Source organism: Nicotiana sylvestris, chromosome 10 (assembly GCF_000393655.2).
Source record: "Nicotiana sylvestris chromosome 10, ASM39365v2, whole genome shotgun sequence".
In the NCBI taxonomy this organism is placed as follows: domain Eukaryota; kingdom Viridiplantae; phylum Streptophyta; class Magnoliopsida; order Solanales; family Solanaceae; genus Nicotiana; species Nicotiana sylvestris.
The window spans coordinates 73,605,302-73,677,390 of NC_091066.1; the positions used below are offsets into that span (position 1 = coordinate 73,605,302).

General features: G+C 39.4%; 3 protein-coding genes across 4 annotated transcripts; 1 reads left to right on the plus strand and 2 right to left on the minus strand.

Moving 5' to 3' along the window:
* Positions 1-20,504: 20,504 nt before the first annotated feature.
* On the plus strand, positions 20,505-20,843 carry LOC138879518 (uncharacterized). Its single transcript, XM_070159135.1, has one exon. The coding sequence runs from the start codon at positions 20,505-20,507 to the stop codon at positions 20,841-20,843; it is 339 nt and encodes a 112-aa protein (XP_070015236.1).
* Positions 20,844-21,684: 841 nt separating this feature from the next.
* Positions 21,685-23,728, minus strand: LOC104213774 (arabinosyltransferase RRA3-like). Its single transcript, XM_009763317.2, has 2 exons — positions 23,408-23,728; positions 21,685-22,947 (listed from the first exon to the last, which is right to left on the minus strand). Exon 2 carries the CDS (start codon positions 22,906-22,908, stop codon positions 21,829-21,831), a length of 1,080 nt encoding a protein of 359 aa, XP_009761619.2. The 5' UTR covers positions 22,909-22,947; positions 23,408-23,728; the 3' UTR covers positions 21,685-21,828.
* A 1,041-nt stretch (positions 23,729-24,769) lies between these two features.
* LOC104213773 (probable protein phosphatase 2C 55) lies at positions 24,770-31,590 on the minus strand. Of its 2 annotated transcripts, none has more exons than XM_009763314.2 (6): positions 31,323-31,590; positions 29,453-30,381; positions 27,514-27,838; positions 27,015-27,164; positions 26,165-26,455; positions 24,770-25,275 (listed from the first exon to the last, which is right to left on the minus strand). In XM_009763314.2, the coding sequence occupies exons 2-6, from the start codon at positions 30,214-30,216 to the stop codon at positions 25,249-25,251; spliced, it is 1,557 nt and encodes a 518-aa protein (XP_009761616.1). In that variant the 5' UTR covers positions 30,217-30,381; positions 31,323-31,590; the 3' UTR covers positions 24,770-25,248. The 2 variants fall into 2 exon arrangements, with proteins under 2 accessions (XP_009761616.1, XP_009761618.1); XM_009763316.2 differs by having other exon boundaries at positions 29,453-30,384.
* Positions 31,591-72,089: the final 40,499 nt, after the last annotated feature.

Sequence of the window (72,089 nt, forward strand, 5' to 3'; positions counted from 1 at the left end):
TTCGGCCTCCAAATACCCCAAATCTAACCCAAATCAGTATATAACAATCAATATACGCTAAAGGAGTGAAATCCATCTTAAAATTATTAATTTAACTCAAAAATTCCAAAATTGATTAAACCCGACCCACGGACCCATATCTCGGATTCCGATAAAATTCAAAAAATGAGAATCCTTACACTCTCACGAGTTCATACATACCAAACACACCAAAATCCAACCACAAACGACCCCTCAAATTCCTAAATTAAAGTCTCCAATTCCAAACTCCAAAACCCCAATTTTTTAACCACTAATTTCCACAAATTCCATGTCTAATCAGTAAAATATCACCATAGAAACAAGTTTTAGTTCCAAGAATCTTACCTCCATGAAATTCTCTTGTGTGAGCACGTGATTTTTGCCCTATATGAATTATTCCCATAAATTCAAGCAAAATAAATCTTTCCCATTGTTTGCAATTTCGTGAATTTTTGTAGCATTTTTTGTTAATTGCTTGCATTTGTTTGTGCACATTTATTTTATTTAAATTATGAAAAATACCAAAATATCATGCAAGGTATTTAGGCTTTATTTTGTACACTTTTAGGATTAATCGGTAATTACTTGTTTTATAAAAAAATTAAAATCACAAAAAATGCTTCATTTTTTTTTACAAAAAATGCTTCAAAAATGCTAAAACGGGAAAGACTTGAGTTTTTTGTAAAACCCTAATTGCCCTTGTAATTAAAGCCCAGTGCGGCCGCACCCCCTAATTATGCGGTCCGCATGCCTTTTACGCGGCCGCATTATTCTGCTATACAGTCCGCATAAACCTTGAACCTAAAGGTTGATTATCCCAGCGCGGACGCATGCCCAGTTTGTACGGTCCGCGCCATGCCCCACGCGGCCGCATCCTATGTTTGCGCGGTCCGCATGGGTGAGGTTCAAAGGGAACCAGTTTTTAATAGTATGGCCAATGCGGCCGCATGACCAGTTTGTGCGGACCGCGTTGGCTCCCACGTGGGTTCATTTCCTAACTTGGTCAGTGCGGTCTTCATGCCTTGTTTGTGCGGTCCGCATTGCTATCATCTGTTCTCTATCTGTGTTTCTGTTCTGTACTGAAACTCTGCAATTGCCTGAACTAACAATGTTAGAATTATTTGTGTGCAGAAAATGGTTAAACAATGAGGGCGTGGAGCTAAACAACCCGAACGAGGAGCTGACCCCTCCCGAAGAGGTAAAGCAAAATTGAAGAAACTCACTCCCCAACCAAAGCTAAAAACAAGAAAGCATGTGATGAGTGATGAAAAGCAGTCGGGGAGTGAGTACCTCCCCTCCCAGGATGTCTCAACTGATTCGGGGAAAGCCCTCACAGGCCCAGCTAAAGCTCCAACTGTTATACAACCTGAGTCGTTTGAGGGCTCAGAAGCAGGCAGTGCCAAATACTCCACCTCCCCCACAGCTTCAGAATCTGGGGAGGGTGCAGAAGATAAAAACAAGAGTGATGAGGAGGTCCCGGACAGTGGGGTACTTAGAGTTGGGGGAATTGAAAGAACTAGAAACCCAGTTGTATGGCAGGACAGATTTGTCAGCGAGGTGGCCTTTCATAAATTCCGGGAAGTGTGGCCCAAGAAGAAGGTGATTCCAAAAAGAAGAATAGTCACCCGGGATTTGTTACCCTACCTTCCCTGAGTCCGTGAACAATTTCTTTCTAGAGTGGGGTGGGATTTCTTTAAAGATGAGCTGGTCGATGCAAATGAACATATGGTGAAGGAATTCTACAGCAATGTGGCCCACACAAAAGAAGGGTCAATTGCAACCAAAGTGCGGGATAAGAAGATAGTGTTCTCAGGAGAGGCGTTGAACGAATATTTAGGTTTCAATGAGGAGGATGACTCTCTGAACAGAGAGAAGTTAGCGTTGAAAGAGGAAGCTCTTCCTTGGGTGGCACAGTTCTTAGCTTAGTCGTGTACTGTTCCGGAGTGGATTCAGGTGGGGAAGAAAATACTACGAAAGGACCTCAATTTTGAGGCGAGAGGATGGTTAACTTTTGTAAACAACAGGTTGGACCCTTCGTCCCATGACCAAACCATTCCAATCGCCCGAGCGGTTCTTATTGCATCCATCATGGCAGGTTTCCCCATCAATGTGGGGAATGTTATGTACAGTGTGATCACATCCATTGGCATTGATACGGACAGAAACTACCCCTACCCGAACACCCTAACAATGTACTTTGAAGATGCAAAGGTGAAAAAATACCCTTTCGATGTTGGAGTCTGATCGCTGTCCCCGTTCTCATGGTTTAATATTCAAGGACCAGACAACCCGAAGGGGGATAAGAAGGGAAAATCATCCACCTCTGCTTCGACTGGCCAGTCTGAGGAGCCAGTTGCGGTAGAGGCTTCTATTGAGCCACCTACTCCTGCTGCCACTACTGTTCCGGACATCCCATCCTCCTCTGCAGGTCCCAGTTCTTCAACTGGCCTAGTGGTTCCCACATCCAAATCGAACCCCCTCACGGCCCAGAAATTAGCAAAGACATTGGCCAGTTTGAACAACTGGATGTTAGTCTCGACATCCAAGTTGTCCACTTTGGAAACCACAGTTGCGGTCCAGTCTGGTCCAGCCACTGTTGAGATTCCTCAGTCCATTAAGGAGACATTGAAGACACTCCTGGCCAACCAGGAGAAGATTTTGGTTACTCAGGCTGCCTTGACAAAGGCAGTTGATGCACAGGGCAAAGCTCTAAAGGAGCTTGCCAGAGAACACAAGAAGATGAGAAAATCTCGGGCATCTAAGGAAGAGGTGAAGGAGCTCCGAGCTGAGGTTGACAAGCTAAAGGTAGACCAGCTGCCTTTAGACTTGTTCTTTGATGAGTCAGCACCTCCACCAGCAGTAGTTGTACCGAAGCCACAGCAGGAGGAGGAGCCTAGGCACCCAAGGAAGAAGAGGAATCTTCCTAGCACTGATGGTGTTGTGATAGAGGTAGCACAGGTTCAGGAGGATACTTTCAGTGCTCCACCAGATGTTCAGTCGGTCCATGACCCGGCCCCTGTCCCAGCAGCAGAGCAGTAGCAGGTCGGGAACCAGTCTGAGGTTCCCGCCAGTACAGAGGACCAGGGGACCACTGATCAGCCCATGACGACGGATCAGGCTTGAGGAGCCACTCTATATCCTTTCTCTATTTATATGCTTATTTTGATAGTTGGCATTAGGGACAATGCCAGCTTTTATTCGTGGGGGTGCTCCCTACTATTTTGTATTTTGATGGTTGATACATTTGAGATGATTGTACATATTTATTTGACTCTTAGCTTATGTTGCTAGTTGATAGTTGGCCTGTACATAACTTTTCATTCTAGTTACTTTTCTACTTTATGTACATATTCATTTCCCCCCGTTGTATATTCTACTCCCCTATTGTACATATTCATTCGGTTTTTCCATTTTTGTTCAAATTTTTCGTTTTTAGATTCATAGCAGGCTCGTAACCTTTTTGTTTTGTGTTGGCGTTTGCAATAATCCCTTGGTTTTCTTAATGTCACGGTTTTTTCCAAGGGTAGAGTGTTGTGCAAACCGGGTGGCTCTTCCCAGTGAGAGATAGCGTGACAACCTTCTTAAGGGTTTGAGTCCGTTTTTGACTTTTCTTTTTTTTGATTTTCAAGTTTTGCAGTCAAAGGTACCTCAGGCAAAGCTTCACTTGGGCCTAACACATTTGCCTTTGATCCCATGGTCAAAGACATAATGTTTTGCTTAGGATGGTGAAAGTCGTGGCCTTGAGACTCTTGTGTTGACCAAACAGTCATCATGTGGTCGTATTGGACCATTGTGCGCTTGAATCATAACTAAGGTCGTTGTGGGCCCTCGACTCGATATCTTTAGCAATCCTTGAGAGTGTGTGGTGAGAATTCGATTTGCGAGTCCAAATCCCGAGCCGATGGTCTAGAACTTGTCCCGAATGTTTGTTGAGGCAAAATCTTAGGTGAAATTTGGCTTGAGAAGTGATTGTAGGCTCTCCTTGATCCAAAATGCTAAGATTGAACAATTCCATGACCTACCAATGAAATGATCCCTAGTTAACCCTTTTGAGCCTTGAACCTTCTTCTTTCAAGAACCAAAGCTACAAGCCTATACCCGTTCTTAATGATATCCTCTCTTGGCACCCAAATCTTCCCTTGAGTAGATGGCAAATATCTAAGTTTGGGGGGAGACAAGAAAGGAAACAATGTGGTAAAAGGTACAAAAGCAAAAAGAAAAGAAAGGTAATGAAAAAAAAAGACCTAATTGAATAAGGTCAAAAAGGGGATTCAAAGAAAACAAAAGTGAAAAAGGGTGTGGAAAAAGTAGAAAAAGGAGAAATGTGTTGAATTGCACAAGAAAGGGTGACAATGTGTCTCTATAACCCCTTGAAAAAGAAGTGAATACTCAAATGAGTCAAGAAAGTGTGCCAAAATGAATCAAAAGAAGTGCTTAAGGGAAGATTGAACACACTTGAACAAAAATATGTCATACCCTTACCCAAAAGCCTTCACAATGACTCCACAAAAGGCCTACATGATTTTGAGTTGAAGGGAACCTACATTAGTGGATACTTACATAAGGGACAAGCATATGGTACTTAGAGTTGGACTTGTGGCCTCTTCTTTGAGAGAGATGAGTGAAAATCCATCAACCTCGGTTTGTGTGTCAATACTTTAAAAGGTGAGGTTCACTTAGGGAGAGTTGAGGATGTGTGAGTTTGGGTTCCACAATGGCCAAAGTAATTGAGAAAAGTTCTTTGATGAAATGTGTCAACTCTTGATGCTCTTGTGTCACACTTGATCCACAAGTTTTCAAAGTTTAAATGTGTTAATGATGCATTCGCATCGAGGGAAATTGTTAGTCCCAATTGATGCTTGTTGAGGTTACTTTAGGATAAGCTGAAATTGCTTGGATGTTGCCTTTGAGGGGCGGGTCTTGTTTTGTTTGCTTAAGGACAAGCAAAGGTTTAAGTTTGGGGGAGTTAATAAGTAGGATTTTAACATATTTTATACCCATACTTGCCTGCGCTTTGAGTGTAATTTGCTACAAAATAGTCCCAAAATGCTTACAGATTGCGCTTGATTGCAGGTTTGAGCTATAAAGTGACAAATCGTCAAAGATCGGCTCAAATCAGAGTGAAACCTGCTCAAGTGTCAAAGATCATTAAAGCAAGGACATTCGGAACTTGGTGCGGACCGCACCATCATGTCATGTGGCTGCACCATAGGAATTCAGAGACTGTGAAACTACAAGTCAAGCTCATGCGGCCGCGTCCCACTTCATGCGGCCCGCGTCTCACTCATGCGGCCGCACAATCCTGCTATGCGGTCGCGTCCAAAAAAGTTCAGAGAGTGTCATATTCCAGAAGCAAACCACGCGGCCTCATCCCACTTTATGCGGGTTGCGTCCCTCTCCATGCGGACGCACTCTATGGTCACGCGGTCTGCGTCCAAAAAGTTCAGAGAAGCTACCAAAAACTATTCATACGGCTGCACAACAACTTTGTGCGGTCCGCACCAGTCTTCGTGTGGCCGCACTCCAACTTTGTGCGGTCCGCATCACCATCTTCAGAGAGCAAGATTCAGAGGTCAAGCAACCCAGTGCGGCCGCGTGCCAACTTTGTGCAGTCCGCACTAACCCCGCAGGGGCATTTTTGTCCAGTTTTTCCAGCCCACTATAAATAGAACATTTTACCATTTTTAGGGAAGTTTTTGTACATCTGATAGCTGCTGCACTCGTGAGACTTATGTTTTGGCCTATCTTGGGCATTTTTAGCTTAGTTTCATCATAGATTATTGTATTTTAACATTAGCAATTAATTAATATGGTTGTTTCATCTTCTATTTCTTTATTTTCTTCTTTAATTATGTCTAGCTAAACCCATTAGCTAGGGTTGTGGCTCAACCCTAGTGTGGGTAATTAATGAGTGTAGCTTCTTAATGATAGATTGATATTGGGTGTTTGTTATTTGGGTTAATTTTATGGTTTAATAAAGGATTGTTGGTTGCAAACATTGATTCTAGCTTAGTGGGTCTTGACTCTTCTTGAGAAAAAGAGTCTATGACCCCAAAATTGACCCAACAAGGAATTGGGGTGGACCCATGAGAAATGGTAGTCCCAATTAACGGGTTAAACCTCAAGAGAGTAATCACCCTACTTGAACCCTAGTTGCTTGGTCTAACTGGCCTACCCAATTGGTCTCGAGAGAGTCAATTGGGCAAAATCGCTCTCTCTACTGAGAGGTGTGAGAGTGGGTATAATTGTGCAATGGTTATAACATTGATCCCAAATATGTCAATCTATTATTAGTAGTCTCTACCCGTTAGTTAACCACCTAGGTGATGCCACGACCCTAGTGCCTTTCTTTATATTAATCACAACTTAGAACATCTCTCTTTAGCATAAATTAGCCTAAATTTGTAGTTGATAATAGTAGTTATTAAACAAAAACCCCAAAAACTTTTAGAAGTACAATTTGGAGCAAGCACGCATTCCTAGTCTGAACAAATACGCAACTCCATCCCAAGCTCCCTATGGAAATTGACCCCGACACCACTATTCGGGTAAAAGTCTTAGCGCCCGCTCTTCCTACCGTTGTGTGAGGTTGAGTTTGCTGCCATCAACATCTCCCAATGAAGCTGCACTACCCAACTACTACGAAATCAGTAACCCATCCTAAGCCCATGCTCACTCACTAGCTATACAAGTCCATTCACTCCTCATGGACATCAATTAAAGGAGTGACAATATATTCCAATCCAAAGTCATGTTGTATCCTTCTTCATATCAAGCAACTCCTTTCTGTTGCACCCAATTTTCCATCGTATGACAGCCAATATTTCAAATTGAGCTCGCAGACCCAGTCACTGACCAACGTGAATCCCAATTCACTCTAAACGTTTCCTCAAGGTGTGTAGTTATCCTACCACTAAACCCATATGCTACTCTATCACTCTCCCACTTTGGTCAAACTCACTCCTTTAAGCAAATATTCGACTCCTGTTTCTCACACTTGGCCTTCTAGGAGTTTAATCACCACAAGACACTTCCCACATGCCCTTCCTCATCCTTCACTGCCTAGTCAAATACGAAGGAGGAAACATCACACATCACATCTGCAGTACCATTACAATTCCTCGATTCCCGATTAGAACCATTGCTTCACGTCGCATAAGATTGAATGGGAAGGAAATAAAGGCATAAGCCTCAAGGGAATCAAACCGCACGATGAAGAATCAAGAAGGAAAATGCTTCTAACAGCCCTATAGCCTCTTGAAGATAAGTACAGACGTCTCCGTACCGATCTGCAAGACTCTACTAGATTCGCTCATGACTCGTGAGACCCAAGTAAACCTAGTGCTCTGATACCATGTAGTCACGACCCAAAATCCATTAAAGGTCGTGATGGCGCCAGACACCACTGTCAGGCAAGCAAACACCAAGAAGTTAATTAAATTCTCAATTTAGTATTTTTAAAATCTTTCTTTTCCTTATATTAAACAATATATAATAAACTCCATTGAGTAGATAATGATGTCTTTAACAAATTGAATACTGAAAAATCACATAGTCATCCTAAAACCCGGTGTCACAAGTGCATGAGCAATTTTTAGGAATTTAAAATATAATACAATAACTGTCTAAAATACAAATTGGACAGAAAGGAAAATACAATACTCTGAAGGAGACTCTGCTGGTTGCGGGTCGTTCCGAGAGATGCAGCTCACCTAAGTCCCTGTATCAAACCATGCCGCTGCGCCTAACGAGTCCACTAGACATACATGTGCATATGCAACAAAAATGCACAATAAGTGTAGTATGAGTACAAAAGCAACGCGTACCCAGTAAGTATTCAGTCTAACCTCGAAGAAGTAGTGATGAAAGGTCGACTTCGACACTTACTAGTGGTCCAATAATATCAAATACAGTAGAGAAGTAATTACATATGAAATAGAGTAAATATATGAGATAAACATGTATTAAATACGTTGTACAATTTCCTTCTTTACAATTTTTGCTCGAGCTCTCAACTAGCAAGTTTCTTCCGTAACCGGAGCATATATATAAAGATGTAGTGGATATCATCAAGAGGTTGTCATAAATCAAATCCTGGAGAAACCCTAAGATACATCGGCTTCTAGCAAAATATTACACACGAATTCCATAAGAATGATGTATATATATATATAGGAAATGATGAGGCGTACGGCCCGATCCAACATCAAAGTAAATTGTGCACTGCCAAGGGTCAAACAGCGCGAACCATAGATGCATCTATTAACCTGCTAAGGCAAACAGCCCGATCCCATGAGAGTGTGGTACATAAATCTTGCCGAGGCGAATGAACCAATCCCATAAGAGTAGCAGAAGGAAATACCCCGCTCGCGAATCATACGTGTGATGCAGGCAAATATAATTTACAAAATTTCCCTGCTCGTGAATTATACATGCGACGCGGCCAAATATAATTTTTTAATAAATCAAAATCCTTTTCTTGATTCCTTTCAAAATAAGAACAATTCAACGTGAAGCTTTTAAAGAGATTTCCCCACTCGCGAAATGCACATGCGACACGGTTACACATAGATTTCTTAAGTCATTATAATATTTCTGAATTCTTTCGAAAATATGAAGTTTCATGAAAACCCTTAAAAATCTTAAATTCCTAAATTCAAATTCCTTTCGACACAATTATTACGCAACCCTAATCTTGTTTCTTCTCAAGACAACAATAACATTAATTAACAACAATATCAACAAAGCATGATGTAAGCCTAAACTACCCGGACATGGGCATAACTAGTAGCTATGTATGGACTCTCGTCACCTCGTGTGTACGCATCCCCCTCAAATAGAATCACATAATAATTTAGTTCACCTATGGGGTTAATTCCTTCTTACAAGATTAGAAAGGAGACTTACCTCACTCCGAAGTTCCAAAACCGGTATTTCACGCCCTTTCGAAGATTCAAATCGATGCACAATGCTCCAAAACTAGCCAAAAATTATGTAAACATATTAACATAGGTTCGATTACTCACAATAACCCAATTTATAACAATTTCTAACCCCGAATGAAAAGTTGACAAAATTGCCCTCGGGCCAACATGTGGTTTTTCCTCTTTTCAAAGACATTAGAGTTCCTGGTTAGCCAGATTGCCCAAAGGCAGAAGGGCAGTAGTTGTTTCCATTAGATTCAAGCATTGTAGTCCATATTTTGGAGCCTATGTCATGTTTCTTCCCAGTTATGCATACAATATGGATTTGCACTAAGGCTAGGCTGCTGAGTACAATTGTGTAGCAAATGCTGCCAGAATTGTTTGGCATTGGCACATTCAAAGAAGATGTGGTTTATGTCTTCTATTGCATGATCACAGAAGGAGCAATTAGGGGTAATTCTCAGGCTAATGTGGTGTATGTGATTCCCTGTAGGCAGTCTGTTTTGTTGCATGAGCCATATGAAGAACTTGATCGTATTAGGGGTCTTTAATTTCCAAATCTAGCTGAAGTGGTCTTCATTAGAATTGTCATCATGCATAAGTGCATCAAGATAAGAGTAGATTGATTTGGTACTAAACGTGGCATTGGGGTTAAGGTTCCAGATTAGTTTGTCCTCAGTAGAGGTGGAGGTGGGGATGAAGGTGTTTTGTATTATTAGGGTGGTATCAAGTGGGATTGGGTAGGGAATGCAGCTGAAATCTGAAACCCCATTGGAGAACACCTCATTAATCTTGGTGTTCATGTCTTTATGGTTCCATGGACCATTGAGGATTGTATCCAGAGGTTGCATTTTGGGCATCCATGGGTCAGTGAGAAATCTAACCATATCCCATTTGTGAACCACCCATCTAGTGCAATTAGTGCAAATCTTCCATCCCTCCTGGATATTTTTCCAGGTTCTAGTTTTAGTCTTAACCCTATTCCTTCCTCCATTGCAATGATTGCCCATGAGCACTCTAGCCCAGATGGAGGTAGTGTTTTGTAGAGTCTCCAAGCAAGACTAGTGTGGCATGTTTTGTTCTTTAGGTAGGATTGTTGGAGACTCAGCCCTCCCTTGTTCTTTGGTTTGGTGATAGTGACCCACTTGACCATGTGTAACTTTCTTTTCATAGGGGTAATACCCCAAATGAAATTCTTTGGATTTTGTCAATTTGGTTGGTTATTTGGGAGGGTAGCTGGATGTATTGCATGACATGATTTGGGATGCTACTAAGGCATTCCTTAGACATAGTGGTTCGACCAGCCATGTTCAGGAATTTTGTTTTCCATCCTGTCATTCTACTATTAAGCTTATTTATGATGAACTAGAAGACACTGCTTCTAAGCCTTTTAGTGAAGATAGGAAAACCAAGGTATTTCCCAAAGTCTTTTGCACCTTTGATACCTAGAATGGCACTGCATATTGTGGCACACTCTGTTTGGCAATTGGAGGAAAACATCACTTTGGATTTCTGGAGGTTGACTTTCTGCCCAGATGCAGCATTGAAACTACCCAAAATGGCTAAGATTGACTCATAGTTACTTTTTGTAACGACCCGACCTGTCGTTATAAGAATTAGCATCTCGTTCAATGGCTTAAGACCTCGAGGAGCTTCGTAATACGCATTATGACCCACATGTATGGTCAAGTTTGGTTTGTCATAAGATTCGGAGTTAAATTTAAAGAAAATCAAAATCTTATTTTTGAAGCAAATGGAAAGAGTTGACCGAAGAGTTGACTTTTGAACGAAAGACCCCAAATTAGAATTTTAATGATGTCAATAGCTTTGTATGGTGATTTCGGACCTAGACGTGTGTCCTAATTTGGATTTGGAATTCCACAGGACAATTCGGTGCATTTTGGCAAAATAAGAAAGTTGACGTGTTCTAATTATATTATTTTATATGTGAAAGAGGTCTATTACCATGATGAATATCAATTGGATATGATAGCAAGTGTACGAGGCGTACTATAAGATATATGGGGTCTAAGGAAAGTCCTAATTCTAAGCCAAGTTGGAAAATTTCGTAATATAATAAAGTTGCAAATGAGTACGCACAAGACCTCATTTTGGACGAGCATATCTACATGTATATAAGAAGTTGTGTGATGCACATCCTATCAAATTAAAGCTCTTTGAGTCTAGTTTACAATGCATCAAACCGTTCATCATTTGGAGGAGCATACAGAAAGTTATGACCATTTTACCGGACCTATGTCATAAGCGCGCCCAGGCGCGCGACCGCGCCAATTCGAAAGTGAGCACGGAGGGAGCGCGGCAAAGCATGTAACATCCCTATAATACCCTTGGGCAGTGTAAAAATCGAAGGGATCTAAAATTTCTTCCATTTTTGGTCATTCAAGCACGGATTTGGGCGATTCCAAAGAGGTTTTTCACGATTTCGACTTGTGTAAGTGTTCTATATTCGGAAGTGGTTACATTTCATGAATCTATATCAATATTCATCGTTTATTTCAGATTTGGATGAAAGAAATTGTGGTTTTTGTAAAGTTTTCCAAAAATGAAAATTTAGGATTTAAAGGTCCATTTGACATCGGAATTCGATAATTTTTGTATAGTTGAACTCATATCGGAATGGGTTGTCGGCTTTTATGATTTTTGTCGAATTCTGAGACGTGGGCCCCTCGAGCAATTTTTGAGCTAAATTTCGGATTTTAATTCGGAAAATTTGTAAATTCATATAGAATTAGTTCCTACGATTCGTGTTGAGTATTTTGAATTGTTTATGACTAGATTTGAGAATTTCGGGCACGAATTCACGAGGCAAAGGCTTGTTGGAATTTTGAATTGGTTGCAAAGCGAGGTAAGTGTTTGGTCTAACCTTAGCTTGAGGGATTAGGAGTTGTGTCCTATTTGCTATGTGTTATTTGTTAAGTACGGCGTATAGGAATGGTGATGAGTATCTATATGTTGGTGTCAAGCATGCCCGTGAGTCTTATACTATGATTAATGTGATTCTGTTTCGTATTGTTCATGCTCTATATGATAATTTCTATTGAGGAATATAACTTGTGGAAGTATTATTGTTAATTGAACATGGTAGAGCGTTGGCTCAAGTTGAGAAATTAATTGTTGAACATGGTAGAGCATTGGCTTAAGTTGAAAATTGAATTGTTGAACATTGTAGAGCATTGGCTCAAGTTAAGAATAGAATTGTTGAAACTTATAGAGCATTGGCTCAAGTTGTGAATCGAGTTGTGAAGTAAATGTGAAAGAACAAAGAAGAGAGAGAATCATTATATTGTCTCCCTTGTTGGGATGTCATTGTTTTGATATTGTTTCCCTTGCCGGGATTTGATTGTTGTACTATTGTTCCCTTGCCGGGATTTTATTGTAATTTCATTTATTTCCTTGCCCTTATTTCTTGTGATTGTTGTTTGGGTGAGGAAGAGTGTTAAAGCACGAAGGGTGATGCCGTGTATGATTTTGTGAGGAAGAGTGTAAAGCACGAAGGGTGATGCCGTGCCGCATGATGTATAATTCTGTGCCGATTATATTGATTTTATAGTGAGGATGAGAGTAAAAGCACGAAGGGTGATGCCGTGCAGTTTATATTGATTCTCATGGTGAGGATGAGAGTAAAAGCACGAAGGGTGATGCCGTACACTTGTCCTTGATATTCCTGATTCTTGCTGATAATTGAGTTATGTTGTCTTTTACGTTTATTTACTGATTTTCTGTTGTTACTTGATTTTATTTTGAAGTTATAGATTCCCTTACCCTATTTGCCTTGTGTTTGTTTCTTGGGTGAGGAAGAGTGTAAAGCACGACGGATGATGTCGTGTATTGTTTTGGTGAGAGAGTGTTAAAGCACGAAGGGTGATGTCGTGTATTGTTTTGGTGAGAGAGTGTTAAAGCACGAAGAGTGATGTTGTGCACTTGTCTTTGTTTTCTTGATTTTTATCGATAACTGAGTTACGGTTTCTCTATATTTAATTGTTGGTTTCCTGTTGATACTTGTTGTACCCCGCAGCATGATCTCCCCTTCCTATTTTCAATTGAACTACGGTGATCCTCATATTTATTTGTTGCTCTTCTATTATTATTCAATGTCACCGCAGCATGTTACCCCCTCCCACACTTAACTGTACATTATTGTTCTTCTTTTTCGCTGTATATGATTTAACTACATAGGTTTATTTGGTAGTCTGGTCCTAGCCTTGTCACTACTTCGCCGAGGTTAGGCTAGGCACTTACCAGCACATGGGGTCGGTTGTGTTGATACTATACTCTGGATTCTCTTGTGTAGATCCTAGTGTTGTAGACTTCGGACCGCAATGAGATTGTTGTTTCTCGTTCATTAGGTGACCTGAGGTAGTCCTGCAGGCGTCCGCAGGCCTTGGCGTCTCCTCTACCTACTATTCCTATTTCTTTCATGTATTTCCAGAGACAATGTTATATTTATTTCTTTCATACCCTTATTATAGTACTCCTAGATAGTGTGTGAAGTTGTGACACCAGTCTTGGGTAGATTTGTTATGGATTGGTATTAGCAGTATTATTAAATCTTTACACTGCAGTCTTTCGCTTATTCAATTCTGTTGTTATCTAATTGTTGGCTCTAAATTGTTATTGGATTCAAAATGAAAACACGGTAAGTAGTTTAGTTGGTTGGCTTGCCTAACTTTCACTAGTAGGCGCCATCACGACTCCCGATGGTGGAAAATCCAAGTCGTGACACTTTTATTGGCTCTAGCAAACATAGTGAGGCCATCAGCAAAGAATAGGTGGGAGATTTTAGGCCCTCCCCTGATGATACTGATAGGACACCAATCTTTCTCAGATACATCATTGTCAATATCCCTGGAGAGCATTTCCATACATATGATTAACAGGTAGGGCGACATAGGATCCCCCTACCTAATGCCTCTACTGGGTTTGAAGTACTCAGTCTGAGTACCATTGACTAGGATGGAAATGGAGCTTGTAGTGAGACGGGACATGATGAGGGTAGTAAGCTTAATGGGAAAGTTAAAGAAGAGAAGGGATTCTCTAATGAAAGACCATTCTAACCTATCGAAAGCCTTCTCTAAGTCTACTTTCAGGATCATGTTGGCATTCTTGCCTTTCATGTTTTGGAAGTGGGTAATGTATTCTTGGACCACAATGGCATTATCAGAGCCTCTTCTATTGGCTAGAAAGCTGGCCTGGGTAGGGCCAATGATGTTTTGGAGCATTGGCTTGATTCTGTTGACAATGATCTTAGTGATCAGCTTATACAGAGTGTTGCACATACCAATTGGTCTGATGTTTTTCAGCATGATGGCATAAGGGCATTTAGGGATGAGGCATATGGGTTGGTTTATTTTAGCAGGGACCAAACGTGTGGCAAAGACAGTGTTGCGGAATTGGATAAGACTATTGGTGACTATGTGCCAGTACTTCTGATAAAAGAAGGGGAAGATGCCATTAGGCCCAGGTGCCTTCATGGCCTTGAAGGAGAACAGGGCACACTTGATCTTAGAGAGCCTAAGGGTGGATTCAATGGTGTCTTGCTCCCTGTTATTCAGTATATTAGTATTATTAGTGATGTGAATCCTGTTCAGCACTGAGCTGTGATGTTCAGTGTCATAGATTTTAGTGAAGTAGTTAAGGATTGTGTCTTTAATGTCCTAAGGATTCTGAATGTTGTTCCCCACCTCATCCTTGAGGGACATTATCATGTTCCTCCTTCTTTTGTTAAGAGTGGATATATAGAAGAATTTGGTATTAGCATCACCCTCAATCAACAAACTAATTATGGATTTAAGCTTCCAGAAGTATTCCTTACTCTTTAGAATGGCAAAGAAATCATGTTGGAGCTTGGCTTCCAGATCCTGAAGGAAGGTTCTAAAAGGGTAGGCATTGGACTTCTGAATACCAGAAAGTCTAGCAAGGATATGCCTTTTCCTATGGAAGATGTTGCCAAAGACATGTTTATTCCAGCGAGTTTCTCTGTTGGTAAAGACAGAAGTAGCTTCCAGAATATCAGTCCTAGCATCAAAACTGTCCTCCTCAAGAGGGAAGAAGTTAGGGTGACTACACCACATAGATTCAAACTTGAAGGGTTTGTTTGCCCTATTGTGATTCTGGTGGGAAAAGCTTAAAAGAAGAAGACAGTGATCTGAGTGAGTCCTAGGAAGGTGTGTAACAGTAGATTCAGGGAATTTCTCAATCCAAGCATCAGTTTCAAAGCACCTATCGAGTCTTTCTAGGATTAGGTCTTGCTTATTGGAGTATCTCTTATTAGAACAAGTATATTTAGAGCCTTTAAACCCTAGGTCCACTAATTTGCAACTATTTAAGCATTCTCAGAACCTATTGCTTCTATTAGTGTTCAAGATATTGCCCCAAACTGATCCCTGGCTTTTAGGAGTTCATTGAGATCTCCTCCAACAAGCTAACTACCCTCATACATAGAAGCCAGATCCTCTAATATATTCTGGAGTATATTTCTATTATTGACACAGTTACTAGCATATATTGCAGAAAAAAGTCATTTAGTGGAGGAGGGGATTACCTTGACCATGTCATGCACTCCCTGTGGATTAGTAGCTACTTCCTCTAGCTTAAGCAGATCATCCTTCCACATTAGAAAAATCCCCTCAGATTGCCCAACAGTAGGGGATTGGAACTGGGCATCAAACGTGAGCTCAGTAGTTAGGTGTTTATGGTCTACCATTCTAGTTCCAGCAAGACCAGCATGGCAGGGTTATGGAGCTTCACCATAGATGAGCAGTGCCTAAGAAACTCTGCAATGTTCGCCCCCTAGCATTCCATATTATGAAGTTCATTAAGAGGGGGTTTTTGGTTGGAGTTTTCCTTCTGATTCCCTTCTCCTTGCCTACTGAGGTTGGGTTCATAGTGCCCACCAGAGGGACCATACACACTGTTGAGTTTTTTGAGTTTGAAAATGAAGGTACCCGGAGATCGAGTTTGCAGCTTAGGAGTTTTTTGGGGGCACAGAGCAATAAGCATTTCTCCTGACTGCTCTTTGAAATCTATCTCTAGGGGTTCCTGCATGAGGAAGGCCTTTATCTTTGACATCCCTAATTTTTCTAGCATGTTCTCTAGGTCCACATTAGACTCTCGAAGATAGTCCAATGCCATGGTGGTGCCCCTGCTCAGAAGGTCGATGGGAGAAAGTGGTTGTGATGGTGGTGGCTGAGGGAATTGGACTATTGGTGGCCAGAGTTGGAATGATGGAGATGGATTGGAGCCTTCAGATTCATGAGTGGGGAGAAGGGCATTGTCTGGCAAAGCCAGCCCATAAGTATGTTGAGTTCCTCTACTGAGAAGGGTTGTTGCTTCCTCATGTACTGGGCTTGGGGTAGAGTGAACATCCATAACCGGTGTCCAAAGTTTGCTATACCCTGGTGGAGAAGCTGTGTGGCTAGTCGAGCTAGGTAACTAGGATTTTGGATGGTTATCTCCATTGGAACCGACCCAACCATTATTTGGAGGTGTTGGGTGTATCCTTGGAGTGCCATCTCCAACCATGACTCCGATATGAGCTCTGGAGGCATTGGGGTGGTGGAGATGGTTAACGGGGTTGTGATCTATGTTTGGGAAGGAGGGTGGTTGTTGTTTTCCCTAAGAGAAAATACAGTGATTGGGCATGTGGTGTGACTAGGGGTGAATGAAGTAGTGGAGGGGGGAGACGCATTATAGTCCATCTCTTCTTTGGGTTTCGTGTGAGATGATTTTCCCTTCTGCAAATAATCATGAGGGATTGACAGGGGGTGTCACCTCAAAGCTAGTATTGGTTCTTGGGTTTGTAACAGGTAATTGATTACCTTCACCGGAAGAGGCAACGTCGTGAGAGAGAAGGTAATCAATTACCTTCCAATGAAGGTATTCCCTAAAGAAGAGATATTCTTTAAATGTGATTGTGCTAATGCTGGATACTTTTCCAAAGAAGAGATATTCTTTAAATGTGGCAGAGTACCCGATTTGGGAGGGATATTATCATTTGGGATCCCATATTCGTATACTGGACTTGTATTTTTAGGAATAGAGATATTCCCTAAAGTGGAATCTTTTGAATTTAAGATTGCCTTGTGCAAATGCCTTTTCAGCCCAGCCCGCTTTGCATATGGGGCTTCACATATTTTGATAAGGCCCCCTTGTGATGATGGGCCATTATCGGAGTTGGGCCTAAAAGACATAGAATCTTGTTGGATCTCTGTGGCCTAACCCATAGGGCCTCAATTTTCCCCTAGATTCAGATGTTTGTTAGTTTAAGGGTTGCCGCATCCACTAGTGGAGGCCTCAAGGTTGAGAAATGTACCTGTAGCTTCACTGTACCACCTTACCTAGATTGTGGGCTGCTCCGGTGATGCTCTGATTGGCTTTGGCAAGTGGTTTCCTCTGTGGGTTCCTTTTTTGTTTCGCCTGAATGGAACCGTTTGCCATAGAGAGTCTTCGGCGTGAGTTGTGCCTATAGTTACAGATGTAGGATTTGGATTAGTTGGGCTATTGGCTTCGTTGATTTTGGGCGTGAATGGACAGTGACGAAGTGTGTGGCCAATTCTCCCACACCCTTTGTAGAGAATCCCTTCACCCTCATATAGGATGGGTTGGTTGTAGGTTTTGATGATGAACGCTATGGTGACTGAAGTGTCTAATGGAAATTGGACACAAATCCTAGTGTATCTCTCTCTAAGAGTGGAGGAGGTACATGTATCTATCTTCAGCAGTTTGCCCACCCTATTGCCCACTTGCTCGAGAATCACTCTGTCATAGAACTCTGTTGGGAGCTGTGGGAGTCTGATCCAAATTGCTGTAATAGCGAGTTTGGATTCAGCTGGGACAAAGTTTGGTTCCCATTTTCGTATAGATAGGAAGTGGCCCGTGACAAACCAAGCTCCCTCAGTGAGGACTTTGTTGATTCTAACCTCTAGATTGAATTAGACGATGAATAAATCATAACCTAGGTCGATTAGCGTTAAGGATTCAATAGGCTTCCAAAGATGTACGAGCTTTGCTCGCAGAAGCTGATGGGGGATTTTCTTCCCAAATAGTTTTACTATTAGAGAGTATCTCCATGGAAGATATAGTCTGTTCTTATCTTCTTTTGGCAAAGGATGGGGATATTCCCCGCATTTAGTTCAAACAGGGGAGGGGACTGGGTTAGATCATAAGAAGTGGTGGACATCCAATTCCTTTCTAGTAGGATCACTTTGAAAGAATTTTTTTGAGGAGTGTCTTCCTCCATCTCAAATTGGGAAGAGCTTGTAGGGGGATCCGGTGGTTCCGATGGTACTTTGGAGGATGGGTCCTCCGCCAGTGGTGGAGATGTGGCCATGTTGGTGGTATTTGGTTAGAGAGTGGAGAGAGAATGGTTTTCTCTCTGTTCAGTAATTTCTCACCTGAGTGCAAATATTGAGACGAAAGCTTACCATAAAATTTTAAAAACTTTATATAACAATATTATATATATATACTAAGAGTTAAAATGTGAGTGTGTGTGTAATAATCAAAGTTAAAATGTGAGGGACGGGATGCCCCCTAGGGTGAAGTATACAAATAATCCTCAAAGTGGATGGTCTTGAATTTTTGTCCTCGATTACTTATGGGCAGAATTTTAAGTTTAACAAATATTGCCTTTCGCTAATAGATAAGCATTAATTGATGACCTATTTAATATGACAATTACTATAAAACTTTAAATTAGACTAATAGTGTAAAAGAATTTTACTTTGTCAATTAACTTAAACTGTATATCAACTCCGGTACTTTTTGAATTCCTATGATTTCCAACTCGCACGACTACCTATTCCTTAGGAAATGCAAAAGGCTAACAGGCGCCTCGAGAATGCAATTTCTGTGAAATATTTCCTACTTTTAGAGTACACTCTTAAAGAAATGAAAGAAAACCATTGTTTCATATTCAAGTAGGCAAAGATACCACAGTGACAAATTTGAAAGGAAAGATAGAGAACCAAAAAATTCATCTTGAGAATCGTATCATCCTAATGCTGGATACAGATAGTGATTTTATCATGTTGAGTGATGAGAAGTCCTCTTGCAGAGTATGGGGTCAAAGATGGCTCTCATTTTTACCTTTTTTAAAGCTTCCTCATAATAGTGACAATGCTGAAAAATTAAGATGGTGAAGGTGATCATGTTAATATGAATCCTAAAGCTCCGACTTCTCAAGGCAATTCTGTTTCTACTACACAATAAATAAATATGAATTCAGAATTTTAATTACGCCCTGTGGATAGACTAATTCCTTCATTGGATGGATAACGTTCATTTAATTCGTTACGTTGGAATTGGTGATGGTGGAATGACTCTTTGTTTTTTTAGTGAAGGACTGCATTTGCTAGATTGTGCAACGACTGCCAACTCCTGGGAAACAATACCTATATTCCTTCTCCTCCTGTTTCTCTTTTTGTTGATCTCTCACTCTCAAAATAACTTTTAACAAAATGAAAGAGAATGAAGTTAGTAATAAAAAATACATTAATTTAACTCTTGTATGAGGCGTGAAGAGTAATTAGTTTTTGTAATAATCTTTTCATTATTTAAAAGTATGATATTCTTTGTTATGGCATTATTAGATGGCATCATGAGAAATGTTTGTCTGTAGCGATATATTGTTGCCGAATATTATATATTGTTAACTAAATTAAAAACATTAATAAAAAATTGAAAAGATTTAACTCTGCGACAAATCATTAAACCATATTAACTAATTTCATTAGTCATCTATCATCAAAGAAATCTTCATCAACTGAAAAGGTATTTAATGACCAACGAGAAATTTAGAAATTATAATACAATAGAGCAAAAATCAGTAAAATCAAAATTATACTTCAGAATTAAATGTTATTATCTTACTTGTTGCGAGTTCTAAATATTAAAATATTATATCCTCCATGGCTTGGGTTTCTCATTGGTTGACTTTAGTGTATAGAATCATAGAACAATAGTTATTCAAAGAAATTGAAATAATTCAAGATTGACCATGTAGAAATGGTTAACAATTAAATACCTATTTGTAACAAAAATGTATACCTACTTGACAAATTTGAGGGTCGGGATGCATGCCCCCTAGTGAAAATACCTCCGGTAACTACACTTTTTTGGTATAACCACGTTTCCCCGTAGAAATTAAGGTTGCAACCTTTAATTTTAATTACAATAAAGGTTGTAATGTAAAAGTTTTTTATACAATAAAATCAATTACAAAATAAGTACAGATAAATTTATGTGATAAGTATTAGTTATTAATTTATTTAAAATGGTAACTAACTATTATAAGATAACTAGATAAGCATTGATAACCTATCAAAAATAATAATTATACTGATAGTGTAAAAAAAATTTACATTGCCAATTAACTTAAAATTCTATATCTGCTCTAGTATTTTTTCTAAAATTCCCTTGATTTCCAACTCTCACAACTACCTATTCCTCAGGCAATGCAAATGCTAACAGACTCCTCAGAATGCAATCTATCTTTCTAAGTATCTTCTTTGTCTCTCACTCTCAAAACAATGAAAAAAAATGAATTTGGTGATAGAAATATTAACAGGAACATTGTTTCACATTCAAGTAGGCAAAGATATCACAGTGGCAGATTTGAAAAGAGAAATAGGGAATCAAGAAAATCTTCCTGAGAATCGTCTCATCCTAATGCTGCATGCAGGTGGTGATTTTTTCATGTTGAATGATGATGAACTCCCCCTTGCAGAACATGGGGTCAAAGATGGATCTCATTTTTATCTCTTTTTTAAGCTTCCCCATAACAATGGTGAAAATCAAGATGGTGATGGTGATAATATCAATATGAATCCTAAAACTCCGACTTCTCAAGGCGATTCTGTTCCTACTACAAATAAATAGATGTGGATTCAGAATTTTAAGTCGCTGACTGTGAATTTAAATAAGGTCTAATGTTGATTTGTGATATGGTTTTGCCAGCGTTTAGATCATGTTGCCTTTACCCATCTAACATGAATTGATTGTTGGTCCTCTTGGGAAAAAAAGAGTTGTAATCTGCATTTAGCAAAAAGTATCTGCTGAACTCCACAATTTTTCATGTCTGTTCTTCTTGGTTTGCTTGTGGTTTTCCATTGACACTTCGATACAATCATTTTTAGTGCAAATTTCTGGTAATGAACATTAGCCATTAAATGCCCGGTGGACATATAAGTCTGCTCGAATAAATCAATAAACACAAAGAAAATTTGTTTTAGATGAGAATTTAAGCTATGCTTTCTCCTCTAAGCCTATGTAACGTTTTAAGTGATACTTACAGCTTGTTTGGATGGTTGTTACATATTGTATTATACATATTGGTATTTTAAATACAATATGTATTTTGATTGTTATTTAAATTTTATTATATAGTATTGTTAAATTTGTGTTATGTAACGAGGAAAAGTACCATGTTATGTAAGGCAAACGATACAATCTATCTAAACAATGTATTCATCAAAACAATACAGTATGATAACCATCCAAACAAGTTGAGTGGTCGTTTTGTTTTAAGTTAAAGAAAATTTAATCTTCTTACTTATACAGCATTTGGTTTTCAGCATAAAATCCTGCATAAATTAATATAATCTTTATATGACTAAAGTGAAATCCCATAAGTTAAGCAAAATCATAAATCAAACGCTATATTACGAATTCCGGTATAAGTAGGAACCAACCAACGTATTATTTAGTAAGGAATAAAATGTGGGATAAGAATACTATTTGCATTATTATTCAGTGAACCTGTGTGGCAAAGAGACATATTTAGAACAGAGAAGCAAAATACAGGATGATAGGATGTTGACATTACACATTGATCCAGCAAAAGGTGGGAATTAGTAGCTACTATTCAGAAATCAGAACCATCCGGAAATACATCCAGAGCATCATGTTTGCCATTAACATAGTACTCAACAACTGCTTTCATTCTGTCAAGCTTATCCGGATGATAGTTTATATGAACCACAACTGGCTTCAACTTCTTCAGTTTCGAATCCTTTCCTACAGTTTTGAATAGGACCTTGCTATTCATGAACAGATACAAATCCATTGTTCTCCTGGAAGCATAAAGTCCAATGTATCCAGGATGTGATGGAAAGGCTAACTCTTCATTGAAAACAGCCTGGTCCCAAGAATTTGGCTCCCCAGTAAGCCTATCAGTAACGCGATCCAAGAGCTCTATTGCAGGAATCGTTGGACGGATATAAAAGAAACCAGAATTATAAGCCCATATCCTCGTTGTATGAGCGTATCGACCCCAACCCATGTCAGGTTCATCAAAAATGTCGTTGTAACCATAAGCTGTTATGTTATTGTGCCCATCTGACATGGCCTCCACGTCTGAATCCCGGTATAGATAATCAAATGGATTTTGCAGATACACAATGTCAACATCAGAAAGCAGGACACTGTAACCAAGCTGCAAGAACTCTCTCAGAATACGGAACTTTAGTCCTGACACGGCTTGGTTACTTCCAGTTTTGCCAATAAAATCAACTCTCTCATCAGGATCTCTTTTGTAAACGGAGACCGCATTTTCCTTGCAGAAATCCACAATCACATCATCCAGTGCGACGACCAGATAATTGGGAATACCCACCCTTTTTATACTGGTGAACCAAACTTCCAGCATCGATTTCACATTTGAATTGGCAAGTACAACTATGACCTCATTCTCAACTGCAACCTCTGCCAATATCTTAGCTAGTCTCGGGTTCACAGATTCGTCAGGAAGGACAGGCGGGTTAGCTCTCATACTCTTGACTTTGCCAAATGGTCCAGCTTTTTTAGGTTCAGTTAACACGACAAGCTGCTCATGCACACGACATTTTCCCTCCTCGGCAATCTGAAGTTTTTCATTTAGCTCTCTTAGCTGCTTCTGCAACTCTGCATTTTCCTCCGATAACTTCCTAATGTATGATCTCAACATGTTTATCCACTCCGTGGATTCATATGACCACGACTCAACCTATGAATTAAATTTCAACAATTAAGGTACATATAGAAGAGTTTAACACTGATCAAATGACATTATGGCCATTAATTATATCAAATGTCACATGTAGAAGTGATGCCATAATGGAGTGTTCAATTATCATCACATTTAGAATTGTAAATAGCATGTAAATATACATGTGATGACTAAATACCCCATCTTTTAGAAAAGAAAAAAAGAAAAACATAATTCAAAAACCTAAAACAATAAGTCACTTTTTGTAAGACAGTATTGGACCAAAATATCCTCAATTTTTAAACTAGCAACTCCTTGATCACATATCACAGCTTGACACAATCAATCAACTAGGCCAACCTCTAGGCCTAATTGATTTTTTCATTCAACCTCTCTCTCTCTCTCTCTTGTAAAATATATTTTGCATGTTAGCTCTATATTTAAGTAAGAGAGAAATATGTGCAGAGACATGACTTACCAAAACATTATATTTAGAAAGAGTCGGAGTTTGAGCTTGTGGATCAGGAGAAAAGAAGCCATAGGGATAAAAGAAAGCAAAGACACATCCCACAACAACACCAATTGCTATTGCTGCAGCAATTCTTGATCTTCCTCACATTGCTCGCACTTTTCACTATGACCCTCCATTTGGATTTATTATATTTAGCTGAAAAGACCCAAAAAAGTTGCAAATTTTGATTGATTCGTGAAATGAATCAAAGTCTACGAAACTCCATTTTCATACAGAGAAAGCAAAGCTTAAAGTCAAGTAGTGGAAAGACTTATTGTATATGGAGTAGTGGACAGTGTTGTTTGTAATTGAGAATCACCACTTGACTTTTGGAGCTCTTGCATTTAAAAGAAATGTTGCAAAGTCAAATTGTTTTATGTTGACTACGATTTTTGTAAAGATATTTAAAACTCGTATATGTATAGTTTTTAAATATACAGCTTACTTAAAATATTAATACCAGAATTTACACAACAAAAAATTAGATGTACTGACACTTGTGCTTACTCTACACTATTCTTTTTGATGGCGAGAATAGTAGTAACATAATCCTGTTGACTGATTTTATTATGATTTTAATTTAATGAAGTGGTGATTAGTCATACTCATAATAAGGGATTTTTGAGATTTTTTTAATTGTTTATAAGCGTATACATTTTTTTCTAGTAATAATTTATCACATCTTATTTGAGGATTATTTCAATCGTTCATGCTGCTAAACATGTTACTCATTTACCTTGGGGGGGGGGGGGGGGAGTTTAAGATTATACTTAAAATTCACTTTTGTTAATTAAATCTAAGAAATCTGCTACTCGAAAAAAATTGATGCAGATTGTGACTTAGACGTAATTAAGTTTGAGAGTAAGGAACCATCGTCCCTGTAAAGTATTGTGATCCTACATAGGTAACATCGTTTCATTTTATTTAAAGGAAAATAAGACAATCACTTTCAGACAAAAATATTGTAATATTAACGACCCTGACTTACACTCCTGCATTTCTTGGTTAAGTAAGCCGTAGAGCTTATGTCAAATCTCAGGTAATACTGTCCATCTCGCTGCATTTTTTTTTTTTTTTTTGGTAACATTTAAAATGCTTTTATTGATCACCAAGAGCTGCATTTAAGTTCATCTCAGTTTGAAAAATATATACAAGGTGTAGTGACCTATCTCATAATTTCCTCTCTACTCAAATATTAGCATGTTGGAATATCAATATTTGATCTTCAAAGACCAGACTTAAATTATCAGTATAGAAAGTCAGACCAGCTCAGAGATTTTACAGAATTAAAAATTTCGACTAGCTCAAGCTCAACAAGTCACAACCAAATAAAGCAACGAAAATGCTCATCTATTTACAGCCAGTGGGAAAATCATGTCCACGAATTATTACAATCGAAAGATGACAAGAATTAAGTTCCAAAGAATTCAAGAAAGCTTCATTCTGCTAGTTAATGTGTCCTAGCTAGCATTCTATGGAAACCAACATATTTTCAGAAAGACAATTCCTATATCAAGCACCGTAGGCGCACCTTTCTGTCTAACACCTATTCCATATACATGATCAGCACTCATGATCTTCCCCTAAGCGGAGAGGGAGAGAGAGAAAGAGAGGGAGAGGTTCACGATCTACCTTTTTTTGGGTGAGGTCCATGAAGTTGGAAAGAGGGGGTAAATTGCCAAGAAACAAGTAAATCAGAAGTGATATTCGACAGATTCACACGATATTATGCAAGGTTTGACATCCCCTTTAAATGGAGCTTAGTGCCCCCAAGCCAAGCGTTTCAAAGCAAGTAGGAAAGCTCGCAACTACATCTGTAAGCCATTGGATCTTTCCTGCACATAACAGGTATAGTCGTATAGAACAACATCAGTTTCCATTTTCTATAAAATCAAACACAAAGTAAGCTTCAGCTTCTACTTTGAACAAGGAAATGGACTTAAGCAACTAAAAACAAACCTTTTGATGAAGTATAAGAATATAACCTACATCACCAATCAATTCAAACCAAAATACAGGACGAAAAATCAAAAGTAACTATGAGAAAAGCACTATCAACTACCTAAATTTAAATTATAACACAGCAGTGGTTTGATAAGTGACGCTATATTGAATAATATGTTAAAATGGAGGAAGCTTTTTGTAAAACAATGATGTGAAAGAGTAGAAACTAGGAAATAGAATAATTTCTATTAAAAACCATAAATTTTTTAAGAAAGAAACCTAGATTAATCAAAATAGTAACGATATCGTAATAATTGAGCCATATAAAACCAATGCCAACTGCGCACTACAGATGTCATCAAAATACTAAAATGATATGCTCCATAGGGAATGCCAGAATGAAGACAAACTTAAATGAAGAGTAGGGGCAACATAGGCATGAGGTAATGTTTTTAAAAGGAAACTTTTGGGGATTTTTTTTGTTGATAAGGTAAATTTTAACGGAAACTTGGGGTATTGAAACAAGATACAGCGTCCTCCACAGGTAGTAAAATTGATATTAGGAGAGAAAAATGAAGTAGGGGCTGTGTTTGAAAGGTTGACAAAGCTGTTTAGTGTAGAAGTATGATAGAACAATTTAGCATATCCAGTGCTGAACTGAACTGACGTCTTGTCATGTCCATGCAAATAGATTGGACAAATGTAGGCAAATTAAGAATCTAAACCTGCAAGCTATGGAGAATAAAAGAAGGGGTGGTGGTGGATATAGAGTGCTCATACATTTCTGTCACTGCTTATGTAGGACACAACCACAGTTATATCGTCCAGCTTCCCGCCATAGTAACGGAACCCAGCTTCTTGAGCTGCAGCAGAGAAAGGGGTCTGCCTGTTTTTATCCTGTGCTCTTTGCCGAGCCAATGCAGCTATCTTTTGAGCTGTCATCTGTGGCCCTAAGCCAGCTCTTGCTGCATGAACCACAATTGCAGTAATATCATTGTTGTACAAATTGTCGAACAACCCATCAGTACCAGCTATTATAACATCTCCTGGTGCCACCGGTATTTTGAACACCTGCAGCACAGGCAAGTCATTCAGATTAAGAGAGAACTGTGATACAAAATAAAAAAGAAATATAGTGATCACAAGACAGGATGTTATTGGCATCACCAAAAGTTCTGGTCAATAACTGAAAAGAAGTGACATTTGTCAAAACTACGAAACAAATATAGAGGACAAGAACCACAAGGCAATTTTAGCTAGAAGTCTAAAAACAGAATAACAGATTTCTAAAGCATGGTACACTTCTCAAGATTCACCACTACGAGTAAACCAGTAGGGAATATATTTGAACACAATTGAAAAGGTTTTTCTTCATATTATGTTTAACAAAAAAAATTATTGTACAAAACTGTAAGAGAACAATCTAAAAACACCACCTGAACCCCAACTCTTTGCTCTCTGAATGACATAGAACAGTCAACAACGAACAACACAATAAAAAAGGCTTCTGAAATATCTTTTATTTGAGTATGAAAAATGTTGTCCAGATTTTTGAAAAACGGAAGCACTAAACTAAGTTCTACATTACCACACGAGTTCTACATTAAGAAAAAAGGGGGGCACTACTGACCTCTCCAGAGCTTGGTAAGTCACCAGAATTACCACTCTCTAGTTGATATGTGAAATTGAAATCATGCTGCTGCACAGGAGATCTGAAAACAGTACATCCATCTCTAACCACCATAAATCCACTGTCTCCTAAATTAATGGCATGCAGGCCCTGGAAAGAGAGGAAAAATGATAAGTTAACTTAATGATGTTAAGTTCTAGATTCATTTCTTTTTATAAGTTTTAACTGCCTTCTAAAGTTACCATATTAATCTTTTATTATCTGTTTTAATCACAAGACTAGAAGAAAGTTCTGTGCACCTAGTTATATACATTACTAAAATGTCAAGAAGTCTGGTGTATAAGGGAAACATCAAATTAAAAGAATCCTCAACATCTGAAGACACCAATGGATCAACGGCCAAGCTCAAACCAATACATACTCCAACTTAATCAAGACACCATTTTCTAAAGCCCAAGCTTCATGAATTAGAATAGGAGATCTAGAATTGCACATGTACCTGATCGGTAAGGGCGATTATACAGGCAGTTGAGGAACCTTTGGCTTTTGTGCATGTATAAGCTTTATCGAGGACCCTGGCTGGGTCCACTGAACGTTTTGGTTCATCTTGAATCGCAGTTACTGAGTTAGACATGAGCTCTCGTGCATACTGCCCAGCATCAACCCCAAGATCCGCCCAACCACCAACACCATCAGCTACACCAATTGCTTGTTCATCACCACAAATAAAATGAGCATCCTCTCCACCTGTTTCTTCTTTGTCAGGATGAGGCAGGTAACATGATCCTGAGTTTAGCTTCAGGGTTCTGTCAATGTGGATATTCCTACAATTGGACAAAAGAAACAATACAGCTGAAAAGAAAAACTTCCCAATTCAATGTAAAGTAAATAAGCTGCCTGTAATATGTTTTTTTTTTTTTTATAAATGGTCTACAGGCCACCAAGGAGGGAATACGTAATATGCTCCAGATCTTCATAATGACTAAGCAAAAAACTTGGCCCTCTATAGCAAAAGGTATAAGTCACAGTTTCCTCTTTCCAAATTAGTCACAAGTTCTCATTTACTGAGAGCTGAAATAAATCCAACTATTCTTCCAAAGAGATAGATGGCAGCTTAACAAAAGGTTTCGAACAACTGAACAAGACAAAAGCTTCCCACACCCGTTGCTAGCCTTGAGAAACTTACAGCATAAATTTTATTATATATTTTTACTCGAGTACCTACCCTGAAATCATCTAGTAGCTTGCTTATGGTGGTAGATAAATCAAATTAAGCATCTAATATTCTAATAACAAGCAGCAATAACATCAATGCCTCACTTCCAAGCTAGTAGGGGCTAAACTACTTGCGCATCCAATATTTTAATAGGTCTTCACAATCATTTTTTTGCTTTTTTTTTTTTATTTACAGAGTTTGACATTGGCATATATAGTTTTGAAGAACGGGAAATGTTTTTAAAAGAGAAAAGTGTAAAAAAGAGACAAGGTCCAAGGGACTTGAAGCGAAAAGCAAGAAGTGAAGCGCACATTTACAACATTAGAATATACCAAGCATCTATGAATTTAGTACTACAATGATCAAATTGTAATTAATATAGTAACTAATTTCAGTATCCAATGTACAGTAATCTCAATATAAGTCCATCCCCAAAAACTGAAATTCAAAGAACTGTCATCTTCTCGCTAGGATCACCTTGCGCATTATTATTTGACGGGCACACTTTTATGAAGTGCATGGCTTCACCTATAAAGCGAAACCACTAGCTTTGCATCGCTTTATCGCTTTAAGTGACGAAGCAATAGCTTTTAATAACACTGAGCACAGGCGAATAAAAGAAAATATTATCCCAAAAGGTACAAGCTAACAAATGACTTCTTTCATTTCTTAATTTAGGTTAGGAGTAAAGTCCGTAAGGAGGCAAAATTTCTCAACCCTTTCAGTTCTTGAATTTTCTTCTGGCATAAATATTGGATGTAAGAAACTACATTCACGAAGGACCTCTAAAAACTATACTCCGAGTCCGAGAAGGGAAGAGTTCAAGGAGATATGCAAGCAGGCTTGCAGGTTTGGATGAACTAGACCCATACATCCTAACAAGACCACCTCTGAAAGAAGTCACATGCTAATACCTCCATTTGAGCTCTTGAAATTAAATTTTAAACGCATATAATTAGGAGCTCAAATCACACAATTTCGTTAAAGGCCGCAAATGATTAGAATCACAACTCACACAATTTCCTCAAAGTTATTTAACCAAAATGTTTTTAGTTTCTATGTACTGAGGGTAGTGTTCAAGTCTTCGTTTCCAGTAGACATCTGTAGTTCACATATTATCTTTTTCTTTTTAAATGTCAGTGCATAATCAGCACAGAAAATTTCACCTACATGAACTTCAGCTAGTTGAATAAGAATAGAAAAGTTATGTAAGGAAACATACTGTTCGGAAGAATCTGCTGAACTTGAAAGCTGCATCTCGCATGTAGAGTTACCAAAGGACACATCAGGAGCAGTGCCCGCAGGGGAACAAGCAGGTGATGAAGTGTGGAACCCCGTCAATCCAAAACCTTCATATAGATTAGAATTTCCCTTTCTCTTTGCCACATTGTATGCGAAGTATCCGTAAAGTAAGAAGTTGTTGGGCTGATTTTTATTTCTCAAACTCATGCTGGCTTTTCTACAATTAAAGCTTCTATTGCTATAAGAAGTAACTGGACTATTTACAGCCAAAACAGGATTGAGATGCCTTGAAGCCATTTTACTAGAGGAACAGCCAGGCAGAGAAGTTCTTGAACCATAGATCTCCATAGGTGCTTTGTGATAGTTAGCGTCCAACAAACCGTGAGTAGGCTCAGATATCATGCGATCAATGTGATAGCCACAGACCTGAAATGCAGGCCCTGATACAGATGGAATAGAAATTGCACGAGAAATAGATCCAACTGCAGAAAGATTCTTTTTCTGGTTGACCATATGCAAATTCGCCTGTGTGGCAGCTAAAGTTCCAGGCCGAACAAACACATTTAGGTCACCTGATCTTGCAAATGGTATGGAATAGAAGCTCTTTGAATTGCCCAACAACAATCTCCCTTGGCCAACCAAAATCTCTACTGAGTCCTGGAGCCCACTTTCTTGCCCAGAAATAGATTTCTGGAGTCCCTGCCTAGCTGCGCGGCTTAATCTGAAAAGATAATTACTCGGCATGTCGGCTGATCAACCACAGCTGATTTTCTTGCACCTCTTTATAGGAAAAAACACAACCATCACCACTATACACAAGAACTATCATCACGCTCAGTACATTTATTAACAAGCATCAATTCATTCACTACCTCCCTTCTCCAATATAACTTTTGAGAACCCAGAAACCTACTGAACATGAAAGAGAATATCATGAGAAAGAAACCATGAAAAATTAAACTTGGTAAAACAACTGTACTTGGAGGCAATAAACATTAATGCATATGTAGGTAATATTAAAAGAGTCTCCTTTGATCTGATATTCTTTTAGTAGCATTCCTCATTGATGCCAGCATTGCATGAGCCTAACCAGCCCAAATAGGCACGACAAGGTCCAAGACGAGCAAGACAATTGTTCCTTCGATCTCATATTAAGTTAAACCTAGTCAAGAAGAGCCGCACAAAGACTTAACTATTTTTTTTCTAAAAAAAAGGAGCATGAAGAAACTATTGCTTATTCATCTAAATTAACAGCCCCCTCTTAGAGAGAAGTAAAGAACCAAAACATCAATAAATAAGCCGCAATGCCAAATCAGTTGAAATTGTTTATATGAATACATTATCCATTACTGCTCTATCCGTGTCCAATAAAATGGGACTGTTGAATTTCTTAGTAGCAGGAGCGCAACAAGTTCTAGTTGGATTAGGTAGTCGATATTTAACCTATAATATACCGCTCCAAACTCAATCTCGTTGGATCGCCTATATAAAGTCTCTATATCCTCTCCCTCTATTTCGGCATGTTTCATTCCAATAATCAATAATTTGGGGATACATCCCCCACCACCCCAAATAAATAGCGCCCCAAGCCAGCAATGTGAAGCTCACGTAGAAAGGATTGCTTTCAAACCACCAATAGCCTAAACATAATAGGGATTCAAAGTTTGCATCTTTATGTACAATAAATGCAGGAGACACAGGAACAAAAGAATCACACAAACTCAAGCGTTTTCATCCACACACACACACAAAAAAAAAAAAAAAAAAAAAGCAATAATAATACTAATAAGATTAGACTGTTAAGCAGAGACCCACAATAAAAACAAAGAAGAAGGATTCAAAGATTGCACCTTTATGGATGATAATTGCAATCACAAAAGCTAAGAGCTCCAAATAATATGTTTTTAAATGCCCCAAGAATTTTCTTGATTTGTTCTCATACGAATCTTAGGGTTTGTTAGGTTGGAGGTTTCTCTCTCTCTTTCTCTCTCTTTGAGCTGAGCTTAGGGCTCAGTTAATCTCTCCAACCAACAAACCCTAATAATCAGAAATTTGAAGATTTGACTTTTCAAATCCAATTTTGGAATGTCATATATGGTTAGACCATTAAAAACGGAAAGAAGAAAAAAGGAGCACGCGGATACACGTTTGGATTAAATTAGAGGACACCCTAATTATACATATCTTTTATATTGTTTTTGAAATTACACTTCGATTTCTATCTATTTTTATTGAATATTCGATCACCTATCTATTTTTATTGAATATTCGATCACGAACAATATATTATATACCGTAACATATTAGTTGTAAAAAAATCTTAGACTGAAAATCAAATGTTAAGCAATGTAAAATTGATATCAAAAAACATAGTGCACAATTTTATGTTCAATTTTTTTTCCTCATATAGCCAGCTGAATGAGACCATATTTTCTTGTTCGTCGAATGTGTGGTGCATAAATATGTCAATTCCTTCTTTTTAGAAACCCTTATTCTCAAAAATAAAATAGGAGGTACTTGTATTTGAAATAATCTAGATGGAGTGTCCCTATAAATAAAAATAAATAGTGATATAGCACATATGTTGAGGTGATTATGATATCAAATAAATGGGACTAATGAATGTTTCCAACGAGCTGTACTTTTATGGGACTACGGAAGAGAATATAGTATACAACCACTCCCTATAACGTCCACAAGAGCTGGGACCTATTAATGCAATTCCATTTTTTTCTTAACACATGGTAATTTAAAATATAAATTGTTTGGTTCATATTATTCTTAAAAATTCATAATATGGATCTTTAGAAATAAAATAGTATTAGTAAAAATTGTCTTTATTTGAACTGTCTTTACACAATCGTGGACAACGTTTGAATTAAAGGGCATAAAAGACAAATTACAATTTATAAAAGTTTCTAAAATATGAATCCAGTGATAATTATCTACAACAACAACAACAATGTTATAAATAGAATTCTATTTAGAGTGAATATCTATCTTTTAAAGAGTTTTACTTTGTGGCTAAGTCATTTTTCCCCTATAAATAGAGGGTCTTACATCATTGTAAATCTTCCCAAAATTTAATAAGAATTACCTCTCTCTTTTCCTTGCAATATTATTCTTTTCCTTATTTTTTATTTTACGTTATCAGCACGAGACTCTACCGTCTCAGGAAGCTCTTTAAGAAGATTAAGGTATAACTTTTCTCCTCTTTTTAATTATGACTGATATTATGAAAAAAAGTTCGTTGCCCTTGAAACTTCGGGCAAGAACTATATGACATGGGTGTTGAATAAGATGCAATGGGTCTTGGAAACGCCATTAAAGACAAAAATAAAGCATCTACTCAAGACTGTGCTAAGGCCTTGATTTTCTTGCGCATCACCTTGATGAAGGGTTGAAAATAGAATATCTCACAGTCAAAGATCCACTTGTTTTGTGGAATGGCTTAAAGGAAATATATGATAACTTAAAGTTGGTCACTCTTCCACAAGCACGATATGATTGGGCTCATCTGAGGCTCCAAGACTTTAAGTTTGTCTCTGAATATAATTCTGCGATGTTCAGAATTACTTCTAAATTGAAACTCTGTGGAGATACTATCATCGACTATGATATGCTTGAAAAAACGTTCACAATGTTTCATGCCTCCAATATGCTCTTGCAACAGCAATACCAAGAGAAAGGTTTCAAGAAGCACTCTGAGTTGATTTCTCTTCTCCTTGTAGCTGAACGAAATAATGACTTGCTCATGAGAAATCACGAAAATCGACCCATTGGGTCTACACCATTGCCTGAAGTGGATGAGGTGTATTCCCATTATGCCAAGCGTGGAAAAGGCCATGGCCTTATTCGTAGTCGTGGTCGTGGACAAGGAAGAAATTTTTCTGGTGTTAATCACCCCCCAAAAAAATAACCACCAAAAATGGAAAGGGAAAGATGAGAAGCCAAAGGCAAATGGTTTAGAAACTGAATGTTATCGTTGCGGTGGAAAAGGGCATTGGACAAATATTTATCGTGTACCAAGACATTTGGTTGAGCTTTATCAAGCATCTCTAAAGAATAAAGGTCCTGAAGCCAATTTTGTCTTCGACAATGATTTTGACATCACCCACTTGGATGTGACAGACTTCTTTGAGCACCCTGATGGAAAAATAGACCACTTGATCGGTGATGGATCCGTGGTTAAAGATGATTGAGTAGTTTAATTTTTATTTTTGCCTATTCGTAGTAGTTAATGAATAAACATCATGTAATCATAATTTTTTACATGAGTAGTAGTCATTAGTACAAATAAGTACTATTTATTTTATGGAATAGTATTAGTTCGTTTAGATTAAATATAATTCTAGTATTTGTTTTATGCAATATTAGTACTCTATGTCACTTGTAACAAGAAAGACTACTATAGCACTAAGGATGTTTGTCACAGTTTTTCTTAGCACATATGCGCCGTATGAAGATGAAAGCAAACAAATTCTAAACACATTGTTATCTACAATATAAATGCATTTTTTGTCTGTATGTGCAAAGAAAAGTAAAACATTGTGAAGGAGATGACTTTAACAGCCAAAAAGAGATAAGAATCTCCTTTGATATCTGGTGTTTCATCACATTAAAACAAGGATAAAAAGCAGTTTGCACATAAAACGGGAGTAAGCATACCTCTCCAAAAACTGAATGTCACCGTCCATAATTGTATTATGTTTACTATGTAATTGTTTGTATCATAAATAGAATTTACTCAAAATTGCATTTAAAAGTCATTATTGAATCATTGACTTAATTTGTTTTCTTTTCCTTTTCTTTGAAAATACTAATGTTTATTTGTATATTTCTTTTGTATGTGAAATCATGGAAAGCAAATATGGATACCTCACTAAGCGAACTTGGATCAATGTTTAATTGTAAAAATATTTGTTTAGTTGATTCATGTACGACACATACAATATTCAAAGAGAAGAAATATTTCTCTCATTTAAGTATGTGTAAGGCATATGTTACTACAATTTTTGGTAGTAGAAAAGCTCTGGAAAAGCTACTATATCTCTGCCTAAGGGAGCAATACTTATCATAGAGAATGCAATGTTCTCCTCCAAGTCCAAGAGGAATTTGTTGAGTTTTAAAGATATCCGCCAAAATGGATATCATATTGAGACAATAGATGAGAATAATCTTGAATATCTCATCATTACCAAGAATGTCTTTGGCCAAAATAGGGTTATAGAGAAGTTCCCATCTTTATCTTGTAGCCTATATTGGATAAGAATTAGTGCAATTGAGGCACATTCTACCGTAAATCAAAAGGTTACTGATTCCAATACTTTTGTACTTTGGCATGATCGATTGAGACACCCTGGATAAATTATGATGAGACGAATTATAGAAAACTCAAATGGGCATCCATTAAAGAATTTAAAGATTCTTTTAAATAATAAATTTTCTTGTACTTCTTGTTATCAAGGCAAGTTAATTATTAGACCATCACCAATAAAGGTTGGGATTGAGTCTCCTGCATTTTTGGAACGTATACAAGGGGACATTTGTGGACCCATTCACCCACCTAGTGGGTCATTTAGATATTTTACGGTCTTAATAGATGCATCTTCTAGATGGTCTCATGTGTATTGTCATTTTGCAACCTCACGTTTGCAAAATTAATGGCACAAATAATTCGATTACGAGCCCAATTTTCCGATAATCCAATTAAGTCTATTAGACTTGATAATGCTACTGAGTTTTGTAGCTCATATTCACACTCAAAATGGTCTTGCAGAGTCTTTAATTAAATGTCTGCAATTGATAGCAAGACCGTTACTCATAAAAAGTAAGGCTGCCCACTTCTGTTTGGGGTCACACCATTTTGCATGCAGCAATGCTAGTTCATCTCAGACCAACAAATTATCATAAATATTCCCCGTTGCAATTAGTATTGGGTTATGAACCTAATATATCCCATTTAAGAATTTTTGGATGCGCAGTATTGTCACGAGCTTAAAACCGACCCGGTCGTGATGGCGTCTATCGTGAAACTAGGTCAGCCGACACAACTCTCGAATTAACCATTAATCAATAATAATTCATTTTTAAGCTTTTAATTTATCCAAATATCTCATAATGTAAGTTTAAATGAATAGTGCGGAATAAATACACCAGCCGACATCGGGGTGTCACAGGTCACGAGCATCTACTAAGGTCTGAATACAACAAGAGTCTAAGAATGTACTAAATACAGTCTAAGGAAGACAATAGGGAGAAAAGCAGTGCTGCGAACGCCGGGCAGCTATCTTGTTAACTCCAATGACTCTGCCACGAAGCAATTAACACCCGCTACCGGGTTCAGAACTACCTGAATCTGCACACAAGGTGTATGGAGTAATGTGAGTACCCCAACTCAGTAAGTAATAAAAGTAAATGAAAGCTGAGCGGTAAGAAAACACGTATACAACAAATGTAGATCATTTTCAATGCAGTACACGAAATTATTTACCTCGTAAATCAAGCTTAGTTTCAGTAAAACCCTTTTTAAAACAACTTTTAATGTTTTCAAACGACTGACAAAAATAGTGAGTATGTCACGACCCAAAATATAACCATGGTCGTGGTGGAGCCTATCGTGTTACAAGGCAAGCCTACTTCCCAAAATATTATTACTAATTAATTTTAAGGATTTAATAAAACAATACCAACATTCAAATTTCCCATAAACTAAATCAACTCTAAATATAATTAATATAAAAATACGGAAGCTAGCCCCAAACATCGGGGTGTCACTAAGTCATGAGCGTCTAAAATTATAAACTAAGATATATAAACTATCTAACTGTCCAAAAGAAGAAATGACAAGAGGAGTAACAAGGCCCTGCAGACGCTAGCAGCTACCTTGCAGTCTCCAAAGATAGCCGGCTTGAACTCAACGATCGATGCGCTCTAATTCACCTGGATCTGCACATAAAGTGCAGGGTGTAGTATGAGTACAACCACCTCAGTAGTAACAAAAATAACTAAGGAACTGAGTAGTAGTGACGAGCTAAACAAAACAGTCCAATTATTTATTTTCACAATTTACAATAAACATAAATAAACAGGTAAATTCCATAGAACCAATAAATGCCACAAAGAAGTTAACAGGTAAATGCAGCACCAGCAAAAGTAAATGCAACCTCACAACAATATCACTCCATCACTCAGCACTCCACATTCAACACTCAATACACTCAATACTCTGCGCTCACTGGGGTGTGTACAGTCTCCATAGGGGCTCCCAAAGCCCAAACGCTAAGCACAGACAACTCACGTGCTACCATATCAATACCTGGATCCGCACAGTCAACTCATATGTTACACGGACAACTCACGCGCTATGGTATCAATACCTGGACCCGCACAGTCAACTCACGTGATACACGTACAACTCACGCGCTATGGTATTAATATCCTCACAACCAGGCCCTCGGCCTTACTCAATCATGTACCTCACTAGCCTCACCATCATCAACAAATAAGGGAACACAACTCACATCAAGTATCACAACATATTAGCAAATAGCAGAGACTGAGGTAAACATGTACAATAATTTCTATGACTAAGTGCAAATAATGTGAGCATGAATAAAGCCAAAGCATGATCTCTAATTTGAAGGTAGACAAGTTCAACAACAAGTAACTACGTAAACACAGATGATGGCCATAAAGCCTCACGGGACGGACCAAGTCTCCATCCCTCGAGGTATAGACCCACACGTCCGTCACCTAGCATGGGTATCACCTTCAAACAGTCACACGATATCAAATTCTCCGGGTTTATACCCTCAAAGCCAGAGTTAAAATTGTTAATTACCTCAACTGCGTAAAATCCTATTTCGGGATGCCCTCACCCCTCGATTCGATCTCCAAAAGCTCCGAATCTATCCAAAATATTGAATAACACATCCTAATTAGTCTAGGTGGATAATTTTCATATTCTCCAGACAAGTCAAAAATCAAAGTCAATCCCCGGTCCAATAATAACTAATTTGTACACAAACGAGATCAATAATGGTAATTCGAAAAGTACCGTAACAGTAGCTTTAGATAAACTTCTACCATGAATTATACCCTATAATTATTTCATTTTATTATTGCATCATCATTACTTGCAATCACTACACCATAATCGATTCTTATATTTCACATACTGTAGCAGAGTAATGTAACGAAATAACTGAGGCCTTATTTAGAAACCTTCAATGTTATAACAAATATTTAGAGACTCAATCATTAATTCATCATTGCCGCATCGTCATTATTAGCTTACATCGAAGAAAGAATATAAATTTGAATCAGTATACACTAGAATTGCATTCTATAGCAGTGACTTTCAATACTACTAATCATTAGCTCCTTACTATGCTATTATTATTATACCGTCATTATAAGAATATAAATTATAACCCTACTACTCTACTTCATCAATATAATCTATGTTATTGCATGGGTTAGATGTATTACCCGTATGCTTGTCCACAAAATTCCACACAGAGTTAGACTTAGATTTTCCCACAGATGTGCTGTCACAATGCCCTATTTCTTCCCTATATTCTGATATCTTCTAATGGAACAAGGAATCAAATATTTCCCTTTTTAAAATTGTAAGTCCTAAAACGTGTTGTGCATCAGGTGTGGGTTTTGAGCCCACTATTTTATTCATAACCTATTTTTATTATCATACTCGTAAAGTAGGCCCACTATCTATTTATATAATATAGTACCTTATGTATATACACATAATAAAGCCCAATTTCCAACTTCTGCCAATTCAAGTCTAATTCTGCCACGGACCTCCAAATTACATTTCGGACACTCTCCTAAGTCTAAAATAACCCAATGAAGCTAATCGAATCATAAAAATCCAAATCCAGATTTGTTTACTTATAAGTCAGTATTCGGTTGACTTTTCTAACTTAGCTTTCTAAATGAGAGACTAAGTGTTCATTTCGCTCAAAAACTACTCTGAACCCAAACCTACCAACTCGATACAACTCAACACAGCTGAACAATACATAAAGAAGCATAAATGGGGGAAACGGGGCTATAACTCTCAGAACGAACGAATGGGTCGTTACATCCTCCCCCTCTTAAACAAAAGTTCGTCCTCGAACGAGTCCAACAAAAGAACATACCTGAAATCATAGCATCTGAAGCAATAGCGTCTTGCCTGGCTGGAAGGGCATAGAAATAGGCCTGACCACCCCCTGATCTGCCTCCCCCTCTTGGGCGACCCATAGCTAACTAGGCTCCGCCCCAAGCTTCCTAATCTCCACCCCTAGCTGGCTGGACGGGTGGTGGAGGAACTGGTGCTGGTGCCGGCGGCTGAGCACCCTGCTGTGGAGTCTCACCCGACAGCCTAGGGCAATATCTCACAATGTGACCAAAATTCCCGCACTCGAAATAACCCCTCCTTTGGCGAAACTGTTTCTCCTGATGCCCAAAAGAATTACCCAATGATACCTAAGCAGGCGGGGCATAATGAGAACCTTGTGCTAGCAATGCACTGAATGATGATTGACTCTGCTGAAACTGACCCTAACTGACCTCCTTGAGGAGAACCACTGAAACCACCTTGACCACAAGGCCTCTTAGCCTAACTCTCAGCCCTCTCCTAACCTCGAACCATCTCAATCAGTCGAGCAATGTTGACAACCTTATCAAAGGTAGCACCATATACTCTCTCCCTGGTCATAAGCAATCGAAGCTGAAACCCGAGGCCATCTACAAACCTCCTAATCCTCTCTCGGTCTGTAGGAACCAACTAGATCACATGACGAGCAAACTCGGAGAACTACATCTCGTGTAACAGACATCTCACCTTGACGAAGCTGCTCAAACTGCCTGCGCAACTTCTCTCTGCGGGACTATAGTACAAACTTCTCTAGAAAAAACTATGAACTGTTGCCAAGAAATAGGCGTTGCGCTAACCAACCTACACCTCTCGTAAGCCTCCCACCAATTAAGTATGGCACCAGAAAACTGAAAAGTAGTGAATGAGACCACACTAGTCTCCAAAATACCCGCGGTCTAAACCATCCTCTGACACTTGTCCAAGAAACCTTGTGCATCCTCACCCTCAACACCACTAAATGACGGAGGCTGGAGTCTCTCAAACCTCTCCAATCTACGTTGCTCATCCTTTGGCATCATAGGAGCTACATAGTCCTGAGTAGGTGCAACCGGCTGGGCTGGAGGTGCCCCCGGCGTCTGATGTCCCTGAACAACCTGCTCAGGTGTGCGGGCACCGGGAGTCTGGGTACCTCCCCCGGCCTGAGAAGTAGCTGCGGTCGTAGTAACTGAGACCACCTGAGCAAGGCCCATACACACTGATAGAATCTGGGTCAAAGCCTCCTGAAGGCCTGGAATAACAATAGGCACAAATCGTGCCTGAGCTGGTTCCACCGGAACTTCTACCTCGGGGACCTGATCCTGTGCGAGAACAATTGGGGGAACTGCAAGTGTTGCCCCAGCTACTGCGCCAATGATATCTCCGCCCCTACCACGGCCTCTACCGTGGCCTCGGCCTCTCGCGGACCAAGCTGATGACTGTCTCTCCTGACCGGTAGCACGAGTCCTCACAATTTGTGAGAGAATGAAATAACAAATGTTCAGTTACTGGAATACACCGAACGTACGATAAGAATCCATGAATGTGAAATTTTCTAAAGGTTCTGCAGCCTTTCGAAGATAAGTACAGACGTCTCCGTACTGATTCGCAAGACTTTACTAAACCTGCTCATGCCTCGTGAGACCTATGTAACCTAGGCTCTTATACCAACTTGTCACGACCCAAAATCTAACCATGGGCGTGATGGCGCCTATCGTGTTACAAAGCATGCTTATTTCCCAAAATATTACTACTAATTAATTTTAAGGATTTAATAAAACAATACCAACATTCAAATTTTTCATAAACTAAATCAACTCTAAATATAATTAATATAAAATTATGGAAGCTAGCCCCAAACATCGGGGTGTCACTAAGTCTTGAGCGTTTAAAACTATAAACTAAGATATATAAACTATCTAACTATCCAAAAGAATAAATGACAAGAAGAGTAACAAGGCCTTGCAGACGCTAGCAGCTACCTTGCAGTCTCCAAAGATAGTCGGCCTTAACTCAACGATCGCCGCGCTCTAACTCACCTGGATCTGCACATAAAGTGCAGGATATAGTATGAGTACAACCACCTCAGTAGTAACAAAAATAGCTAAGGAACTGAGTAGTAGTGACGAGCTAAGCAAATCAGTCCAATAATTTATTTTCACAATTTTCACAAATAATTGAGGTCGTGTTTACAAACCTTCAATATTTTAACAAATATTTAGAGACTCAATCATTACTTCATCATTTCCGCATCGTCGTTATTATCTTACATCGAAGAAAGATTAGAAATTTGAATCAATATACACTAGAATTGTATTCTATAGCAGTGACTTTCAATACTACTAATCATTAGCTCCTTACTATGCTATTATTACTATACCGTCATTATAAGAATATAAATTATAACCCTACTAATCCACTTAATCAATATAATCTATGCTATTGCATGGGTTAGATGTATTACCCGTATGCTTGTCCACAAAATTCCACACAGAGTTAGTCTTAGATTTTTCCACAAATGTGCCGTCACAGTGCCCTATTTGTTCTTCCCTATATTCTGATATCTTCTAATGGAACAAGGAATCAAAATTTTCCCTATTTAAAATTGTAAGTCCTAAAACGTGTTGTGCATCATATATGGGTTTCGAGCCCACTATTTTATTCATAACCTATTTTTATTATCATACTCGTAAAGTAGGCCCACTATCTATTTATATAATATAGTACCTTATGTATATACACGTAATAAAGCCCAATTTTCAACTTCCGCCAATTCAAGCCTAATTCTGCCACGGACCTCCAAATTACATTTCGGACATACTCTTAAGTCTAAAATAACCCAACGAAGCTAATCGAATCATAAAAATTAAAATCCGGATTCGTTTACTTATAAGTCAACTTCCGGTTGACTTTTCTAACTTAGCTTTCTAAATGAGAGACTAAGTGTTCATTTCACTCCAAAACTACTCCGAACCCAAACCTACCAACTCGATACAACTCAACACAGCTGAACAATACATAAAGAAGCATAAATGGGGGAAACGAGGCTATAACTCTCAGAACGAACGACCGGGTCGTTACATCCTCCTCCTCTTAAACAAATGTTCATCCTCGAAAGAGTCCAATGAAAGAACAGACCTGAAATCACAGCATCTGAAGCAATAGCGTCTTGCTTGGCTGGAAGGGCATAGAAACGGGCCTGACCACCCCCTGATCTGCCTTCCCCTCTTGGGCGACCCATAGCTAGCTGGACGGGTGGTGGAGGAACTGGTGCTGGTGTCGGCGGCTGAGCACCCTGCTATGGAGTCCCACCCGAAAATCTAGGACAATATCTCACAATGTGACCAAAATCCCCGCACTCAAAACAACCCCTCCTTTGGCGAAACTGTTTCTCCCGATGCCCAAAAGAATTACCTGATGATACCTAAGCAGGCGGGGCATAATAAGAACCCTGCGCTAGCAATGCATTGAATGGTGAGTGACTCTGCTGAAACTAACCCTGCTGAAACTGACCTCCTTAAGGAGAACCACTGAAACCACCCTGACCACGAGGCATCTTAGCCTCTCTCTCAGCCCTTTCCTGACCTCGAACCATCTTAATCTGTCGAGAAATGTCGACAACCTCATCAAAGGTAGCACTAGATACTCTCTCCCTTGTCATAAGCAATCGAAGCTGAAACCCGAGGCCATCTACAAACCTCATAATCCTCTCTCGGTCTGTCGGAACCAACCAGGCCGCATGACAAGCCAACTCGGAGAACCGCATCTCGTGCTGTGTAACAGACATCTCACCTTGACGAAGCTGCTCAAACTGCCTGTGCAGCTTCTCTCTATGGGACTCCAATACAAACTTCTTCAAAAAGAAAGCTGTGAACTGCTGCCAAGAAATGGGCATTGCGCCAACCGGCCTACGCCTCTCGTAAGCCTCCCACCAATTAAGTACGGCACTAGAAAACTGAAAAGTAGTGAATGAGACCCCACTAGTCTCTAGAATACCCGCGGTCCAAAACATCCTCTGACACTTGTCCAAGAAACCTTGTGCATTCTCACCCTCAGCACCACTAAATGAAGGAGGCTGGAGTCTCCCAAACCTTTCCAATCTATGCTGCTTATCCTCTAGCATCATAGAAGCTACATAGTCCTGAGTAGGTGCAACCAGCTGGGCTGGAGGTGCCCCCGTGTTTGATGTCCCTGAACAACCTGCTCAGGTGTACGGGCGCCGAGAGTCTAGGTACCTCCCCCGGCCTGAGAAGTAGCTGCGGTCGTAGTAACTGAGACCGCCTGAGAAAGGCCCATACACACTGGTAGAATCTGGGCCAGAGCCTCCTGAAGGCCTGGAATAACAATAGGCATAGGTGGTGTCTGAGCTGGTTCCACCGGAACTTCTACCTTGGGGACCTGATCCTACACAAGAACAATTGGGGGAACTGCAGGTGCTTCCCCAGCTACTGCACCAGTGATATGTCCGCCCCTACCACGGCCTCTACCGTGGCTTCGGCCTCTCGTGGCCCGAGCTGATGACTGTTCCTCCTGACCGGTAGCACGAGTCCTCACCATCTGTGAGAGAATGAAATAACAAATTTTCAGTTACTAGAATACACCGAACCTACGATAAGAATCCAAGAATGTGAAATTTCCTAAAGGTTCTGCAGCCTTTCGAAGATAAGTACAGACGCTTTTGTACCGATCCGCAAGACTCTACTAAACCCGCTCATGACTCGTGAGACTTATGTAACCTAGGCTCTGTTACCAACTTGTCATGACCCAAAATCTAACCATGGTCGTCATGGCACCTATCGTGTTACAAGGCAAGCCTAATTTCTAAAATATTACTAGTAATTAATTTTAAGGATTTAATAAAACAATACCAACATTCAAATTTCTCATAAACTAAATCAACTCTAAATATAATTAATATAAAATTACGGAAGCTATCCCTAAACATCAAAGTGTCACTAAGTCATGAACGTCTAAAACTATAAACTAAGATATATAAACTATCCAACTGTCCAAAAGAAGAAATGACAAGAGGAGTAACAAGGCCCTGTAGACGCTAGCAGCTACCTTGTAGTCTCCAAAGATAGTCGGCTTGAACTTAACGATCGCCACGCTCTAACACACCGGGATCTGCATATAAGGTGCAGGGTGTAGTATGAGTACAACCACCTCAGTAGTAACAAAAATAACTAAGGAACTGAATAGTAGTGACGAGCTAAGCAAAACAGTCCAATTATTTATTTTCACAATTTACAATAAACATAAATAAATAGGTAAATTCCATAGAACCAATAAATGCCACAAAGAAGTTAACAGGTAAATGCAGCACCAGCAAAAGTAAATGCAACCTCACAACAATATCACTCCATCACTCAGCACTCCACATTCAACACTCAATACACTCAACGCTCTGCGCTCACGGGGGTGTGTACAGACTCCAGAGGGGCTCCCAAAGCCCAAAAGTTAAGCACGGACAACTCACGTGCTACCATATCAATACCTGGATCTGCACGGTCAACTCACATGCTATGCGGACAACTCACGCGCTATGGTATCAATACCTAGACCCGCACGATCAACTCACGTGCTACGCGGACAACTCATGCGCTATGGTATTAATATCCTCACAACCAGGCCCTCGGCCTTACTCAATCATGTACCTCACTAGCCTCACCATCATCAACAAATAAGGGCACACAACCTACATCAAGTATCACAACAAATTAGCAAATAATAGAGATTGAGATAAACATGTACAATAATTTCTATGACTAAGTGCAAATAATGTGAGCATGAATAAAGCCAAAGCATGATCTCTAATTTGAAGGTAGACAAGTTCAACAACAAGTAACTACGTAAACACAGATGATGGCCATAAAGCCTCACGGGACGGACCAAGTCTCCATCCCTCGAGGTATAGACCCACACGTCCGTCACCTAGCATGGGTATCACCTTCAAACAGTCACACGATATCAAATTCTCCGGGTTTATACCCTCAAAGCCAGAGTTAAAATTGTTAATTACCTCAACTGCGTAAAATCCTATTTCGGGATGCCCTCACCCCTCGATTCGATCTCCAAAAGCTCCGAATCTATCCAAAATATTGAATAACACATCCTAATTAGTCTAGGTGGATAATTTTCATATTCTCCAGACAAGTCAAAAATCAAAGTCAATCCCCGGTCCAATAATAACTAATTTGTACACAAACGAGATCAATAATGGTAATTCGAAAAGTACCGTAACAGTAGCTTTAGATAAACTTCTACCATGAATTATACCCTATAATTATTTCATTTTATTATTGCATCATCATTACTTGCAATCACTACACCATAATCGATTCTTATATTTCACATACTGTAGCAGAGTAATGTAACGAAATAACTGAGGCCTTATTTAGAAACCTTCAATGTTATAACAAATATTTAGAGACTCAATCATTAATTCATCATTGCCGCATCGTCATTATTAGCTTACATCGAAGAAAGAATATAAATTTGAATCAGTATACACTAGAATTGCATTCTATAGCAGTGACTTTCAATACTACTAATCATTAGCTCCTTACTATGCTATTATTATTATACCGTCATTATAAGAATATAAATTATAACCCTACTACTCTACTTCATCAATATAATCTATGTTATTGCATGGGTTAGATGTATTACCCGTATGCTTGTCCACAAAATTCCACACAGAGTTAGACTTAGATTTTCCCACAGATGTGCTGTCACAATGCCCTATTTCTTCCCTATATTCTGATATCTTCTAATGGAACAAGGAATCAAATATTTCCCTTTTTAAAATTGTAAGTCCTAAAACGTGTTGTGCATCAGGTGTGGGTTTTGAGCCCACTATTTTATTCATAACCTATTTTTATTATCATACTCGTAAAGTAGGCCCACTATCTATTTATATAATATAGTACCTTATGTATATACACATAATAAAGCCCAATTTCCAACTTCTGCCAATTCAAGTCTAATTCTGCCACGGACCTCCAAATTACATTTCGGACACTCTCCTAAGTCTAAAATAACCCAATGAAGCTAATCGAATCATAAAAATCCAAATCCAGATTTGTTTACTTATAAGTCAGTATTCGGTTGACTTTTCTAACTTAGCTTTCTAAATGAGAGACTAAGTGTTCATTTCGCTCAAAAACTACTCTGAACCCAAACCTACCAACTCGATACAACTCAACACAGCTGAACAATACATAAAGAAGCATAAATGGGGGAAACGGGGCTATAACTCTCAGAACGAACAAATGGGTCGTTACATCCTCCCCCTCTTAAACAAAAGTTCGTCCTCGAACGAGTCCAACAAAAGAACATACCTGAAATCATAGCATCTGAAGCAATAGCGTCTTGCCTGGCTGGAAGGGCATAGAAATAGGCCTGACCACCCCCTGATCTGCCTCCCCCTCTTGGGCGACCCATAGCTAACTAGGCTCCGCCCCAAGCTTCCTAATCTCCACCCCTAGCTGGCTGGACGGGTGGTGGAGGAACTGGTGCTGGTGCCGGCGGCTGAGCACCCTGCTGTGGAGTCTCACCCGACAGCCTAGGGCAATATCTCACAATGTGACCAAAATTCCCGCACTCGAAATAACCCCTCCTTTGGCGAAACTGTTTCTCCTGATGCCCAAAAGAATTACCCAATGATACCTAAGCAGGCGGGGCATAATGAGAACCTTGTGCTAGTTATGCACTGAATGATGATTGACTCTGCTGAAACTGACCCTAACTGACCTCCTTGAGGAGAACCACTGAAACCACCTTGACCACAAGGCCTCTTAGCCTCCTTCTCAGCCCTCTCCTGACCTCAAACCATCTCAATCTGTCGAGCAATATCGACAACCTCATCAAAGGTAGCACCAGATACTCTCTCCCTGGTCATAAGCAATTGAAGCTGAAACCCGAGGCCATCTACAAACCTCCTAATCCTCTCTCGATCTGTAGGAACCAACTAGACCGCACGACGAGCCAACTCGGAGAACCGTATCTCGTACTGTGTAACAGTCATCTCACCTTGACGAAGCTGTTCAAACTGCCTGCGCAGCTCCTTTCTGTGGGACTCCGGTACAAACTTCTCTAGAAAGAGAACTGTGAACTGCTACTAAGAAATGGGCATTGTGCCTACCAGCCTACGCCTCTCGTAAGCCTCCCACCAATTAAGTGCGGCATCAGAAAACTGAAAAGTAGTGAATGAGAGCCCACTAGTCTCCAGAATACCCGCGGTCCGAAGCATCATCTGATACTTGTCCAAGAAACCTTGTGCATCCTCACCCTCAGCACCACTAAATGGCAGAGGCTGGAGTCTCCCAAACCTCTCCAATCTACGCTGCTCATCCTGTAGCATCATAGGAGCTACATAGTCCTGAGTAGGTGCGACTGGCTGGGCTGGAGGTGCCCCCGGCGTCTGATGTCCCTGAACAACCTACTCAGGTGTGCGGGCGGTGGGAGTCTAGGTGCCTCCCTCGGCCTGAGAAGTAGTTGCAGTCGTAGTAACTGAGACCGCCTGAGCAAGGCCTGTACACACTGATAGAATCTGGGCCATGGACTCCTGAAGGCGTGGAATAACAATAGGCATAGGTGGTGCCTGAGCTGGTTCCACCTGAACTTCTACCTCGGGGACCTGATCCTGTGCGGGAACAACTAGGGGAACTGCAGGTGCTGCCCCAGCTACTGCGCCGGTGATATCTCCGCCCCTACCATGGCCTCTACCGCAGCCTCGGCCTTTCGCGACCTAAGCTGATGACTGTCTCTCTTGACTGGTAGCACGAGTCCTCACCATCTGTGAGAGAATGAAATAACAAATTTTCAGTTACTAGAATACACCAAACGCACGATAAGAATCCAAGAATGTGAAATTTCCTAAAGGTTCTGTAGCCTCTCGAAGATAAGTACAGACGTCTCCGTACCGATCCGCAAGACTCTACTAAACCCGCTCATGACTCGTGAGACCTATGTAACCTAGGCTCTGTTACCAACTTGTCATGACCCAAAATCTAACCATGGTCGTCATGGCACCTATCGTGTTACAAGGCAAGCCTAATTTCTAAAATATTACTAGTAATTAATTTTAAGGATTTAATAAAACAATACCAACATTCAAATTTCTCATAAACTAAATCAACTCTAAATATAATTAATATAAAAATATGGAAGCTAGCCCCAGACATCGGGGTGTCACCAAGTCATGAGCGTCTAAAACTATAAACTAAGATATATAAACTATCTAACTGTCCAAAAGAAGAAATGACAAGAGTATTAACAAAGCCCTGCGGACGCTAGCAGCTACCTTGCAGTCTCCAAAGATAGCCGGCCTGAACTCAACGATCGCCGCACTCTAACTCGCCTGGATCTGCACATAAAGTGCAGGATGTATTATGAGTACAACCACCTCAGTAGTAACAAAAATAACTAAGTAACTGAGTAGTAGTAACGAGCTAAGAAAAACAGTCCAATTATTTATTTTCACAATTTACAATAAACATAAATAAACAGGTAAATTCCATAAAACCAATAAATGCCACAAAGAAGTTAACAGGTAAATGCAGCACCAGCAAAAGTAAATGCAACCTCACAACAATATCACTCCATCACTCAGCACTTCACATTCAACACTCAATACACTCAACACTCTACGCTCGATGGGGGTGTGTACAGACTCCGGAGGGGCTCCCAAAGCCCAAACGCTAAGCACGGACAACTTACGTGTTACCATATCAATACCTGGATCTGCACGGTCAACTCGCATACTACATGGACAACTCACGCACTATGGTATCAATACCTGGACCCGCACGATCAACTCACGTGCTACCGAGACAACTCACGCGCTATGGTATCAATATCCTCACAACTAGGCCCTCAGCCTTACTCAATCATGTACCTCACTAGCCTCACCATTATCAACAAATAATGGGACACAACCCACATCAAGTATCACAATATATTAACAAATAATAGATACTAAGGTAAACATGTACAATAATTTCTATGACTAAGTGCAGATAATCTGAGCATGAATACAGCCTAAGCATGATCTCTAACTTGAAGGTAGACAAGTTCAACGAGAAGTAACTATGTAAACACATATGATGGCCATGAGGCCTCACGGGACGGAACAAGTCTCCATCCCTCGAGGTATACACCCACACGCCCGTCACCTAGCGTGGGTATCACCTCCAAACAGTCACACGATATCAAATTCTCTAGGTTTATACCCTCAAAGCCAGAGTTAAAATTGTTGCTTAACTCAACCGCGTAAAATCCTATTCCGGGATGCCTTCGTCCCTCGATTTGGTCACCAAAAGCTCCGAATCTATCCAAAATATTGAATAACACGTCCTAATTAGTCTAGGTGGATAATTTTCATAATCTCCGGACAAGTCAAAAATTAAAGTCTATCCCCGGTCCAATTAATAACTAATTTGTACACAAACGAGGTCAATAGTGGTAATTCGATAAGTACCGTAACAGTAGCTTTAGATGAACTTCTACCATGAATTATACCCTATAATTATTTCACTTTATTATTGCATCATCATTACTTTCAATCACTACACCATAATCGATTCTTATATTTCCCATACTGTAGCAGTGTAATGTAACGAAATAACTGAGGCCTTATTTACAAACCTTCAATATTATAGCAAAAATTTAGAGACTCAATCATTACTTCATCATTGCCGCATCGTCATTATTAGCTTACATCGAAGAAAGAATAGAAATTTGAATCAGTATACACTAGAATTGCATTCTATAGCAGTGACTTTCAATATTACTAATCATTAGCTCCTTACTATGCTATTATTATTATACCATCATTATAAGAATATAAATTATAACCCTACTACTCTACTTCATCAATATAATCTATGTTATTGCATGAGTTAGATGTATACCCGTATGCTTGTCCACAAAATTCTACACAGAGTTAGGCTTAGATTTTCTCGCAGATGTGCCGTCACAGTGCCTTATTGTTCTTCCCTATATTCTGATATCTTCTAATGGAACAAGGAATCAAAACTTTTCCTATTTAAAATTGTAAGTCCTAAAACGTGTTGTGCATCAGATGTGGGTTTTGAGCCGACTATTTTATTCATAACCTATTTTTATTATCATACTCGTAAAGTAGGCCCACTATCTATTTATATAATATAGTACCTTATGTACATACACGTAATAAAGCCCAATTTTCAACTTCCGTCAATTCAACCCTAATTCTGCCACGGACCTCCAAATTACATTTCGGACACACTCCTAAGTCTAAAATAACCCAACGAAGCTAATCGAATCATAAAAATCCAAATACGGATTCGTTTACTTATAAGTCAATTTCCGGTTGACTATTCTAACTTAGCTTTCTAAATGAGAGACTAAGTGTTCATTTCACTCCAAAACTACTCCGAACCCAAACCTACCAACTCGATACAACTCAACACAGCTGAACAATACATAAAGAAGCATAAATGGGGGAAACGGGGCTATAACTCTTAGAACAAACAATCGGGTCGTTACAAAGTATAAATTATAGAAACGTAAACAACCCCTCGGGAAAAACATGTACCATAAACCTCCCCTCGGGCATAATCTCAACAGAACTAGCCCCTCGGGCTACCTCACAATCGCTCGTAATCAGCCCTTCGGGCATAACATGAATCAAGAACCGCCCATCGGGCAAAAATATAAAACAACAATAGCCCCTCGGGCTACATCATATCACTCACACTGGGTACCCGCACTCACTAGGGGTGCACAGACTCCGGAAGGGGCCCCTTAAGGCCCAAGCGCAATAACAAGCCATCTCGTGGAATAATCAAATAGGCTCTCGGCCTCATATCAAGCCACCTTATGGCGTAACAAATCAGGTCCTCGTCCTCATAATCATAAATCGATACCACACTGCTGCGGCGCACAACCCGATCCCATAATATCCTCACAACGTAGGACCTCGGCCTCATTCAGTCAGAAATCTCTCAAGCCACTCGGCAACAGTAAAACATGATACTCAGCCCAAAATATCATTTAAAATATCAAAATAGAGTAAATATGGCTAAGTTATGAAAACAGTAGAATACAACATGACTGAGTACAATTATGAAGTCAAAACAGTGAGGAATAGTAGTAAAAATCCCCTAAGGGTCCAAAATAGTTGGCACGAGGCCCAAATATGGCATTCAGCCCAAAACATAGTAATACTTTCCAAAATACAATTATATCAAAGAGTTTTCAATCAAATACGCGGTTTAACAATCATACAGGACGGACTAAGTCACAATCCCCAACGGTGCACGACCCCACGCTCGTCATCTAGCGTGTGTGTCACCTCAAAGTAGCACAACGATGTGAAATCCGGGGTTTCATACCTTCAGGACAAATATTTACAATCATTACTTACCTTTATCCGGTCCAAACTCTAGCTCGCGATGCCTTTGCCCTTCTAATCGGCCTCCGGATGCTCCAAATCTATCCAAAAACAAGTTTATACCATCAAAATATGCTAAGGGAAAAAAGTCCACTCGAAAATAACCCATTTACATCAAAAATCCCGAAATTGGCCAAACCTAACCCTCGGGCCCACACCTCAGAATCTGATAAAAATCATATCAATAGAATCCTTATCTTCTCACGAGTCCATACATACCAAGAACAATAAAATCGGACATCAAATGGCTCCTCAAATTCCCAATCTACACTCTCCAATTTCAAGCCCTAATTCCCTAATTTTAGGCTTCATTTCCACAAATTTCATGTTTAAACAAGTAAGAATCAACATAGGATTGAGTATAGAGTTCAAAAATCTTACATCCAAGTGTTTCCCTTTGATTCCCTCTTCAATCCTTCTCAAAAGCTCCAAATATCGTTCAACAATGGAGAAAAATGACCAAAAATCGCGAAACCCACTTTTAAACATTTTGCCCCAGGTAAAATTTCCTTCTTCACGAATGCGACCGCCCTCGCGCGTTCGCGTAGACCAAATTCACTACCTCACAACTTTTCCCTTCGCGAACGCGGATGCTGTCACGCAAACGCGATGCTTCACCATTCCAGCCTTTCGCGAACGCGATAATAATCTTGCGAATGCATAGCTCAAGGGCCTAGGGTGCCCAACGACCTCACTCCTCTTCGTGAACGCGATCCCAATCACGCGTTCACAATGCACATGTTGCCTTCACCTTCGCGTTCGGTCCTCTCCTTCGTGAATGCATAGAACAAAATCATCATCATAGAAAACACCCTTCACGAATGCGATGAACTAAAATCTCTGCAACAAAAACCAGCAAAACTGCCAATTCCAAAGTTCAAAAATTGATCCGTTAAGAACCCGAAACTCACCCGAGGCCCCCGGGACCTCAACCAAACATGCGAACATATCCCATAACCTCATTCAAACTTGTTTCAACCTTCGGAACGCTCAAAACAACATCAAAACACCAAAATCATATCGGATTTAAGCTTAAGAATTCCAAAAACTTTCAAATTCCGCTTTCGATCAAAAAGTCTATCAAACCTCATCCGAATGACCTGAACCCCTATATCAAAATCTCACCTATCAACTGGAAAACACCAAAATCCCAATTTCGTCAATTCAAGCCTAAACCTTCCACGGACCTCCAAAATACATTCTGATCATGCTCCTAAGTCCCAAAACACCTAACGGAGCTAACCAAATCATAAAAATTTCAATCTGAGATCATATACTAACAAATAAAAACTTGCTCAAACCTTTCAAATTTTAAGCTTCAAACTAAGATATGTTCTTCCAAATTCATTCTGATTACCCTGAAAACCAAAACTAACGATATACATAAGTCATAATACATCACACAGGGCTAGTCATGCCCGAAAACTGACGAGCGAAGTACCAAAGCTCAAAACGACCGGCCGAGTCGTTACAAGTATATATGCCTGTAGCACTACCATATCGCACCAAAATGGGCCCCAAAGAAGGTTAGGAATATATGTTGGGTTTGAATCACCTCCATTATTCGCTATCTTGAAACATTAACAGGGGATCTGTTCGCTGCACGATTTGCAGACTGTCGATTCGATGAGACACTTTTCCCAAAATTAAGGGGAGAAAATGGTGAAACCAAACGGGAAATTTTGTGGAAAAATCCATCATTGTCTCATCTTGATCCACGTACCTCTATTTGTGAAAAAGAGGTGCAAAAGATTATTCATTTGTAGATAATAGCAAATCAAATGGCAGACGCATTTACGGTTTTGAAAAGGATAACAAAATCATATATCCCTACAAAAAATGTTCCAATCTGTATTAATGTCCCTATTGGACAATCTTTTAGTGTCATAGCTAATGAGTCAAAAGCACGCCTAAAACATGGCAGACCATTGGGTTCTAAGGATCGAAATCCTAGAAAAAGGAAAACAAATGATCAAAATGACACTACGAAAGAGTCTCATGAAGAAATCCATGATTTAATAAATTTTGAGATTCATGAAGAAACCACTAAGCCTGAAACTCAAGAAAATAAGGAACTATCAATAAATCTAATGGATATTGAGACAAATTTGAATCGAGTGGATATAGTGGTAGATTATGTCTTTGCATATAATGTTGTATCTAACATTATGCAAGATAATGAGGATCTTGAACCTCAATCTATTGGAGAATTTCGACAAAGATGTGATTGGCCAAAATGGAAAGAACCAATCCAATTAGAGTTGAATTCACTTGCGAATCGTGAAGTTTTTGGGCCTGTAGTCCAAACACCTAATGGTGTTAATCCTGTTGGCTATAAATGTGTCTTTGTACGCAAGAGGAATGAGAAAAATGAGGTACAAATATATAAGGCACGCCTTGTTGCACAAGTATTTACACAAAGGTCTGGTGTCGATTATGAAGAGACATAATCACCCGTTATGGATGCTATAACATTTCGTTATCTCATTAGTTTTACTGTTAATGAAAAGCTTGACATGTATTTAATGGATGTGGTTACCGCCTACCTTTATGTCTCACTTGATAATGAGATATACATGAAAATTCCCGAGGGATGTAAAATGCCTAACACACATAATTCCAAGTCCCGGGAAATGTTTTCAGTCAAATTGCAAAGATCTTTGTATGGTCTAAATCAATCGGGACGAATGTGGTATAATTGTATTAGTGAGTATTTATTAAAGGAAGATTATATAAATGATGCCATTTGTCCATGTGTTTTTATAAAGAAAACAACATCGGAATTTGTTGTACTTGCCATATATGTTGATGACATAAACCTTATTGGAACTCCTACAGAATTCCAAAAGGCAATTGATTATTTAAAGAAGGAATTCGAGATGAAAGATCTCAGAAAGACAAAATTATGTCTTGGTTTGCAAATTGAATATTTGGCAAACGAAATTTTTGTTCATCAATCTGCCTACATAGAAAAGGTATTGAAACGGTTTTACATGGATGGAGCACATCCATTAAGTACTCCGATGGTTGTTCGATCACTTGATGTGAATAAGGATCCATTCCGACCTCAAAAAAAGAATGAAGAGCTACTTGGTCTTGAAGTAGCATATCTTAGTGCAATTGGTGCACTAATGTATCTTGCTAACACTATAAGGCCTGACATAACTTTTTCAGTTAATGTCTTAGCAAGATATAGCTCTGCTCCTACAAGGAGATATTGGAATGGAATCAAACACATATTGCGGTATCAAAAAGGAACTACCGATATGGGCTTATTTTATGGAAATAATTGCAATCTCGATCTTGTTGGTTATGCCGATGTTGGGTATTTATCTGACCCACACAAGGCTCGATCTCAAACATGCTATGTGTTTACCTGTGGTGGCATTGCCATATCTTGGCGATCGACTAAGCAATCAATTGTGGCTACTTCATCTAATCATGCTGAGATAATTGCTATTCATGAAGCAAGTCGAGAGTGTGTGTGGTTGAGGTCTATAATACATCTTATTTGAGACAAATGTGGTTTGAAATATGACAAACTACCCACGATTTTGTATGAAGACAATACAGCATGCATAGCTTAATAGAAGGGAGGATTCATAAAAGGAGATAGGACAAAGCATATTTTTCCGAAGTTATTTTTCACACATGATCTTCAAAAGAATGGTGATATTAATGTGCAACAGATTCGTTCAAGTGATAATATGGCTGATTTGTCCAAAAAATCTCTACCAACGTCAACCTTCAAGAAGCTAGTGTACAAGATCGGGATGCGAAGGCTCAAGGATGTGAATTGATGCTCTCATCAGGGGGAGTTAATGCGCGTTGCACTCTTTTTCCCTTAAAAGGTTTTATCCCACTGGATTTTCCTTGCAAGGTTTTTAATGAGGCAACCGAAAGGCGTATTTCTAAACATGTGTACTCTTTTTTCTTTTCTAGAATTTTTTTCCCATTGGGTTTTATTTTAGTTAAGGTTTTAACGAGACACATTATTTGTGGAATAGGCATTCAAGGGGGAGTGTTATAAATAGAATTCTATTTAGAGTGAATGTCTATCTTTTAGAGAGTTTTACTTTGTGGCTAAGTCATTTTCCCCCTATAAATAGAGGGGTAAGACCCCATTGTAAATCATCCCAAAATTCAATAAGAATTACCTCTATCTATCTATCTATCTATCTATCTATCTATCTATCTATCTATCTATCTATCTATCTATCTATCTATCTATCTATCTATCTATCTATCTATCTATCTATCTATCTATCTATCTATCTATCTATCTATCTATCTATCTATCTATCTATCTATCTAATAAAAGGACATAACCAGAAATCTTAATATTAGCCTTATAATCCTATTAGTTTTAGGACATAATACTACACGTTAGGAATCCTACATGATTACCTTTAGGAATCCTTTTAATATAATTATTTTCGGGCTGTATAATTCATATAAAATTGAACAAGTAAATATCTTTAGTAATGTAATCTTATTATTTTTAGGATATAACTTCTTAAAATTTTCTATTACTAATTTAATTTGAAAACGTATTATAATATCCTATTACTAATTTAATTTGAAAATGTATTATATTGTCCAAATCTATTTAGAAAAAGGAGAGCCTATATTACTATAAAAGCATAAATACAATATTAATATACCAAAATTGCCCTAAAATATTAAACGGAAAAATTCATAGGGAAAGGACATAACTACAATCACCTATTTTTTGGACTACAATATCTTCTAGGCTAATTTTTAATCTCTAAGATTTTAAAATTAATAAAATTATTTCTATTAAATTCTTATTAAAAATATATATGAAGGTTTAATTAAATCAATTTCATAAGACTCCTCCGTATTAGCAATACATTACCATTTCATAATGTCCAATACAAAGAAAAAAATAAACAACAACTAAGAAAATATTTAAGAATATAAATGTGTGAGAAAGAGAAAAGAAATGGTTGTTAAGAGTGAATACCACTAATGATTCAACAGACATAAAAATCTAAAAGTGAAATGTCATATCAGTCTTTTACTATTTGAAAATTAAATTTACTGTCTATGATGACCCGATAGGTCATCTCGAGTTTTAGAACCTAATTCTGTATTTTGAAACCCCCAATAGATTCTTTAACCTTTTTTCGATTTGCGTGCGTAGTTCGGGTATTTTTTTGGAAGACTTTTATATTAAAAACTGATAAATTATGAAATTTTACCTTAAAAATCCATTTGAGTTGACTTCGGTCAATGTTTTGAGCAAACAGACCTGGCTCCATATTTTGACGGTCCTGATGGGTCCGTATCGTAATTTGGGACCTGGACGTATATCCGGAATCATATTTGGAGGTCCCTAACTCGAGTTATTTGACTTGCCGGAAATTGAAAGTTTAAAGGTTTAATGATTTTAAAGAATTGACCGATGTTTGACTTTGTTGATACTGGGTTCGTATTTTGGTTCCAAAATCCGGTATAGGTCCCCTACTATATTTATGACTTGTCTGTCAAATTTGGTGAGAAGCGGAGTTGGTTTGACGTGATTCGGACGTCCGGTTGTTAAAATAGAAGTTTTAATATTTTCTTGAAAATTTCATTTGAATTGGTGTCCGATTCGTAGTTCTAGGCGTTGCTTTGGTGTTTTGATCGCGAGAGCAAGTTCATACAAGGTTTTTAACCTTGTGTGCATAATTGGTATGGAGCCCTGAGGGCTTGGGTGATTTTCGGATAGGCTACAGATGAGTTGAAACTTAGAAATTTTGGTTTTTCTCTTAGCTTCAGCTGTCATCTGGTTTCCTTCTTCACGATTGCGAAGATACTCTCACGATCGCGAAGAGTGAACTAGGCTGGGGGAGGAATTTCTTCTATGCGAACGCGAGACTACGACCACGAACGTGGAGCACTAGGGGGATTGCTCTACGCGAACGCGGCCAGTCACACATGAACGCGTAGTTTAGTGAGGTGGGGGCTGGGACATGATTGTTATTCTATGCGAATGCAATACAAAGATAGCGAACACGGAGGCTAGGGGCTAACCCTACGTGAACTCATAGATCAACTCGCGATCGCGTAAGCCATCTGGGCTCTACTCTTCGCGACCGCATCAGGGTTCACGCGAACGCGATGAACACCTGACGCCTAGTGATTAAAAACAAACCAAAAACGGAATTTTACTCATTCTTTCAAAATTTTAAAACTAGAGAACCCTAAAGGCGATTTTCCCAAAAAATGTTCTTCTCCAATTTATTGGTAAGTGATTCTAACCTTCTTTCTTTCAATTACCAATTACATTTCATAAGATTTCTACCTAAAATCCAGGACTTTCATGGTAGAAATTGGGGGTTTTGGGTAGAATTAGGGATTTTTGTATAAATGGAATTTAGACCTCAAATTGAGGTCGGAGTTTGAAGGAAATTATATAACCGGGCTGAGGGGTGAATGTGTAATCGGATTTTGGTCCGAATTTTGGGTTTTGACCAAGCAGGCCCGGGATCGATTTTTGACTTTTTGGGGGAAAGTTTAGAAATTTTAAATTATGCATTTTAATTGATTCCTTTAACAATATTTGGTATTATTGAGTCAATTGTGGTTATATACGAGTGGTTTGGAGGAGAATTCCTGTCACGACCCGGATTTTCCACCCTCGGATGTCGTGATAGTGCCTACTCGTGAAAGCTAGGCAAGCCAATTATTAGGGTTCTACACATTTAACATTCAACCCGAACAGATGTAAGCCGAAAACTAAAATTAAACATATTATAAATGCGGAAGAGTTATAACATGATCAAATAATCCAATACAAGTCTACCCACGGATCTAGTGTCACAACTTGACGAACATCTACGAGTTACTACAAATACTGGTCTGAAAAGAAAGTACAATTGTTCTCGAAAAAGAAAAGAGACAGCAGAAAGCTAAATAGGGAAGGGGGACTTCAGGCTCTGCAGAAGCCAGCAGATCTACCTTGGTCTCCCTGGACTGAAGGCAGCTACCTTAGCTACTCACCGGGTCCGGTACCAAAATCTGCACAAAAGAGTGTAGAGTGTAGTATCAGTACAATCGACCCCATGTACTGAGTAAGTGTCGAGCCTAATCTCGGCGAAATAGTGACGAGGCTAGGACACGACAATCATATATACATGTGCAGTTAAATACCGACAGAATCATAATAATAGGATCAATAGAATAAAGTGGGAAGGGAACATGTTGCGGAGAATAACAGGTTCTAACAATAAGCCAACAAAGAAGCATCAATACGAAGCATAGTGAACATCATGTCTACACCAACAAGAATAATGAAACGATAACACGTGCACGACATCACCCTTCGTGCTTCTACTCTCGTCCTCACCATATGAAACATCATAAACAACATGGCATCACCCTTCGTGCATTACCTCATATAATCATGGAACGACATCACCCTTCGTGCATTATTCCAAACAATATCGGCACGGCATCACCCTTCATGCATTAACTCTCAAATCATGGCACAACATCACCCTTTGAGCATTATCACTCATAATATCGGCACGGCATCACCCTTCGTGCATTACACTCACGCATAATATCATGCACGACATCACCCTTCATGCTTTACACTCTTCCTGACCCAAATAATAGAAATAATACGTCCCGGAAAGGGAATCAACAATATCAACAATAACACCCCGGCAAGGGAATCAACGATATCCACAATAACATCCTGGCAAGGGATTCAGCTATAACCAATCTCATTTTCAACAATTACTTTACAACGAAACTCAACTTGAGCCAATGCTCAACAATTGTCAATTACCATGAAACTTTCATAAACTTGCTTCATCAACTTTCATAAGCTTTGTTCGACATTAATAATCATCAGTTTGAGTATGATCGGTACATAATAGATTCACAAAAATCATGATATAAGACTCACGGGCATGCCTGACACCAACGTATAGATACTCGTCACTACACCTATACATCGTACTCGATACAAACACATAGCAAATAAATCACGACTCCTATTCCCTCAAGCTAAGGTTAGGCCAAACACTTACCTCGAATCCACGGACAAGATTAAGCTTCAACTACCGCTTTACCTCACGGTTCCACTTCCAATTTGCTTGTATCTAGTCACAATTTACTTAATGATATCAATAAATGCTAATAAACCAGTTCTAATGCATGAAAATAGGTTTTCCATTGTTTTTCCCAAAAAGTCAAAAATCGACCCCGGACCCGCTTGGTCAAAACCCAAAGTTCGAACCAAAATCCGATCACCCATTCACTCACGAACCCAAATATGTAATTAGTTTTGAAATCGGACCACAAATCGAGGTCCGATTCCCCAAAATTTGAAAATCCTAACTTCTACCCAAAAACACCCAATTTCCCATGAAAAACCCTTGATTTTGAAGTGAAATCATGTAAAAAGATGCTATAGATTAAAGAAAATATACCGAGTGCGAAAAGCTGTCTTAGGGACATTGGATGCCTTAATCCTCAACTGATGGTAGCCAGATCTCAAATCAATCTTCGAAAACACTTTGGCACCCTGAAGCTAATCAAACAAATCATCAATCCTCGGCAATGGATACTTGTTCTTGATTGTGACCTTGTTCAACTGTCGATAGTCTATGCACATCCTCATCGATCCGTCCTTATTTTTAACAAACAACACTGGCACACCCCAAGGCGAGACACTAGGCCTAATAAAGCCTTTATCAAGCAAGTCTTGTAACTGTTCTTTCAACTCTGGCGGGGCCATACGATATGGCGGGATAGAAATGGGATAAGTTCCCCGGAGCCAAATCAATGCAAAAGTCAATATCCCTGTTGGGTGGCATCCCCAACAGGTCTGAAGGAAATACTTCTGGAAACTCACGAACAACGGGCATAGAATCCATAGAAGGAACCTCAGCACTAGAATCACGAACATACCCCAAATAAGCCAAACACCCTTTTTCAACCATACACCGAGCCTTTATATAAGAAACAACCTTACTGACAGAATTATTGGGAGTCCCTCTCCACTCGAATCGAGGAAAACCTGGCAAGGCTAAGGCCATAGTCTTGGCGTGACAATCCAATACAACTGATAAGGGGATAACAAGTCCATCCCTAAAATGACATCAAAGTCTACCATATCGAGAAGTAAGATATCTACACGGTCTCAAGACCCACAATAATAACCATACACGAGCGATAGATTTGATCTACAACAATAGAATCACCCACCGGTGTAGACACATATACAAGTGCACTCAAAGAATCACGAGGCACAACCAGATAAGGGGTAAAATAAGATGACACATAGGAATATGTAGACCGTGGATCAAATAAAACTGAAGCATCTCTGCTACATACTGAAACCGTACCTGTGATGACTATATCGGAGGCCTCAGCCTCAGGTCTGGCTAGAATAGCATAACATCGAGGTTGGCCCTACCACTCTGAACTACATCCCGAGGATGGCCTCCTGCTGGCTGGCCTCCACCTCTAGCTGCCTAACCCCCACCTCTAACGTCCTGACCTCAACCTCTAACGGTTTAACCTCCACCTCTTACACCTCGACCCCTACCTCTAGCTGGCTATGCGGGCGGAGGAACACTCGGACCCTGAACCATGGCACGAGAACCCTGATGCTGAGAACTGCTTGGTGCTCGAGGGCAAAATCTAGCAATATGCCTCGTATCACCACAGGTGTAACAAGGCCTTGGCTGCTGAGACTGCTGACCCTGTCGACTTGAGTAACCACCCTAAAAACTTTGTAGCGGTGGTGCACTGATAGGAGTTGGTGGTGCGCTGTAGGGCAACTGATCTGAATACTACATATGAGAACCACGACCACCTAGCGTACCGTGAGAAGCCTATAATGCTAAATGAAACGGCCTAGAAGGATAGGTCTTACCAAAAGAATCTCTGCCTCCAGATGAGGCACCACTGGACCTGCCTAAATGACGGGGCCTCTTGTCAGACCCCTGACCACTCCCCTGTGATAGAGTCATCTCAACTATCCTGGCCACATTGGCCGCATCCTGAAAAGAATTCTCGATCCCTGTCTTCTTAGCTATCTGCAATCGAATCGGCTGAGCAAGTCCCTCAATGAACCTCCTCACCCCCTCTCTCTCTTGGTGGGAAGTATAATAAGACATGACGAGCCAAGGCAATGAATTTGGTCTCGTAACTCAAACTGCCTCCAATAGTCCTCCATCTGGTGATGGGTAGAAACTTCTACAGAAACAATTGAGAGAACTGATCCCAAGTCAAAGCCGGTGACCTAGCTGGTCTAGCCAAACAAAAATCCCTCCACCAAGTCTTGGCGGAACCTGACAGACGAAAAGCAGCGAAGTCGACCCCATTGGTCTCCATTATCCCCATGTTCCGAAGAACCATATGATAGCTGTCCAAATAGTCCTGGGGATCCTATGAAGATGTAACAATATAAGTAGTAGTGAAGAGCTTGGTGAACCTGTCCAACCTCCACAAAGCATCAACAGACATAGCTGCTCCATCACTGGTCTGAGCCACAACACCCGGCTGAACTACCCTAACTGGTTGAGCTGCTACAGTCTAAAACTGGGGAGCCATCTGCTCTAGAGTGTGAGTAGCGGGAGTCTGTGCTCCTCCCCCAGCCTGAGAGATGGCTGGTGCTACAAGAAGTAAGCTTGCCTGGGTGACACTCTCCATAAGGACCACTAGACGGACCAGAGCATCCTGGAGTATCGGGGTGGCTATGAACCATTCTGGGACATGATCTGACCCTGCTGGAATGGTCTAGGCTGGAGCCTCCTCCTTAAACTATACCTAAGGCTCCGCTGCTGGTGCTGATGCTATGGGCTGAGCCCTGCCCCTACCTCGGCCTCTAGCATGGCCTCAGCCTCATCCTCTTCCCCTCGTAGGAGCTGCCACTGGGTGCTCGGACTGTTGATTAGCGGATGAAGAAGCACGTGTTCTCGCCATCTACGAAAGAATAGAGTAAAAGTTCAATTAGCATTGAGAAGTCAAATCGCACGACAGAGAAGAATATATGTGAAATTTTCCTAAACTCTGTAGCTTCCGGGGGATAAACACAGACGTCTCTATACCGATCTCTCAGACTCTACCTAGCTTGTTCGTGAATTGTAAGACCTAAGCAACCTAGAGCTCTGATACCAACTTGTCATGACCCTGATTTCCCACCCTCGGGAGTCGTGATGGCGCCTACTCATGAAAACGAGGCAAGCCAATTATTAGGGTTCTACACATTTAACATTCAACCCAAGAAGATGTAAGCCAAAAACTAAAATTAAACATATTATAAATGCAGAAGAGTTATAACATGATCAAATATCCAATACAAGTCTGCCCACGGATTTGGTGCCACAACTTGACGAACATTTACAAATTACTACAAATACTGGTCTGAAAAGAAAGTACAACTGTTCTCGAAAAAAAAAGACATCAAAAAGCTAAATAGGGAAGGGGGACTTCATGCTCTGCAGATGCCAACAGATCTACCTTGGTCTCCCTGGATTGAAGGTAGCTACCTCATCTACTCACCGGGTCCGGTACCAAAATATGCAGAAAAGATTGCAGAGTATAGTATCAGTACAACTGACCCCATGTACTGAGTAAGTGTCGAGTCTAACCTCGGCGAAGTAGTGACGAGGCTAGGACATAACAATCATATATACATGTGCAGTTAAATCATATACCGATAGAATCATAATAACATGAATCAATAGAATAAAGTGGGAAGGGGACATGCTGCGGGGAATAACAGGTTCTAACAATAATCCAACAAAGAAGCATCAATACGAAGCATAGTGAACATCATATCTACACCAACAAGAATAATGAAACTGTAACACGTGTACGACATCAACCTTCGTGCTTTTACTCTCGTCCTCACCATATGAAACATCATAAATGGCACGACATCACCCTTCATGCATTACCTCACATAATCATGGCACGACATCACCCTTCATGCATTAACTCTCAAATTATGGCACGACATCACCCTTTGTGCATTATCACTAATAATATCAGCACGACATCACCCTTCGTGCATTACACTCACTCACAATATCATGCAAGACATCACCCTTCATGATTTACACTCTTCCTCACCCAAACAATAGAAACAATACGTCATGGAAAGGGAATCAACAATATCAACAATAACATCCTAGCAAGGGAATCAACGATATCCACAATAACATCCCGGCAAGGGATTCAGCTATAATCAATCTCGTTTCAACAATTACTTTACAAAACGGAACTCAACGTGAGCCAATGCTCAAAAATAGTCAATTACCATGAAACTTTCATAAACTTGGTTCATCAACTTTCATATGTTTTGTTCAATATTAATTATCATCGATTTGAGCATGATCGGTACATAATAAATTCACAAAAATCATGATATAAGACTCACAGGCATGCTTGACACCAATGTATAGATACTCGTCACCACACCTATACGTCGTACTCAATACAAACACATAACAAATAAACCACGACTCATATTCCCTCAAGCTAAGGTTAGTCCAAACACTTACCTCGAATCCATAGACAAGTTTAAGCTTCAACTACCACTTTACCTCTCGGTTCCACTTCCAATTCGCTTGTATCTAGTCACAATTTACTTAACGATATCAATAAATGATAAATAAACCAATTCTAATGCATGAAAATAGGTTTCCCATTGTTTTTCCCAAAAATCCAAAAATCGACCCCGGGCCTGCATGGTCAAAACCCGATCACCCATTCACTCACGAACCCAAATATGTAATTAGTTTTGAAATCGGACCTCAAATTGAGGTCCAATTTCCCAAAATTTGAAAATCCTAACTTCTACCCAAAAACATCCAATTTCCCATGAAAAATCCTTGATTTTGAAGTGAAATCATGTAAAAAGATGTTATAGATTGAAGAAAATAAGTTAGAAATTACTTACTAATGATTTGGAGAAGTTTGTGCTTTTGAAAAATCGCCTAAAGAGGTTTAGGGTTTAAGAGAGTTGGAAAATGAAGAAAATCCCGTCTGAAATCTCATTTAGCAGGTGCAGTTATCGCAATTACGAACAGGTGTTCGCAATTGCGAACCCTTCAAAAGTCTGCTACCTTCGCATTTGCCAAGGATATGTCGCATTTGCGACTCCTGACTCTTTCGCATTTGCTGTCGCATTTGCGAGAATGGCCTGCCCAGGCTTGGTTCGCAATTGCGATGCCTGGGTCGCATTTCCCAAGCCTGAGAACTTCACATTTGCAAAGCCTGATCTCCCAATTGTGAGATCAGAGGCTTGCTACACAGCTGCAACATACCAGCAATTTTCCTAAGTCCAAATTCACTCTGCGGCCTATCCAAAACTCACCCGAGCTCTCGGGGCTCCAAACCAATCATGCATGCAAGTCTAAAAATATCATATGGACTTGCTCGTGCGATCAAATCATCAAAATAACATCAACAACTATCAATTAAACCCCAAATTCATAAAATTACCGAAAAACATTGAAATTTCTATTTTCTCAACTATAGGTCCGTTTTATACCAAACCAATTCAGATTTTTACCAAATTTTACAGATTCAACTTAATTATTATTCTAAATTTTTACTAGGCTCCGGAACCAAGATACGGGCCCGATACCATGAAGAAAATGCATCAATTCACTTCTAAATTTTTTATATTTTCCAGCAATTAATTTTCTTTAAAAATTCTTTTCTCGTTCTTGGGACCTATTCGATTTTGGGCATACATCCAAGTCCCATATTTTACTATGGACCCTATGGGACCGTTAAATCATAGGTTTGAGTCTGTTTTCCAAGAATATTGACCAAAGTCAACTTTAATTAATTTTAAAGGCTACTTTCATTATTTTTCTTAAATTTCACATAAAAGCTTTTCGGAAACGCTCCCGGACTGTGCACGCAATTTGAGGTGAGATAAGAAGAGGTTTTCAAGGCCTCGGAATGTAGTTTTGACTTCTAAAACAAGAGATGACCTTTCGGGTCACCACAATTCCACGGGAAAGGCCCCGGTAGAGCTCTGAATTGAGTGCGGAGTGAGGTAAGTATTGAGTTTAACCTTGATTTGAGGGAATTAGGAACCCTCAGACTATGTGCTTTGTGAATTTCATGTGGTGTGGCATATATGTGAGGTGACGAGTGCTTATACGCCGCTGAATTACTTGTTTTCCCTGATTTTTCGCTTTTCCTTATTTATATCCTTCATGTCTTAAAATGTATACACTTTTAATGCCTTCCATGCTTATTTGCTATCTATTAATCAGTGTTTTCTTCTGTCAATGATGTTAGATCTTTCCATAATTTAGTGATTTACTGCTATTTGCCTTAACTGACTTACTTGCACCTTCTAATTATCATTTACTAGACTTGCCTTGCTGTGTAGTATTACTTATATAAATTCCCATAGCGTACAAGATTTCTTTTCTGGTTCAGCTTTGTATTCATTGATCGTAAAGGTTCTTCTGATTTGAATTATTAATTTGACTGTGCACATTGAGTATTTGGTATTGAGATGGTGGGATCGGGTTGCACACCGCAATAGATGAAATAAGGGTGGATTTATATGGTGGAATAAGGATGAATTTATACTGATACAGTGGGATCGGGTTGCACGCCGCAACAAGTGGAATAAGTGTGGATTGATACGGTAAAATAAGGGTGAATTATGATACTGTTATTGTTATATGGTATTGGGTTGCACGCCACTATATATATATATATATATATATATATATATATATATATATATATATATATATATATATATAATTTATATATTGTTGATGTTGCTACGGTAAAATATGGGAGGATTCTGTGTTGTACTGTGGGAAAAGATTGCGCACCGCACCAACCTATGTGTTTCTATTTCCTTAAGCTGTGCTGGTTTTCAGTTTTTTCATTTGAAACTCTAAGGATTGGTAATTCTGAACGTCACTAGCTTATTTCTTGATGCTATAGCTATTATCTTTAGTTGACTGTCTTATTTTGTTTTGTATTCCCTTTTCTATCTTTATTATATATTGCGTACATGTTGTAGTATGAGTGACCTGCTTAGCCTTGTCACTATGACATCAAGGTTAGGCTCGGCACTTGCATAGTACATGGGGTTGATTGTACTCATACTACACTTTGCACTTCTTGTGCTGATTTTGGAGTCAGTCCCAGTGGCGATTATTAGCATGCTCGGATCGGACAACTTGTGGAGACTTGAGGTACAGCTGCTCAGCGCCGGCAGCCCTGGAGTCCTCTTCTTTTTTATTTGGTTGTGTACTTTCTTTTTAGACAACTATATGTTTATTTTAGACCATTGTCTGTACTATTTTAGTAGCTCATGTACTTCTGACACCGGTCCAAGGTTGTATCAAACATTTGGCTATTTTAGCTTCCGCATTTTTTTACTTTGGATTATTGCAGTTATTTTAGTTCTTTCTTATTAGTTAATTTAAAATGTTAAAAATGGATAAAATGTTCTAACGTTGGCTTGTCTAGCAAGTGAAATATTAGGCGTCATCACGGTCACGACGGTGGGAATACCATATCGTGATAAGTTAGTATCAGAGCACTAGGTAATATAGGTCTCACGAGTCACCAGCAAGCTTAGTAGAGTCTGGAGGATCACTACGGAGACGTCTGTACTTATCTTCCAGAGGCTATGGAGTTTAGGAACAATTTCACTTCTATTCTTTTCTGGCATGCGACTTTGTTCTCCCATTGCTAATTGAACTCATCTACTCTTGTTCTCTCACAGATGGTGAGAAAATGCACTGCATCTTCAGTTGGACAGCAGCCGGAGCCTCCAGTGGCAGCTCCTACTAGGGGCAGAGGTCGAGGCCGAGGTCGCGCCAGAAGCCGAGGCAGAGCTCAGCCTAGAGCTCGAGCAGCAGCACCAACAGTGGTGCCTTAGGTATTGATTTTGATGAGGAGGTTCCAGCACAGACTGCACCTGTTAGACCATCTCAGGTCCCGGAGGGGTTCATCGCCACCTAGTGCTTCAGGACGCTCTGGTCCATTTGGTGGGCCTTATGGAGAGTGTGGCCTAGGCTGGAACATTTCCTATGGCACCAACCATCTGTCAGGTTGGGGGAGGAGTACATACTCCTGCTACTCACACTTCGGAGCAGATAGTTCCCCAGTATCAGACTCCAGCAGCCTGCCAATTGGGGTAGTCCATCCAGTTATTGCGGCACATGCCGATGATGGACATGCCATGTCTTCTGAGGGCTTATTGAGATTGGACAAGTTCACCAAGCTCTTTCCGTATCACTTCAATGGTGCACCTTTTGAGGACCCATATGATTATCTTGACCGCTGCCATAAGGTGCTGCAGAACATGGGTATAGTTGAGACCAATGGGGTTGATTTTGTTGTGTTTCAGATGACGGGTTCTGCCAAGGGGTGGTGGAGGGATTATATGTTGACCATACAAGTTGGGTCGCTTGCTCTTGCTTGGGACCAGTTCTCTTAGTTATTTCTTGAGAAGTTCCTTCCTACCACACTGAGGGAGAACTATCGCAGGTAGTTTGAGCGTCTCCAACAGGGCAGTATATCAATCACTCAGTATGAGACCCGTTTTATGGACCTAGCTTGTCATGCTATTCTTCTACTTCCTATTGAGAGAGAGAGAGAGAGAGGGTGGGGAGCTTTATTAAGGGGCTCACTTATCCTATCAAGCTACAGTTCGCCAAGGAACGAGGGTGAGATTTCTTCTCAGATGGCTGCTAATGTCGCCAGACGGATCGAGGATGTTCCTACATAGGAGAGAGGGCAGGGGTATGATAAGAGGCCTCGTCATTCCGGTAGTTTTAGTGGTGACTCATCTAGAGGTAGGGCTACTTTTTGTGGGGGCTACTTCCCAGGCCATTTCAGTAAGCTCTTTAGGCATCCTACAGTGCTTCAGGGAGTCGTGGTCCTTATGTGCCTTATTTTAGGTAGCCAACCTACAGTGCACCATCAGCTTCTATCAGTTCACCTTCGATTCAGAGTTAGCATCGTGGTTATCCGGCCCGTTTGGTTTAGTCTTAGCAGCCACAACACTAGGATAGATATTTTGAGTGTGGTAGTTTTGGGCATATTAGGAGGGCCTGTCCGAGATTATTGGCGGCACGCCACAATAGAGTTCTCGTGCCATAGTTCTGGAACTGGTTGCACCACTGCCCACTCAGCCAGCTAGAGACAGGGTTCAAGCATCCAGAGGTAGAGGTCAGGCTGTTAGAGGTGGAGGTCATGATGCTAGATGCGGAGGTCAGGCTGTTAGAGGTGGAGGCCAGTCAGCTAGAGGTCATCCTAGGGATGTAGTTCAGAGTGGTAGGGCCTAACCCGGATGTTATACTTTCCCAGCCAGGCCTGAGGCTGAGTCATCAGACGTTGTTATCACAGGTATTGTTCTAGTTTGCCATAGAGATGCTTCAGTTCTATTTGATTTATTCCTACGTGTCATCCTATTTTGCTTCATATCTGGTTGTGCCTCGTGATTCTATGAGTGCTCTTATGTATGTGTCCATACCTGTGGGAGATTCTATTGTTGTAGATCGTGCTTATAGTTCGTGTGTGGTTACTATTAGGAGTCTTGAGACTAGCGTAAATCTTCTACTTCTCGATATGGTTGATTTTTATGTCATTTTGGGTATGCATTGGTTGTCACCTTATCATGTTATATTGGATTGTCATGCCAAGATGGTGACCTTATCCTTTCCAGGGTTGCCTCGATTAGAGCGGAGGGGGACCCTAGCCATTCTACCAGTAGGGTTATCTTTTAGGTGAAGGCTCGACATATGGTCGAGAAGGGGTGTCTAGCTTATTTGGCTTATGTCCGCGATTCTAGTGCAGAGGTTCCTTACATGGATTCTATACCACTTGTTCGTGAGTTTCTAAAGTTGTTTCCTGTAGACCTACCAGGGATGCCACCTGATAGAGATATTGACTTCTATATTGATTTGGCTCTGGGCACTCAGCCTATTTCTATTCTGCCATAACGTATGGCCCCGCCAGAGCTGAAAGAATTGAAGGAGGAGTTGCAAGATTTGCTTGATAAGGGCTTCATTAGACCTAGTGTCTCACCCTAGGATGCACCTGTGTTGTTTGTGAAGAAGAAAGATGGATCGATAAGGATGTGCATAGATTACTGACAGTTGAACAAAGTCACTATCAAGAAAAAGTATCCATTTGCGAGGATTGATGACTTATTTGATTAGCTTCAGGGTACCAAGGTGTTTCTAAAGACTGATTTGAGGTCTAGTTTCCATCAGTTGAGGATTAGAGCATCCAATGTCCCTAAGACGGCTTTTCGTACTCGGTATGGGCATACGAGTTTCTAGTGATGTCATTTGCGCTGACAAATGCCCCAGCAACATTTATAGATTTGATGTACCGAGTGTTCAAACCCTATTTGGATTTTTTTGTGATTATGTTTATTGATGATATCTTGATCTACTCCCGTAGTCAAGAGGAGCATGAGTAGCATTTTCGGATTGTACTTCAGACTCTGTGAGATAGACAGTTATATGCCAAGTTTTCAAAATGCGTGTTTTGGTTGTACTCAGTCGCTTTCTTGGGGCACGTAATATCGGTAAAGGGCATTTAGGTAGATCCTAAGAAGTTTGAAGTAATTCAGAACTGGCCTAGACCCACTTTAGCTACGCAGATCCGTAGTTTCTTGGGTTTTGCGGGATATTACCATCGGTTAGTGGTGGGGTTTTCTTTTATAACAGCCCCTTGACCAGGTTGACCTAGAAGGGTGCCCTGTTCAAGTGGTCAGACGAGTGTGAGGCAAGCTTTCAGAAGCTCAAGACTGCTTTGACTATGGCACCAGTGTTAGTGTTGCCCACAGGTTCAAGATCTTAACGGTATATTGTGATGAATCTCGTATTGGACTTGGTGTGGTATTGATGCAGGATAATAGGGTGATTGTATATGTATCGCAACAGTTGAAGGTTCATGAGAAGAATTACCCTATTCATGACTTAGAGTTGATAGCCATTGTTCATATGCTGAAGATTTAGAGACACTATCTTTACGGCATGTCGCGCGAGGTTTTCACGGATCATCGGAGTTTGCAGTATTTGTTCAAGCAAAATGATCTCAATTTGAGGTAGAGGAGGTGGTTGGAGCTATTGATATTATTTATTGTTGTTGATGTTGTTACAGTGATAAGGGAGGATTCTATGTTGTACGGTGGGATCGGATTGTGCGCCACAACAACCTATGTATTTCTATTTCATTGAGTTGTGTTGGTTTTTAGTATTTTCATTTGAAACTCTAAGGATTGGTAATTCTGAACGTCTCTGGCTTATTTCTTAAGGCTGTAGCTATTATCTTCAGTTGACTATCTTATTTTGTTCTGTATTCCCTTTTCTATCTTTATTATATACTGCGTACAAGTTGTAGTGTAAGTGACCTGCCTTAGCCTCGTCACTACTTCGTCGAGGTTAGGCTCGACACTTACAGAGTACATGGGGTCGGTTGTACTCCTACTTCACTCTGCATTACTTGTGCATATTTTGGAGTTGGTCCCAGCGGCGGTTATTAGCTTGCTCGGATCGGACAGCTTGTGGAGACTTGAGGTACAGTTCCTCAGCGCCCGCAACTCTTGGAGTCCCCTTCCTTTTTATTTGGCTGTGTACTTTCTTTTCAGGCAGCTTTATGTTTATTTCATACCATTGTCTATACTATTCTAGTAGCTCGTGTACTTGTGACACCGGGTCTAGTGTTGTATCAGACGTTTGGCTGTTGTACTTTGGATTATTGTAATTATTTCAATTTTTTCTCATTAGTTAATTTAAACTGTTAAAAATGAATAAAATATTCTATCATTGGCTTGCCTAGTAAGTGAAATGTTAGGCGCCATCACGGTCCCGACGGTGGGAATTCCAGGTCGTGATACCGTGGATAAAATTATAATTAAGATTAAATATTTAAAACAAGAGATGAACTAATATTAAAATCTAAATCAACATAGAATAACTTATTTTTTATGTTAAAACCAAACAATTAAATCTTTTAATTAAGTATTTCGCATGACAATCAAATTCAATTTTAAATTCATCATATGATTAAAATTCTTATTCAAGTTTAAAAATTTTTTAGGGTACATAAATTTATTCCATAAAAAGAGTGTTAGAACACAAAATGTTAGTATATTATGAAGAATCAAAATGCTATACAAGTGCCCGAGGAAGCATAACCAAAGTTAAATCCTAAACAAGAACAAAATTTCAAGACTGTATTATAAAGAGTCGACTATGCTATAACATGATTATTCTTTGTAGATGCCTCCGGCGGAATCAAATAATATTTCTAGGTCATGCATTACTTGCAAATATCATGTCAAGAGGCATGACATTGTTAGCAATAATAGCAAATGGTATACCAAGAACGATTTTATTGTGAGGCCACCCACTTTAAATCTGATATACCTCTTCAAATAACTTAAATAACCATCACAAATATATCAAAGTAGAGCAGTGATACTAAATTTATAAGAAAGGCAAAATTGATAATATGGGATGAAGTACATATGGCTAAGCGTCAGACGATCAAAATAACTGCCCGGAGTTCAAGAGATATATTGGATATTAATGAACCGTTTTGTGAAAAATTAATAGGTTGGGATGTAATGTATATCAAGTACTACCAGCAGTTCTACATCCACAAAAGGAGCTACTGTAAAAGCTAGATTTCCAAAGTTATGCTTCTCGCCTCAAATGAAAAAGATTAAACTAGCAAGAAATATAAAGTAAGAACAAATCCAGTATTCAGTGTCTTCTTGCTTCGTGTCGCAAACTAAGAAAAGCATCTAATAAAAGATAAGTTGGTTCTTCCTGAATACTTGGTTATCAATCTAAATAGTAATAGTAGTGCATTTAATAAGAGAAATATTTCTATCATTAGATTAAAACGCAATTTGCGCAAATCGCATGATAGAATTAAAAATTCATCTTAGCTAGCCTAAATGAATATGTTGATCAACTAAATAAAGGGTTGATTGTAAAATTTTATAATAAAAATAAAAAAAATCTGTTTTTGGCTCAGCAGAAAATGATA

Coding starts and splice junctions, on each gene's coding strand:
- LOC138879518 (XM_070159135.1), top strand. CDS start 20,505: ATGAATTTGGTGATAGAAATATTAACAGGAACATTGTTTCACATTCAA.
- LOC104213774 (XM_009763317.2), bottom strand. CDS start 22,908: ATGTTGAGATCATACATTAGGAAGTTATCGGAGGAAAATGCAGAGTTG.
- LOC104213773 (XM_009763314.2), bottom strand. CDS start 30,216: ATGCCGAGTAATTATCTTTTCAGATTAAGCCGCGCAGCTAGGCAGGGA. Junction 27,839..29,452: donor TCAGCAGATTCTTCCGAACA/GTATGTTTCCTT, acceptor GTCCAATTGTAG/GAATATCCACATTGACAGAA. Junction 27,165..27,513: donor TAATCGCCCTTACCGATCAG/GTACATGTGCAA, acceptor CTCTCTTTCCAG/GGCCTGCATGCCATTAATTT.